We start from the raw sequence: 72,089 nt of genomic DNA, 5'->3' as shown, positions 1-72,089 counted from the left end.
TCTAAGAAAACAAAGACAAAACGAATTTCTTTTGTTAGGTAGTGTAGTAATTCCCCCTTGGTTTTTTTCTATGTGCTGCGTTTCTTTTCCAAGGGTTTTGTTTGAACCGGGTGTAGTTAGTTTAATGTTTTTTAGGAGTAGGAGCCACTGTGAGATGAATTGAATTGAAGCAATGTCTCTTGACTTTGTTATGCCTTGAGAATAGTGAGTACTTTGGTTGTGACGCTTAGGCTCAGTTTTTGACTCTTGTATAAGTACCTTAAATTGTATAATCTTCACTTTGCTTAACTGCTTTGACTTGAGTGTCTTGATGATTCCAATCCTGAGTGAGTTATGTGCCATGTGTGTGTGAGGTTTGTGTGTTATTTTGTGCATTACATTTGATGTCTAGAACTTGTCCCGTGTGTTTGCAAAGTGAAATAGTAGCGTTGTTTAGTCTGGGAAGTGATATAGGCATTTCTTTGTTGATCCAGATATATATAGTTTACCCGCCTAATTGTTATGTATTGTAGTTAACCCTTTGAGCCTGTAATCCTGCTTCTTTGGCAACCACATTACAAGCCTTACCCATTTGTTTGAATTAACCATCTATTTGAACCTTTTCACCTCTCATGAGCACTTGAATTGTTATGAAATTTGTAAAAGTTAAAGTGTGGGGTGGCTGGTTTGGCTTTTGAGTGGAACTAATGAAATAAGGAGAAATATGCACTGTTTTGAAAAAAATAAAATCCACTTGAATTGAAAAAGAAAGAAAGAAAAAAAATAGTTGAACTGCTGTGAAAAAATATTCTTTGCTAGTGGTGGCTGTTGATATAATTGTGATTAAAGAAGTATGGAGTTAATATACATTGATGTGAAGGTGGAGTTATGGTTTGACATAAGTGTGGGATTTAAATGTTAAAGTGTATGTATTAAAGTGCTTAGGGAGGTGTAGTCACTCTTATATCCAAATATATCCTACCCGGCCCGCAGCCTACATTACAACCAATTAAAGTCCTACTTGATCCTAGACTGAATGAGCTCGATTGAGTAGAGTAATACATTACGGGCAAGCCTATGGTGCATCTTCTGTGGCATATGAATGTTATTTCTGATAGTGAGTGATTTTTTTCTATCTTGAGTTCCTAATTGCTCTTAAATTTTTGTTGTGTGTGGAACTACTCTCTTTTGTTGTGTGAGGTCACTTGATTCATGAAGGAAAGGTAATGTCATTGACCTCTATGTTAGAGTAAGTGAGTGAGTTGTAAATAATGCGTGGTACTTGTGAGTCAAATTTTGAGGTGAAGATGTTACACCCTTGTGCTTAGTCTATTTTAAAGATTCTCGGAGTGATGAGTTAGGAGAGTTGTTTAAAAAGTTATGTCTATATAAAGTGTAGTTTAGTTGCTCGAGGACGAGCAAGATTTTAAGTGTGGGGTAGTGATGTTTGGCTATAATTACATATTTTTAGTGCATTACTTACATTACATTTTGGGGCTTTAATGCTAAAGTATACTATATTCGTACTTAATTGAGTCTATTTTAGGTGTAGGTACGTTGAAGACACAATTGGGAGCAAAGTAGAGATTGTATGTGTACTTTATATACTACAAGAATGGTTAATAATTATTTAAGTATTGGACAATGATTGAAGCTTAGTATTATAAAATAAGCACAAGAAAGACAAAGGGAAATTGAAAAAGAAAGGAAAAGAACGAGAAAGTAATGAATGCAAAGTTCAGTAGCTAAGCACAAAGTGAATCAAGCTTGGGCAGCAGTTGGGCTACGCTAGCCTTCTTGCTCGCTTTAGAGCATGCGACGTGAGAGATTTAGATCGCGATTGAGCTTGCGCCGTGAGGCTTGAATCGAGAAGAGGCGTGCGTTTTCCCTCGCGAGGCGAGGCCCGAGGCGTTCCGGATTTTTAAAGCCTATTTTGTCTCCTATTTGGTTTTGAACTTGGTTATTTCATTTAGGTCTTTTCCATATAAATATAAATAGTGATTAAACATCATTTTTAGGGAAATTTTGCGACCGGATGCAAGAACATCACGCTCGGAGGAGGCTTCTAACTACTTTTTCTTCTCTTCTTTTTCTTTAATCTCATTGTTTATTAGTTCTAGAGTTTTGGGTGCTACATGAATGTTGTAGTTCGAAGCTTGAATTGTTCTTATTATTTTATCATATTGGTTTATTTATTCAATCTTGCGTGCAATTATTTGATTGATTGATCACCAATTGAATACTATCTATGAATCTAGGATTGAACTCGGGAGACGGAATTCTAGATTGCATATAAGATTGAGTAGAGCAAGATCTTAACTCTAGGGGAGGGGGGAGGGGTTATGCGATTAGGATAGGAATATACCTAATCGCCTTGCTTGGTTAGTATACAGGAATTATTAATGTGTTCTTGTTAATTCTAATTCAATAGAAATATAGGCGTTAGATTAGCTTGAATAGGGGAGTAGTACTTCGAGAGAAGGCTACAAGCAATATTAACCCTGTCAACCAATAAACCAGATAAATTAATTAGACGATTTAAGTGAAAAACTCAACATGATTGTTAGCTAACCCATAACTCTAGAATATTCACTCGCGTTGAATTCGTCTTTTAGCTTGTTGTTGTTTTCTTTAATATCTTATTTGTTACTCTAGATTAAATTTAGTTAAATATTCATACGTTAGAATTTGCTTGAATAGATTAATTGTTTGGTTTAATTTAGTTGATAGTAAATCACAAGTCCCTGTGGGTACGATATCTGGACTTACAATCCTATATTACTTGTACAACCACGTATACTTGCGTGTGCATTTGGGAGAAACAATAGCTCAACAAAGAAAAGGCACACAACAATAAGAGAGATAAAAACATCAATTAAGGCATATAAGAACAGTTACAACAATAAAAGGTAATCATAAATGCTAACAACTTAAACTTGAGCATGTGAGAGTAAGTTTAACAATGGAGGATGTAACATGTTATAACAAATTCAATTAAAAGCATAGAAGACGTCTATGTTACACCCCATATTTTTTTGTACGTGAAATTACGCCATAAATAAATTTATGAAAGCTCTAAAACGAGATGTTACATCCCGTATTTTTATACGTTAAAGTTTCGTCGTAAGTTAATCGACGTAAGCTCGGGAATGAGATTATTTTGGGATTATAAGTATTATGCTATTTCAAATAAGGGATAAATAAATTCGTGAAGGTGAGAAGGTAAGCAAATCGAAGAAAATAAGTTTTGTCGAAGTTTTACAATTTAGGATAAAATACAGTTCGAGCTATAATACCTGGTATTTATGGACTAGTGCCATACATGGTACTACATGACCATGATAATAAGGTGTATAAGGTATGTTAAAAGTGAGTAGTATTTTAAGTAATTTGAGATAATTTTTAATTATGTGGGTAATTAGTTAAATATTGAATTAGTGAAGAATTACCAAGTTAATTAAGGGATTGGTAATTAATTAAAATATTTTGGATAAACTTAATGGAGATTAACGTGGCAGCCAAATACCTTACATAAACATGACTCTTGAATTCAAGAAAAAGGTGGCAAATCTTGGAGGTGTCTTTGGCCAATTAAGCCACAAGTGGGCCCCACACCCACTAATACAAAATCTTCTCTGAAATCACCAAATAAAGAAGAGTCACACTTTCAATGATCAGATTTTTCAATAGTAATGTGAATTACTTTATCAAGTTCATACTTCACTACAAAAAGTAACGGATGAATGCTCAACAAATTCGTATGAAAATGTAGCAATGAGATTTTGCAATTCTAAGGGAGTACGGTGCAATCCTTCTCAAGAATATTGTACGGATTTTCCCCTACTTCGATCCGCCGTTACGTGTTGTCGCAATTGACGTGTGTTAGAGGGATTGTCAAGAGAGTCGGCTCAGGTATGTTAAGGCTAAACCTATCATTCATTTTGGCATGATCTCATAATTACACGTGTTTGATAACGAGGCATAAAGAGAAGTTCATACTCTCAAATTTATATACATTATCCTAGTTACATAAATTACAGTATTCTACTTATCGGGACTTCATATTTAATTGAGTATTGTCTTCTTCCAGTCAAGAGAGCAGAGAGCCTATATATTCAGTATTATAGTATTTCCATTACCATCGAGCTATAATCTATTGGCAGGCCCCTATTAGGCACCTTATGATCAGACGGTAAGTTATATACCGAGCATACTGTGTCCAAGAACTTATGACCGAGCCTAGTTGGCCGAGATACAGAGCCTAGCATGGCCGAGAGCCTATGAGCGAGACTACTGCGGCAAAGCAATTGTATATATACCGAGCCTTATAGGGCCGGACAGCTATGTTCCTTACTATATTGAGAGAGTTAAGTCAGTATCAACAGGTAAGCATATCTTCAGATTATCTTTGACTCCCAGTTACTTTTAGTTATTATATTATCAGTTCAGTTCTAGCTTTCAGTATATTGCCACACATATTCGGTACATTATTTCGTATTGACGACCCTTTTCTAGGGGCGTTGCATTTCATGCGTCCAGGTTCATATAGACAGACGGGTAGACCTCCTCATTAGGTATTGCTCGAGTTCATCTTGATCGGTAAGATCCATGCCCTTCAGAGTTGTCGGGTCTAGAGATTTATGTACATCTTATGTATATATGTATATATGTTATGAGTAGGTCGGGGCCCTGTTTCGATCATAGTATATTCATCAGTAGAGGCTTATAGACATATCCTGTCAGTTAGTGTAGTATGTTGGGCTTGTAGGCCTTTTATATATATTTTGTTGGTTTGCCAACCATAGTAGTTATGACGGCCTTGTCGGCCCAGCTTTATATTGATTTTTAGTCAGCATTCACAATTCTCTTGCAATGTGGTCCATGGCCAAAATATGACATTATATGTTCAGAGTCCCTTAGTCGCAAGTTGGTACGCAAGGATAGGTGAGGCACCGGGTGCCGGACTCACCCCCCAGGTTCGGGTCATGACAAAAGTGGTATCAGAGCAGTTCTGTCCTAGGGAGTCTACAAGTCATGGCTAGTAAAGTCTTGTTTATGGGTGTTTCATGCACCACACTTATAAGCAGGAGGCTATAGGGCATTTAGGACTGTCACTCTTTCTTCTTACTCTAGATCGTGTGGTAGAGCTCAGTTATAAGAACTCAATTTTCTAAACTCTATCTTATTCATAATACGACGATGCCTACATCCAGAAGGGCGGTTGGTAAGAGATATAGCTGTGGAAGAGTTAAGTCAGAGGAATTCAATTTTTGCATCATGCTTATGATGGATAAATATGAGGTATTCAGCAGATCATGTGTGTATTAAGACGTGTAGGCTTCTTGATAAGGATCCCTAAGGCTAGAATATTTATCCACTCTTACAGTAAAAAGGAATAAGAGAAACAGAAGGTTGACACAAGTTTCAGAAAGTAAAAGAAGCAAGGTGAAGAAGGGTACGAGGTACCAAGTTAATGAAGATTAATAGTATCTACAATTCAAGCAGAGAAATATAAGCCTTTTTGAGTTACCTTCAATTGTAACAGAGGTATGTACAATTAGTCACACTCATATCAGTTATACTCCATGGGAGCCAACAAATATAATTTAAGAGAAGGATGGGATATCAGGATCCAGCTGGGGTTAAAGTAACCAAAAATATTGGATGGATTGTTAGCGTTAGCTGAGATTCCAAAGGATATTGCGAATGTGCTAATAGATCTCCTTGTAAGACACCCAGATGGTACACTCTAAAATAGTACAACCAGATATGAGTACTGCAAAGATAGGCATTGGAAGCCTTAAAGGGATAAATATTACCTTAGTATGGCTCCCGTCCCTATTAGAGAAAGAATGTTAGGCAACCCGAAGAGCCAGGGGATGGAGCAAGGGAAGCCAAAAGCAAAAGAATGTCTTGTTGGAATTTTTGATAAAGCCAATTAGAAAAGTACCAGCCTCATAAGAAGTCAGTATGAAGCTCCCACCAAATTGCGTATGCGCCAGAGGTGCAAGTATTATAATAGAGTTTCAAGTTGTGGATGTAAATAATACCTATGTTGAAGTGGGGTTATGAAAGAGATAGAAGATACGATGCTAGATTTTAAGGTAAGTAAGGTAAAGATGAACAACGTACGAGATACTCAGGTGCAGAAGGTTGTGAATAATCCATACTTCAGACAGAGTGCTAGAAGCATTGGTATTCAGTATCCAGGAATGATAGCGGTGTCATTAGTGGCATGTTTTCAAGCTTATGGTTTCTAGGCACCGAGATATCTATTCAAGAGAGTAAAGATGAGTTGGAGACGATACGATGTCTCGCTTGATGTTCCAGAATAACATAAGGAAGTCTATGGTGAAAGCAAGTTGAAGGAAGTTACAAGTAATATAGATAGATATATGTAGGTTGCAAGCTAAAGTATGGTAGAGCGACAAGGTTTTAGAAAGACATGAGTAAGGATAAGAAAAGGCAAGTAAGAAGGTGACGAAAATAGATAAGTCCTCCGGATTAAGCCCATGAAAACAAGAGAGCTGATGGTTTGTCTAAGTCATAGAATGTTCCGTATAGCCTGAATGAACTCAAAGGAGTCTAAGACTAATAGTATTTAGAAGAGATGGAATGCTTCCCTGGTAGTAGAATGAGGGTGTAATTGTGAAAGATAAAGGATGACATTTGGGCCTTCGATTAAGTAATAATTTGAAGAAAAAAAAAGGGATTTCATGAACTATACGGGAGGAAAATACCCACGTAAGTTGAATCATATTGGGATGCTATGAAATACGGTTATGGAAGTATAGTATCGCCCCCAGGTGGATAAGTCTAATCACTTCCGATGGGACGTAAGCCCTAGAGACAATGTATTACGTAAGAGGTTTCAAGTTATCAGTAGTAGATTGCAGATCAATATTAAGGTGCATCAACAACGGATGGATAAGAGTTATAAAGTATGAGATGAGATTAGGCAATCATTCTTAAGATGAACGGTAAGGAAAAAGCATTAAAGGACTTAGATTTATACATATAGGATAAGTAACGAGAGAACCTGGAGTTGGTAGCAGATCTCAGTAACGATAAATCGAAGTAAGAGTTATGGTATAGTATGGCCTACTTAGATGTAGTAAAGCTAATGATGCCCAGAGGGACAACTTGACATAATTTAGTATATGTTCAAAAAGTGAGGCCTAGAGATTGGCTAAAAGCTGGAGGAAAAAGGAGAGAAGAGTCACATAGGTGCACATACAAAGTTAGAGTCGTACATGCTGCATGATAGAAGGTAGCAACAGTTACGAGATTAGAAGGATTCCCACTACAAGTCGTGGTGTGAGAAAGAGGCTTAAAAGGGGGAATGCCCTAGCCTTTAGATTTATTCAAAGAACAATTGTCTAAATGGCAATGAGAATATTAAAGTATTCGCAAGAGCTATGGGTTATGAGAATGATAAGTGCATCAGTCAACATTCGAGGACGAATGTTCCAAAGGGAATAATAATGTTACACCCCATATTTTTTTGTACGTGAAATTACGCCATAAATAAATTGATGAAAGCTCGAAAATGAGATGTTACATCCCGCATTTTTATACGTTAATGTTTCGCCGTAAGTTAATCGACGTAAGCTCGGGAATGAGATTATTTTGGGATTATAAGTATTATGCTATTTCAAACAAAGGATAAGTAAATTCGTGAAGGTGAGAGGGTAAGTAAATCTAAGAAAATGAGTTTCGTCGAAGTTTGACAATTTGAGATAAAATACGGTACGAGCTATAATACTCGGTATTTAATGACTAGTGCCATACAAGGTCCTACATGTCCATGATAGTAAGGTGTATAAGGTATGTTAAAAGTGAGGAATTACCAAGTTAATTAAGGGATTGGTAATTAAGTAAAATGTTTTGGATAAGCCTAATGGAGATTAACGTGGCAGCCAAATACCTTACATAAACATGACTCTTGAATTCAAGAAAAAGGTGGCAAAACTTGGAGGTGTCTTTGGCAAACTAAGCCACATGTGGGGCCCACACCCACTAATACAAAATCTTCTCTAAAATCACCAAATAAAGAAGGGTCACACTTTCAATGATTATATATTTCAATAGTAATGTGAATTACTTCATCAAGTTCATATCACACTACAAAACGGAACTGATGAATGCTCAACAAATTCGTATGAAAATGTAGCAACGGGATTTTTCAATTCTAAGGGAGCACGGTGCAATCCTTCTCAAGAATATCGTACGGATGTTTTCCTACTTTGATCTGCCGTTACGTGTAGTCGCAATTGACGTGTGTTAGAGGGATTGTCAAGAGAGTTGGCTCAGGTATGTTAAGGCTAAACCTTTCCTTCATTTTGGCATGATCTCATAATTATATATGTTTGATAACGAGGCATAAAGAGAAGTTCATACTCCCGAATTTATATACATTATCTTAGTCTCATAAATTACAGTATTCTCCTTATCGGGACTTCATATTTAATTGAGTATTGTCTTCTTTCAGTCAAGAGAGTAGAGAGCCTATATATACCGTATTACTGTATTTTCAATAACATCGAGTTATAATCGATTGGTAGGCCCCTATTAGGCAACCTCCGATCAGATGGTAAGTTATATACTGAGCCTACTGTGGCCGAGTGCCTATAAGCGAGCCCAGTTGGCCGAGATACAGAGCCTAGTATGGACGAGCGCCTATGAGCGAGCCGACTACAGCAGAGCAGTTGTATATATACCGAGCCTTATAGGGCCGGGCAACTATTTTACTTACTATATTGAGAGAGTTGAGTCAGTATCAGCAAGTAAACATATCTTCAGATTATCTTTGACTCCCAGTTACTTTCAATTATTATATTATCAGTTCAGTTCCAGCTTTCAGTATATTACCTTATATACTCGGTACATTATTTCGTACTGACGTCCCTTTTCTGGGGGCGCTACATTTCATGCATGTAGGTTCAGATAGACAGGCGGGTAGACCACCTAATTAGTTGTTGCCCGAGTTCAGCTTGATCGGTAAGCTCCATGCCCTTCAGAGTTGCCGGGTTTAGAGCTTTATGTACATCTTGTGTATATATGTTATGAGTAGGTCGGGGTCCCGTTCCGATCACAGTATATTCATCAGTAGAGGCTTGTAGACATATCTTGTTAGTTACTACAGTATGTTGGGCTTGTAGGCCTTTTATGTATATTTTGTTGGTTTGCCAGCCGTAGTAGTTATTATGGCCTTGTCGGCCCAGCTTATATTGATGTTTAGTCAGCATTCGCAATTGTCTTGCAATGTGGCCCATGGACAACGTATGACATTATATGTTCAGAGTCCCTTAGTTGCAAGTTGGTATGCAAGGATAGGTGAGGCACCGGGTGCTGGTCTCGCCCCCCAGGTTTGGGTCGTGACAGTCTACAAGAATAAACCGGTCAAAATACCACATATAAGCCCATGTACAAACTCGTCACCTCATGTACACGCCTTTCACATAATCAAATAGTACAATCAAACCCGATCCTAAGGGGTAGTTTTCCTGACTCAAAGTTAGGAAAGATACTTACCTCAACTAGGCTAAATTACTCCTCGAAAATAGCTTTTCCCCTAAAATTCGCCTCCACACTGCTCAAATCTAATAAAAAATGACTTAATAACATCAAATAATGCAAGAGAAACCAATAACAATAAATAAAGCTACGATCATTACACAATACCCCAAAAGTCAACTAAAGTCAAACACGGGCCCGCCTGGTCAAACCCCGAGTCCAAGGGTAGATTCCGAGTACCCCAAACCCTACGAGTCCATATATGTATTTTTTTAAAATCCGAGTCCAAATCGACTCTCAAAACCCAAATTTTCAATTTTCAAAGCATTGACAAATATCCCCTAATTTCCTCTTTGATTCTCAAATATTTGTTGTTAATTCTAGTATATAATCATGAAATATAGTTGTAAAATAACTAAAACCACTTACCCAATGATTGTAGGTGAAAATTCCCTCTTCAAGTCGCCTCCTACCGAGTCTAGGGTTCTAAGATATGAAAAATGAGACTTAAATCCCGACGCCCAACCCTTTTGATCAGTTGCAAATATCGCTAATGCGACCCTGAGTTCGCATTTGCAAAGCCCCGCAATTGCGGAACAAGGATCGCAATTGCAAACCCTGACAACCTCTTCAGTTGTCGCAATTACGACAAAGGCTTCGAGATTGTGAAGCTGCCATATTCGCAAAAGCAACCAAATAGCTGCAAATACGATCCAACACAGGCCTACACTGACTTCGCAAATGCAAAGAGGAATTCGCATTTGCGACATTTGACCTCCCCTGCCCACTTCGCAATTGCGATGGTGGTGTTTGAAATTGCGACACCAGAGGCATCATCACACCAGCAGCCCTGTTTAAGTCCAAAATCATTCCAAAGCACGTATGTAACTCAACAGAGCCCTCTAGACTCCAAATCAAACATCCACACAAGTCTAAAAATATCATACCAACTCAGTCGTGCCATAAAAATAGAAAAATACCATCTAGAACTATGAATCGGACATCAAAACGCATGAATTTCAAAGAAAAGTTCAAGAACCTCTAGAATTGCAAAATAACGTCAGAATCCTATCAAATCAACTCCGATTGACACCAAATTTTGCAAACAAGTTTCAAATAGCGAAACAGACGTATTCCAAGTCCCAAAACCAAGTTCCAAACCATATACCCAAAAGTAAATATACAGTCAAACTTGGGAAATCTTCTAAACCTCAAATTGCCAACTTTCGGCCAAACAAGTCAAATCAACCTAGGGACCTACGAATTCGATTCTGGGAATACGCCCAAGTCCAAAATCATGATATGAACCTATCGGAGCCATCAAAACAACATTCCAGGGTCGTTTTCATAAGCTTTCATTTAGGCCTTGAATCCAAGGTCCAAATCAATCCAAAAACTTCCTAGAACGAAACTAACCTACCCTCCAAGATATAAATCCACAAATACATGCGTGTGAAGTATCAAACGTGTAAACGGGGCGCAAATACACAAAATGGCCAGACGGGTCGTTACATTCTCCCCCTCTCAAAATAAACTTTCATCCTCGAACGCGCCTAGAGACATACCTGAAGTGGAAAATAGGTGTGGATAATGACGTTGCATGTTGTTCTTGATCTCCCAGATTACCTCCTCAACTAGATGACCCGTCCATTGAACCTTCACTGAAGCAACGTTCTTTGACCTCAACTTTTGGACCTTCTTGTCCAGGATGGCCACCGGCTCCTCAACATAAGTCAAATCCTTATCCAATTGGACTGAGCTAAAATCTAATACATGAGACGGATCACCATAATACTTCTGGAGCATGGACACATGGAACACCGGGTGAACTACCGATAAGTTGGGTGGTAATGCAAGCTTGTAGGCCACCTCACCAACTCTCTTGAGGATATCAAAAGGACCAATATACCTAGGGCTCAACTTTTCCTTCTTTTCGAACCTCATAACGCCCTTCGTAGGTGAAACCCGAAGCATGACCCTCTCTCCCGCCATAAACGCTACATCACGAGTCCTCCGATCGGCATAACTCTTATTCCTAGACTATGCTGTACAAAGTTGATCCTGAATCAACTTGACTTTCTCCAAGGCGTCCCAAACTAAATTAGTACCTAACAACCTAGCCTCACCCGGCTCAAACCAACCAACTGGAGAATGGCACCGCCTCCCGTATAAGGCCTCAAAGGAGCCATTTGAATACTCGATTGGTAGCTGTTGTTATAGGAGAACTCCGCAAGCAATAGAAACTGATCCCAAGATCGCCCAAAATCCATAATGCAGGCACGTAGCATATCCTCTAATATCTGAATGGTGCACTAGGACTGCCGGTGCGTCTGAGGGCTAAATGAGGTACTCAACTCAACTCGTATGCCTAACTCACGCTGCACCGCTCTCTAGAAATGTGATGTGAATTATGTGCCTCGATGGGATATAATGGACACCGGCACGCCATAAAGACGGACAATCTCCCGAGTATAGATCTGATCCAGCTTCTCTGAAGAATAGTTAGTCACCACCAGAATGAAATGTTCCGACTTAGTCAGCCTATCCACAATGACCCATACTGCGTCAAATTTCTTCAAAGTTCGTGGGAGCCCACTAATGAAATCCATGGTAATAGGTGATGTTCCATAGAAATACGGCACTTTCGATACCAATTGCATAGACTTTAGCTCATCCTTTAAAGCATTGTGAGTCATTTCTTATGTAGTTTTGGTGTTTTGCAGGAAACTGGACTTGAAGACCCATGAACATGAAAAGGATGACAAAAACACTAAAAAGGAATAAATACGACAGATATACGGCCACAAAAGTGATGTGCGGACCACAAATGCAATCAACTATGTGGCCACATAACTCATGTGCGGACCGCATAATTGTCGCAAAATGCAAGCCGAGTTCCAGAGGATATTGAATCTACGATCAACTATGCGAACCGCATACCTGTTATGCGATGTGAACCTGGAGATCTTGGAAGTTAGATGTGCGATAGTGTTACGGATGTGTGGATCGCGGATCAATTCCGCGGTCTAGTCTGCGGTCGTGAAGCTAATCTTAAGGTGTATTTTTGTCAAATTTTGTCCACCAAGTTTTGACCATTATAAATACAATGACTAGGGTTTTTGTGGGTCATCTTGTCTGAAAAAGATGCTACACTTAGAGCATTGAATACACCATTATTTTGGAGCTTTTGAGAGAGATTCCAAGACTGTTCTCTTTGTAAGATTTTATGACTTTATTTATTGCTTTGTTCTTGTATTCTAGTATGAGTAGCTAACTTTAAATACTAAGGTTGTGGACCCTAAATGGGACCCTAAGTGTTTAGCATTGAATATATATAATGGTTGGTTGATTTCTATTCATTTTTCATGCTTCATTTATGGTTGATGGTTGCAAACATTGACTAGTGCCATTTTACTCTATCTTTACTTGGAAAAGTGGGTTAGGGTTTGGTAGAAATGAATAGGAAGAATAAAATGCTTTAACCCTTGTTTAATAGAATCGCTTAGGAATAAGTGGGTTCTACTTGACATAAATTGGTTGTTCTTAATTGTAACTCTTTTATATTTGAAAAAATCATAAAGAGGAAATACTACCTAATTATTGGAAAATATTAGGTAGTCATTTAGGAATCATTTGCATATCAAAGTACCTTTCATTAAAAATATATCATATTAACACCAATAGCATTGTATTCCATTGACTGGGACACAACCTTAGTTTCTTAATCAAATAAATCAATTCTTTTATCAAAATAGCTTTTCTTAACAAATCACAATTATAAAACCCTTTTCAAACTAACGGAGTAGAGTTACGGCTTAAGTCAAGTTACACGCTACTTAAGTAATCTGTTCACACCTATTCCCTGTGAGATTAGATCCCAATCTAGTTGGGTTATTATATTTCACATCGACCGCCTTACACCATTTATATAGGTGTAATTTGAGCCCATAAAAATTGGCACCATTGCCGGGGAACAATTTCGCTTATTTAGGTTATTTGAGAAATAAGCGTACGTGCTTTGGTCCAAACTTATAAATATTTGTGTAATTATTTTCTTATCTTTATTTATTTTCTTGTTTGTTAACTTGTATATTTTTCTCATGTATTTTCGTAGTTTTGAAAACTGGCATCATATAATGAAAATTGGTCGGATGGTAGTTGTTCATACTTTGATGACCCTTGTTCTTATTGTGGATGACCACACTAATGGAAAAATTGTTTAAACCCATGAGTGGAGTATATGTGATAAGTGTGGTGGTCAAAATGGCTAGTGGGATAATTGTGCTTATTTGTCCGTCTCTTCCCCAAACCCCCACTATGATGATTCTACTTTTTATGATGACAAGTATAGGGATATGGAAGTGGAAGAAATTGAACATGGTCAAAATGAAGAGTTCAAGATCATGATGGAATGCCTACTTGAAGGAGGAAACAAAGAGCAAAATGCCTTGGAGGAGCTTTTGAAAACTAGTCTCTAAAATAATTTGGCACTTGAAAGGTTGAATTCATAAATGGGAGAAATGCTTGAAGCTTTAGAGGTCCAAAAAGTCTCGAAAGTGAATGATAGCCAAGAAACTTCCTTAGAGGTTGAAGCCGAAAATTATTCTTTGGCACTTGATCAAAACTAAGAAGAACTCTCAAATGCTCAAAATGAGAGGATGATGCTCATGTTGAAGGCCATTCTTGAATATGAGGAGAAGCACTACTTGGCACTCGAGGAATTGAAACAAGTACTAACTCAAAATGATGAGAATATCCGAAGCTTGGAAGATTAAATGAAAATATTGGTTGAGGCTCACTATGCCCACCAACTTGAGAGTGTGGAAAGAGTCCAAGAAAAGTCCAACTTCGAGGAAGAAAGTGAGCTTTATTTCGAGGAATCTAGAATTGAACATCCGCCCACCAATTCCATGCTTGTTGGTGATACCAAGAAAAATATTGAATTTGAGTCAACCGTTGTAGTTGAAAAGATGGTTGAAATTGACTCTAGTTCGGGGGATAAAAAAGATGTCAAAATCCAGAAATAATTGCAATTTGAAGGCTTGATGTCATATTCTAAGCATTTTTCAACATTGGAATTTCATGGTGATGTGGGAATTGAGCCGTGTGAGTCCATATGGGAGTGCAAAGAGGAAAGACAAGAGCCATACATCTTACAATTTTCTTATTCAAGAACGCAAAACGACATACCTCAAAAGAAAGCCATGAAATGCAAAACAAAGAAATTAAAGTTTGGCTTGATCATCTACTTAGCACCCCCCATTGCTCGTGGTCACAAGCTTGATTTCAAATCAGGTGCCCAGTTCATAACCTTCAAGCGGAGAGAAAAGTGGTAAAGTTGACTCATTTTGTGCCACGACGTTAAATGTGGCGTTTGCTGGGAGGCAACTCATCATTTTCAAATATTGTTGTTAGATTTTTATTTTTGTAAATTATTTTTTTGTTGTTGAACATTTTGATGTGTGTGTGTCTTAGAGTGCAGGGAAAGTGAAGAAAAAGTTGCTAATCTTATTTTTTGCAGCAAAAAAATGTGACCGCATAGTGGTTATGTGGACCGCATACTGATCGTGGAATGAGTCAGGTGTTCGTAAGCTATGGTCTCTCAACAATGCGGTGGAATGCAAATTTTGCGGACCACGTAACAGTTATGCGACCGAGTATGACGTCACACATTGGCCAAGCACACACCCATCATTTTTGCAAATTTTGACATCGTTTTTGAAATTTCTTTTTTGAAATAGTTTATTATATTGTTTATGACTAATCTGCAAAGTTTCAGATTTTTAAAGTTAAATTGAGGAGTTTGAGGTGTTGGAGTGAACAAAAATAGTGGCTGCCTAGTCTGTGCATCATTCATTTAGTGCAACCGCATCTGCAGAATATAACTTGCAGATGCGGTCACGTAAAGGCATCAAATAGATCGCAGATGCGAAAACTTCACAGAAGCAGTTCACCAGTTGCAAAAGCGTAAGCGCAGAAGCGATCAAAAACTCGCAGATGTTAGTTTTTGGGGTGAAAAAATTGGTTGAGAATTTTCTTATGTGTGTTGTTGTTGTTGAAAAATATTTGGGGAAATATGAGTAACTAATTTGTTCAAAAAGGCATAACATTCTCTGTGCTTGCTAGATGTTCGACAAATTGTCCTAAAGAATTATGGTTTCTATGTAGCCTAAACTCGAGTATAATCAAGTCCCCTAAACATGTAGTGCACAAATTTAGAAGTTTTGAGTATAAATTGTGTGCCAAAATCATGTTTGGAATTGAAAAGAAATCTCCAGTTGCTGGGCTTTTGAAACCCCTGATGAACGCTCGCAGAAGAGGAAAAAGGGCCGCAGATGCGGCCACGCACCTGCGATGCCCCTTCCGCAAGTACAATTTTTGGTCAGCAGTGGCAGTTCGCTGAAGCCAAAGAAATTCCGCACAACCGGAACCGCACCTGCGATGCTTTTCCGCAGGTGCGTGACTGGGCAGCTTTTGCAAAAATAGTAGCTCTGCAACTTTGGCTTTCTAGGCCTGTTTGGCTTGATTCTTTGGCCTAAATGCATTCTTTTGAATTTCTTAACATCATTCTAAAGCCCGACTAAATTTGCTTTGACCTTTTAGGTACTTTAAGCTTCAAATATGGACCCAAACACAAATGAAAATGCAACACATAATCATGAAATTGAGGAAGAGGTTGTGGAGGAACTATTTGACACTGATCGCTTCATGTATGCTGATTGTCATCGCCGATATTATGAAAACCTTCTTACAAAGAAGGTCGTACTTTAAAAGGGAATCTCCCAGGAAAAATTGGCCTAGCTACTTCTAGATTTTCTTGGACGTGTGCAGACCACTGGCTGGTCTTGTTCTATAACTACTCTGTGTGAGGCCAATGAGGAGTGGGTTCATGAATTTTACGCAAACCTTAAGCATACAAACTTCAACGACCCACAACTCACCATAAGAGGAAAAACAATAAGGTTTGGAACTGAGCATATCAATGATGTTTTAGGGCTTCCGGACCATCCACTTGAGCCGGTATGAGAAAACGATCATTGCTCAAATGTAGATTGGCTAGCTTCTAAACCTTATCCCACAGACAAGAGAGCAAAGAGGTCCAACAAGAGAAATGGTTTAAAATTGACGAGCGCAAATCACACATATAAATATGCTCGCTAGTCGAATATAGTATAATATAATATCGTATCCACAGGGATTGGAGTTAAACAGCATTATCGTAGTTTGTAGCTAGATTTCTATCCCAGATAATCAACAATTGAGAATTATGTGATTAAAAACTAAAATTACTTAAGAATCTAAAACTAATTGACCAATGACAATCGAAACAAAAGTAAGCAAGGAAGATATCAATGGGAGAAAATAAGGATTGAGTTGATAGGTGCAAGATAAATGTCTGGGATTTAACTCTAGTAATTCGCTTCTAATGTTCAAGTGAGTCTCTCGAATTTAGTCAATTATTAGTTCAAACATATAGTAGAAACCCCTCTTTCGTTACGTCTCAACCTCACAATATGAACCAATTTATGCTCGGTGAAGATATGCACGACATCATAGTGGATTTGTTATTAGGAGAACCTCTTTTGATTATCCTCCTAACTAGGTTTAATCAACAATTCAACTAGCCTCTTTCGATTACTAATAGGAATTAATGAATTCAACCAACAAGATAATGCAAAGATATCACAAGTTATGCCTCTCTAGATTACATGTACATGTGAATATAGATGCAACTATTAAAACATCCAAAACGATTCAATACATAAAAACTAGAGTTATAATCCGCAAAAAAATATCAATACACCAAATCCATCAAATCCTAAATAGTACTACTCCATAGATATGGAGTAATTTATCACAAATATGTTTAAAGTAAAGGAAAACATAAAACGATCCAAACTCGTATCTTGAGTGAGGATTGAATGATGAACTCTTTGTGCTTTTGCTTCTCCCCTTCTCCTTAGTCTCCTTAGGTCATAGATGTGTCAAAAGTACCCAAAAAAATATTTTTCCATGTATATATACCAAATAGGGTCAGGGCTAAACGAAAATACCTTTTCTTAGCGAAATAGGACAATTGCTCTGTAAAATTTGTACAGGCATGCCGCATGGGTCGACGCGCCATGCGGGGCATTAGTGGGGAAATCTAGAGAGCTAGTTCTGACATGTATCAGGTATTTTGTACAGACGCGGCACGGCGCGCCACGCGCCGCGGTTGTGTTGTTTTCTCAGAGTACGGATTTTTCTTCACTTTTTGATATCCAGACGTGGTTCTCGACCCCCGAATGCAATCCCGGCTTAATCCCTTGGGATTTTACTCAGATTTCAAAGCTCTGAATCGCTCAAATTCAATCCGTAACATCTACATAGCTCAGAATCCTCCTAAAATGCATAAAACACACAATTAGTACAAAACACTAGCGATTAAAGATCAACTCAATTAAAGTGAAGTAAATTTCAGTGCAATAAGCGACTAAAACACGATATTATAGCCTACCATCAACACCCATACTTAAACCATTGCTCATCCTCGAGCAATCAAACTACACTTTATAAAGATACAACCTTTTTAAATAACTCTCCTAACTCATCATACCAAGAATAATTAACATAGATTTAGCATAATAGTGTAACATCCTAGCCTCAAGATTTGACTCACTAGTACCATGAATTATTTATAACCCACTCACTTACTCTAACACAGAGGTCAACGACATTACCGTTCCTTCATTAATCCAGTGCCCTCATACAACAATGGAGAGTAGTTCTATACACAATAAAATTTAAGAACAATGAGGAACTCAAGATAAAAAGAATTCACTCACTCTCAGAAACAACATTCATATGCCACAAAAGATGCACCATAGGCTTGCCCGTAGTGTACTACTCTACTAATTGAGCTCATTCAGTCAAGGATCAAGTAGGACTTTCACTGGTTGTAATGTAGGATGCGGGATGGGTAGGATACATTTGGATATAGTGGCTACACCTCCCTAAGCACTTTAATACATATATAATTAACCGTTTAAAACCCCACACTTATGTCAAACCAAAACTCCACCTTCACATCAATATACATTAACTCCCTACTTCTTTAAGCATAATTATATCAAAAGTCAGCTATTAAGGAATATTTTTCACAATTATACACTTTTTTTCTTTCTTTTTCAATTCAAGTGGCTCTTACTTTTCCTCAAAACGATGCACCTCCTATCTTGTTTCAATAGTTCCACTCAAAAGTCACACCAACCACCCCACACTTCAACTTTTACAAAGTTTAATCGAAGTGCTCACGAGAGGTAAATGGTTCAAATAGAATGTCAATTCAAACAAAAGGGTGAGGCTTGTAATGTGGTTGTCAAAGAAACAAGATTACAGGCTCGACGAGGTTAACTAAGACATATAACAATTAGGTGGGTAAAATATATAACTTTATATTACTTCCAAGACTGAATAAAATTACTATTTCCCTTTGCAAACACACGGGGCAAGTTCTAGATATCAAATGCAATACACAGAATAACAAAAAACTTCACACATACATGGCACCTAACTTACTCATGATCGTACTATCAAGACTGAGCCTAAGCGTCACAACTAAAGCACTCACTATTCTCAAGGTATAATAAAGTTAAGAGATATTGCTTTCCATTCAAAACACAGCACAACATTTCCTACTACTAACAAAATTTAAAAACTAACTACACCCGGTTCAAACAAAACCCTTGGAAAAGAACCGTGACACAAATAAAAACAACAACAACAGCAACAACCCAGTATAATTCCACTAGTGGGTTTTGGGGAGGGTAGTGTGTACGCAGACCTTACCTCTACCATGAGGTAGAGAGGTTGTTTCCAATAGACCCTCGGCATCCTTCCCTCCAAGAACTCCCCACCTTACTCTTGGGGTGACTCGAACTCACAACCTCTTGGTTGGAAATGACGGTTGCTTACCATCAGAGCAACCTCTCTTGTCGACACAAATAAAAACCAAGGGGAATTATTACACAACCTAACAAAAGAAAATCTTTTTGGTCTTTTTGTTTCGACTTTAATCCCTCAAGAAACATGTCTATTGATATCCATCGTCGGGAAAAATTGAAAATTGAAAATTTTTCAATTTTTATGTTATGTTATGTTATTTATTTATTTTATTCTTTTTTCTAACTACTACAACTAGCAAAACTAACACATATACATACAACATACAATTATCCCCCACCCCACACTTGGCATGTCCCCATGACACACTATTAAAATGTAAGGTAAAGGAAAATTCCCTGAATATCTAGTCGGGGTCTGAATCAAAGTTGGGCTCCATTCCCCTCGCCTGATCTAGCATACACATCCACACATATAGCTTCTTCTCAGCCTTCTAGGTGTACACCCCACACTAATCTTTTTCGATCACTGGATTCTTCTCTTTCGAACTCTTCACTTTCCACCCAACACTTGTAGCTGGCTTCTCTTTTTTAACCCCCGTTTCTACATTCATCTTAAAAGTTACAGTCTCCACACCTACTCTAAGCATGAGTCTTCTCACGTGCATATCTAAGATTGCTCTACCCATTGCTAAGAATGTTATTCCTAAGATGAGAGGGACCTCCTTGTTCTCATCTATATTCACCAATATAAAGTCTACATGAGATACAAACTTATCTACCCGAACTAAAACATCTTCCACTATCCCTTAGGGTATCAGAGTCGTTCGGTCTACCAGCTGCAAAGATATTGGCACCGACCTTATCTCTCCAATCTCCTGCTCCAATTTCCTGTAAATAGACAAATGCGCCGGAATCACATAAAGACTTGTCAAAATTAATAGTGCCTAAAGATCAAGGTATAGTAAAACTCTTTGGATCTCCACACTTTTGTGGGATTTTGTTTTGCAAGATTGCACTGCAATGCTCTGTGAGCTTGACTACTGAGGTCTCTTGTATCTTCCTCTTCTTTGTCACTATCTCCTTCAAGAATTTGGCATAAGCTCACATTTGGGAGAGCACTTTTGTGAATGGCAAATTTACATTAACTTGTTTAAGCATATCCAGAAATATCTGAAATTGTTTGTCCAGCTTTTCTCTATATAGCTTTTGGGGAAAAGGTAAAGCAGGCATGTTCTTGATCTCTTCGTTAGATTCCTCCCTTCTTGAAGTTTCCTTCTTCTACTTTTTCTCAGCTTCCTTTTTTCCTTTCTTCTTCTTATCAACTTTAATTTTCAGTTGCTCCCCACTTTCTTTTTCAGGTATCACATCTTTTTGGAACGGAGTGGGATATTTCAACAGTTGCCCGCTTCTCAAGGTCACAACATTCACTATTTCTTTGGGGTTTCTTTCAGTATCAGCAGGGAGAGTTCCTGGAATTCTCTTAGACAATATAGTTGCAATTTGTCTCACTTGCTTCTCTAGATTTCGAATTGATACCCCATGAGCATCTAACCTCTCATATGTCTTGACAATGAAGGCTTTCATAGTTTCTTCTACACCAGGCTGATTAAATTGTTGAGGCTGAAACTGCTGTCTTTTCTGATTTTGGAAGCCTAGAGCTTCTTGTCCCTGTAATCTGGTGTTATTTTGTTGTCATGCATTTGCGGTACCCCCCAGATGAACTCCATGAAAAGCTAGGGTGCTTCTGGCCCATTGCATTGAAGTTATTATTTCCCACAACATTCACCTCCTCGATTGAGGTTTGACACTCATGAGCAGGGTGTCCTCTTCCACATATATCACATGCTGCGTGTGTCTCACTTTGTATCGAGGCTAAGGTTAGCCTCCGTATTTCTTTGGCCATAGCATCAAGTTGTACCTGCACAAATGTGTTTGCATCAACATGGTGAACACCAGTTGATCTTCTTCTTTAAGCAATCTCAGAGGGCCACTGATTTGCATCTTCAGATAACTCATCTAGAATTGTGACTATCTCCTCTGGAGTCAACTTCATCAACAGGCCTCTAGTTGCATTACTCAATGTTCTACATGAGGCCGGTGTCAAACAATCCCAAAAATCCTGGAGTTGCATCCAGAGTTCAATTCCACTATGTTGACACTTTCGAACTAATTCCTTAAACCTCTCCCAAGCTTCAAACATAGTTTTCGTATCTTTCTGGTAGAAATGTAACACCCCGCAAAATTTTAAAGTATTTCAGAGTAAAGCCCCATAATTTTCGCAAGTGAATTCAAGGTTTCGTGGTGCCGTAATTTTGACCCTCGCAAGCTCGCCGCGGTTCGGACTTTTTGGGTTGAACAATGCACCGGAGAGTAAATTAAACTTTTTGGAGGAAAAGCGCATTTATGCGGCCCATTATGCGGCCACATAATCACTCTGCGGATCGCATAATGGCCGCAGAGTGAAGCAGTATGTTTGGCCAACTTGAGGTCCATTTTGCGGTCGATTATGCGACCGCATAATCGATATGCGGACCGCATATCGATTGCATAATCCCTCTTGGGTTTTTGTGGAGGGAGTTCTGCGGTGCATTATGTGACCGCGGAATGAGTATGCGGACCGCCTACTGGTTGCATACCTGGGCCGAAAGTTAAGGCCCCTAAGAGCCATTTGTGCGGTCACTTTGCGGACCGCATAACCATTATGTGGTCGCATATGCGACCGCAGACCTGTGTCGGGGCAACCATTTTTTTAATATAAAACCCGACCCCCATTCCGTTAAAACACCCCTTTAGTCTATTTTGAAGCTCATTTCTGATATTTCTAGTATGAGAGAGAGAGAATGTTCTAGAAGGAGGGCGTAATTTTCATCAATTGATCTTCAACCATCACTCAAATCCTGGGAAATATTCAAGTAGAGCACCAAAATTCTTCACCCTAAAAGGTAAGGCTTCATCACCCCAACTCTTAATTTCAAGCATAGCTATAATGCGGGATTAGTGTGATACTTCCTGGGTATAAGGGTGGTTCATCTTGCATGCATGCAATAAAGAGTGTGGGAAAAATAAAAAGTGAACTAGAACCATAAACATCTTCCTAATTTTGGGTTCAATTTGTATATTGCTAAAATAGATTGAGGTTGTTAAGGGTTTCGGATAATTGTAGAGTCTAAAGAAGTGCGATTGAGGTATGTTGGCTAAAGTTTCTCTCTTAGAATTGAATTCCATAATGTTTCTTTAAGTTTCAAAGTGTGGGTTACGTATTAAAAAGTTATGGCTTTGAGTCGTGTTTTAATGAAAGATAGAATTGTCTAAAAGCTTTTGTACTAAATTCATGCCTATTAGTGGCTGCTTTAACTAATGCTTTGATTTATAAATATATCCAGTGTAATTCGAGTTCTATATACTCATGTGTTGAAATTATACATTGTCATTTCTGGGGGAGAGTATTGCAAGAGTAAATGGTGTATTGACTGTTTATAATTTTTCATGTGTGTTTCTATTGTTGGTTGGTATGCTTCATTCTTTGGGAAGAAATCATTTGTGTTTGAAGTTTCCATTTCAAATGGATTTGAAGTATATGATTTCTAAAATATCCTATATGTTGATACTTGATGGTGATCTTTGAAATTGAAAGAGGTGAAAGTGTGGAATATGAAATACGGCCATCGTGCTAGGAATAAAGAATCTTGTGAATGGCCTAATGAGCCAAGGAAATATTGTCATTGTGAATGAGTGGAAATACTAATGAGAATTCATACAATGTGAAAGATATTGAGGTGAGTACAATTGTAGTTATGATATTTCTGTTTGCAAATCAAATCAAAACTATTTTTGGGAGCATCATTAGCAATACCGAGGAAGGGTGGGTCATAAGGCCTACACCTGAAACTACACGTGCCGGTGTAGGGGTGAATTGTTATATTATTCCCCTTAATTGGGATGAAACTAGAACCTTTATGGATTGGAAAAGTCAACCTGCATGGCATATGTGGGAAGACGGCCTAGCTGATTTGGTGGAGATGAGACGCTATATTGCGCAATGGTGGTACTACTCTTGGTAATAACTTTCTTTCGCATTACATGTCAAACCACATTGTTCGTGGGGAGATGGCCTAGCCGATCGGGCGTGATCGGACTCCGTGCTAACAAAGACGGCGGTATATAGATGTTAATGATCTCCCAACCAAAATTTTATATGAAGTTCGTATTTTGAAAATTATTATGTTTTAACTAGACGTTTGGATATTATTGATTGTGACCTGTTGTTTCTATGTGTTGCAATTTCTTATATGGACATTCTATTTTGAAAGAGGATTTTTAGCTATACATACTAGTACTATTCTACAGTACTAACGTCTTTTTTGACGGGGGCGCTGCATCTTTAATGGATGCAAGTGGTTCTTCAGCAGGCGGCATTGATCAGTGATAGCAGTACACTCTTTTCAGATGATTTGGTGAGCCCCACTTCATTTCGGGGTCATGTATCTTTTGTTTCTCATGTACAGTATTTTGAGGTATAGCCGAGGCCTTGTTGTCGGCATTTCCATATTACTCCTCTATTGTACTTAGAGGCTCCGTAGACAGGTTATGGGTTATGGTTGATGTCTGGAATTGAATTAGAAATGTTAGTACTTGGAAATTATGTTTTTCATTAATTCTATAAACTCGTAATGTTTTGGAAATTATGAATGAAGCTACTAATGGGAATGAAAAGGAAGTTGTTAAAAAAATATTTTCAGTGATTGATTAATGGGTTCTCTCGGTTGAGCGCCGGTCGCGCTCCCTGAGTTTGGGGCGTGACAAACTTGGTATCAGAACCTAAGGTTTTAAAGTGTCCTAGGATGTCTCGGAGCCGTGTCTAGTAGAGTCCTTCTTATCGATGTGTTGTCGACCACATCTATAATGAGGAGGCTACTTGGACATTTAGGAATTTCACACTTCTTTGATACTATAGAATCGTGCGATAGAGCTCAAGATAGGAAGCTAATTTCCTCATTATGTCTCATGATATTTTTCAGATGAGTAATCCACGGGTTCAAAACAACGAGGAAGGAATGATCGCTCCATTGAATCTGGGGGAGATTACACAAGAGTTCATTGGGAGAATGCATCGAGCCGTGGAGGGGTTGGAAGAACTTGTTTCTAAGGGAAGTGTCCTTATTCCTACCACTGTCACCGCACCATCGGATCGAGTGGTGAGAGAATCTAAGAAACGAAAGAGGGTTGTTGGTGCTAATGAAGCAGATTGCGTGATTTGCAAGAAGCGACACTTGGGAACATGTTGGATGACCCTTGAAATATGTTATGGCTGTGGAAAGATGGGGCACAAGAAGAACAAATGCCCTAGGTTGGGTACACCCATCCAGTTATGTCCGTCATGCGGAGAGGAACATTTGGCGTCGTGTTGTTAGTATGCTCAGCAGTGCGTTAGAGGTGGTATCTTTGTGCAATTCTAAAGGCCCACACAGCAATCCGGTGCTGGAATTGTTAATCCTGCATTGGAAGCTTGGTGGAAGGATAAGGGGTATGCTTATGATGTATGCAAAAAGGGTAAATATCAGGTCAGTGAGACGAGTCAGTTCAGTGGACCTCATCCCTGTTGTGTAAAGTGTGGGAGATGCCATCCAGGAATGTGTCACTATAGTACAAAGGTATGCTACAAGTGTGGAATGACGGGCCACTTTCAAAGAGATTGTTATTTGTCTCACCAGAGCATGGGCAAGGGTATGGCACAGCCAACCAGTTCTGTAGCTACTACATCCACAATGCCTCCCCCAGCTAGAGACACTATAATGCCTGTAGGGCGTGGAACAGCTAGGGGTGGTATTCAGAGCTCAGGATGGCCCAACAGGTTTTATGCTTTGAGGAGATGTCAAAAGTTTGAGGCTTCTCCAGATGCAGTTACAAGTATACTGACTATTCGATCTCATGATGTGTATGTTCTTATTGATCCCGATTCCACTTTGTCATATGTTACCTCTTATGTTACTATGGAAGTTGGGATAGAAACAAAACAACTTTATGAATCGTTCTCTGTATCTACTCTTAGAACGAGGCACAATATTCGTGAAGCCTCTTTATCACAATTCCTTATATTTATAACCTCTTGAGAAATTGAGTTCTATAATGGGTTCCTTGAATTGTGTTATAACCCTAGGTTAATACTTCCCACTGCTTCCCTAAATTCTCAACAAGGGACAATACCTGCTGAATTTCGTACAGAACCTTTTGATTCAAATGGATAACATCTACTCATTTGTGCCGATACATGCATCACCATAATATTTACCTATGCGGTATCATATCCAAAGGAAAGCAGCCTAGTATTGAGATCCTTCTTGAGTCACTGTTTTCCTCTCCGGTATATATGACTTCTATGGTTGGAACAATTATTCTACTCCTTTATGAATAGTATCATGAATCCTTTTCATTGTCTAGTAATGTGAGAGTATATCTTAGCACCTATCATGTGCGTACATGCCAATTGAAAGGGGCCACTTATCCGCATAAAGTTTCTGAGCAACTTGAGATTTATCACAAATTCTTCACAGGGAGGTCTTATTGTTTACCCTATCTCAGTATGACTTTCATGTCCACCTAGATCATGCCTCAATGAGTAACTCACCTTGTTCCCAGTATTGTGGTTGCCCGTGAATTGGCATGATATGGCAACTTGAGAGTTGTTATGGAAAAAACATGTCTAGCTCACGGTAAAATGTTTATTCTCTCTAACTAATACATGATTTCATCCAACATTAAGATGCCCTAGTTATATGATTCCACTTGTGTGAGATTGAAAGTTGAGCAGCCTTATGATGAGCATATTGAATTGAAAGACAAACTTGTCTTATCTCTAGTCCTCTCACATAGGATCAAATATTGGAAAAGGTTAAGCTGTGGGAATGATAATAATCTCACAAGTGTTCAACTTCTTTTCATCCTCGAAAGCTTGTGGCATAGATTCCTTGTGCTAGTTACTGTTAAGAGTGTAATGCAACTTTGTGTATCTTGAAACCATATAATATTCAGGGTGCTAGAATATTCTCATTTTGAGTTAAACTGATTTTCCCTACATTTCAAGAGCCGACTGGTGTCACACAAGTGCTATCTCTCTTTGAGGCCTACTATTGCAAAACAAGGCACGTATGGAATGAAACAATTGTTGTTGTCCTTTTCCTGGCTCATAGTATTCCAAGAATAACTGACGCTAATGTCTTTATCCTCCAGACCATGCCTCCCATATGTCACATGTCTAAAATCAATCATTTATTTAAATCTCCTCATCATGAACTTGATCCCTACATTATCTATGCCTACTAGGCAATTCTATGACTTATTTGTTGAACCGATGGTGTTGCCACAACGAATCACCATGTCAGCGCTATTGGTAGTGACCTTCATGTCTCTTAGGATATAACCTCCTGAAATGTCGTGCTCAGCACGTTGATGGATTCTTGAATATTTCAAGCGAAATCTCGAACCTCGTTGTTCCTGTTTGTAGCAAATCTATCGAGTATTGTAGGTTCAGGCATGTCAAACAAGAAGCATCATCCCGTGATCAAATATATGGGATAGGAAATTTTATGGTCATAGTAAAGCTAGCACATCTTAGAGAAATTGTTGGAGGTTGCCAAAGGTTTAGTTTGGGTGTTCGGCGTGGAGATTTAGAGTTGAAGAAAGTGAATGGGTTATTCTAAATATTTTCTGCATGAGGATGCTATGTGAATTGTCAATAAAGGTAAAGTATGTGAAGTCACATTAGGCCTTATGAAATTTTGAAAGGAAATAGGCTTAACTATGAGTATGATGTTTCCCTATTATTGTTCTTCATGTACCCGGTGTTTCATGTGTCTATGTCTTATAAGGTAAAGATAAGGGATAATGGGATTGTGAGGAACAACTATTTGCTATCCTTGTTAGAAAAGTCCGGGAGTTGAGATTGTCTCTGTTAATGTGTTATGGAGAAGTCTGTAAGTTGAGAAGACCACATGAAGGGAAAAAAAAACTGTTAAGGAAATAAAATGTTCCCACTTGAGTGTATAGTTAAATGATTGTGATTTGAAAGGTACTTTTGTGTGTTATGATTTCAATATGTGCAACTCATGTCCAGATACCACTCTTGATAGTATAATGCATGTAATGATGAGATTAGTGACGTTGTTATACATGGTGATGTTTTGTCAAGTTGCGAATGTGTTGTTAGGAATTGTTTTGGTGTTACTCTAGCAGGTGGATAGGCCCAGTTACAGGAGAGACTCTGGCGAATTATTTTTTGGAAATTTAGGGAGTTAGCCAAATTTTGAAACTACTGGTGTGTGTGAACCAACAGTTGAACCACATTGAATGCTAATGACGGATTTTGACCCTCATTCGAGGACGAATGATCCTAAGCGGGGGAGAATGTAACACCCCGGAAAATATTGAAGTATTTCAGTGTAAAGCCCCGTAATTTTCGCAAGTGAATTCAAGGTTTTGTGGTGCCGTAATTTTGACCCTCGCAAGCTCGCTGCGGTTTGGACTTTTTGGGTTGAACAATGCACCGGAAAGTAAGGGAAAATTTTTGGAGGAAAAGCGTGTTTATGCGGCCGCATAATCACTCTACAGACCGCATAATGGCCGCAGAGTGAAGCATTAAGTTTGGACAACTTGAGGTCCGTTTTGCGGTCGATTATGCGGACCGCATATCGGTCGCATAATCCCTCTTGGGTTTTTGCGGAGGGAGTTCTGCGGTGCATTATGCAACCGCAGAACGAGTATGCGGAACGCATACTGGTCGCATACCTGGGCCGAAAGTTCAGGCCCTTGAGGTCCATTTCTACGGTCACTTTGCAGACCGCATAACCATTATGCGGTCGCATATGCGACCGTAGACCTGTGTCGGGGCACCCATTTTCTTAATTTAAAACCCGACCCCCATTCAGTTAAAACACCCCTTTATTCTATTTTGAAGCTCATTTCTGATATTTCTAGTGTGAGAGAGAGAGGGTTCTAGAGGGAGGGCCTTATTTTCATCAATTGATCTTCAACCATCACTCAAAGCGTTGGAAATATTCAAGTAGAGCACCAAAATTCTTCACCCTAAAAGGTACTGCTTCATCACCCCGGCTCTTAATTTCAAACATAGCTATAATGGGGTATTAGTGTGATACTTCCTGGGTATGAGGGTGGTTCATCTTGCATACATGTGATAAAGAGTGTGGGAAAAATAAAAAGTGAACTAGAACCATGTACATCTTCCTAATTTTGGGTTCAATTTGTATATTGCTAAAATAGATTGAGGTTGCTAAGGGTTTCGGATAATTGTAGAGTCTAAAGAAGCACGATTGAGGTATGTTCGCTAAACTTTCTCTCTTGGAATTGAATTCCATAATGTTTCTGTAATTTTCAAAGTGTGGGTTACGTATTAAAAGGTTATGGCTTTGAGTCGTGTTTCAATAAAAGATAGAATTGCCTAAAAGCTTTTGTATTAAATTCATGCCCATTAGTGGCTGCTTTAACTAATTCTTTGATTTATAAATATATCCAGTGTGATTCGAATTCTATATACTCATGTGTTGAAATTGTACATTGTCATTTCTGGGGGAGAGTATTGCAAGAGTAAATGATGTATTGATTGTTTATGATTTTTCATGTGTGTTTCTATTGTTGGTTGGTATGCTTCATTCTTTGGGAAGAAACTATTTGTGTTTGAAGTTTCCATTTAAAATGGATTTGAAGTATATGATTTCTAAAATATCCTATACGTTGATACTTGATGGTGATCTTTGAAATTGAAAGAGGTGAAATTGTGGAATATGAAATACGGCCATCGTGCCAGGAATAAAGAATATTGTGAATGGCCTAATGAGCCAAGGAAATATTGTCGTTGTGAATGACTGGAAATACTAATGAGAATTCATACAATGTGAAAGATGTTGAGGTGAGTACAATTGTATTTATGATATTTCCGTTTGCAAATCAAATCAAAACTATTTTTGGGAGCACCATTAGCAATACCGAGGAAGGGTGGGTCATAAGGCCCACACCTGAAACTACACGTGCCAGTGTAGGGGTGGATTATGATATTATTCGCCTTAATTGGGATGAAACTGGAACCTTTGTGGATTGAAAAAGTCAACCCGCACGGCATATGTGGGAAGGCGGCCTAGCTGATCGGGTGGATATCAGACGCCATATTGCACATATGGTGGTGCTACTGTTGGTAATAACTTTTCTTCGCATCACATGTCAAACCACATTGTTCGTGGGGAGATGGCCTAGCCGATCGGGCGTGATCGGACTCTGTGCTAACAAAGACAGTGGTATATCGGTGCTAATGATCTCCCAACCAAAATTATATATGAAGTTCGTATTTTGAAAATTATTATGTTTTAACTGGACGTTTGGATATTGTTAATTGCGACTTGCTGTTTCTATGTGTTGCCTTTTCTTATATGGGCATTTTATTTTGAAAGAGGATTTTTAGCTATATATAATAGTGCTATTCGACAGTACTAATGTCCCTTTTACCGGGGGCGCTGCATCTTTAATGGATGCAGGTAGTACTTCAGCAGGCGGCATTGATCAGTGATAGCAGTACACTCTTTTCAGCTGATTTGGTGAGCCCCACTTCATTTCAGGATCATGAATCTTTTGTTTCTTATGTACAGTGTTTTGAGGTATAGCCGGAGCCTTGTTGCCGGCATTTTCATATTACTCTTATATTGTACTTAGAGGCTCTGTAGTCAGGCTGTGGGTTATGGTTGATGTTGGGAATTGAATTAGAATTGTTAGTAAATGGAAATTATGTTTTTCATTAATTCTAATGTTTTGGAAATTATGAATGAAGCTACTAATGGGAATGAAAAGGAAGTTGCTAAAAAAATCTTTTCAGTGATTGATTAATGGAGTACATCTCCTCTTTATTCATGGATGAGTTTGGGTAAAAGAAAATCTAATAGGCTTGCTCGGTCGGGTTCTCTCGGTTGAGCGCCAGTCGCGCTCCCTGAGTTTGGGGCATGACAAGAAGTTATGGATTTCTCTTCTAAACTTGCCCTTCTTAGCTGAGGAGAAATATTTATCAAGAAGTTTTCTGGTCATCTCCTCCCATGTTCTAATTGATCCCGTCGGCAAGCTCTGAAGCTAGTGCTTTGCATCATCTTTCAGTGTGAAGGGGAATGCCCTTAAGTACACTACATCTTGTGACACACCATTATATTTAAAGCTGTTCATAATCTACTCAAAGTCCATCAGATGTGTTTTGTATCTTCGTTTATCTTCCCTCTGAAGACACAACAATTTTGAAGGGTTTGGAGTAACCCTTGATTTAACTCGAAATTGTTAGCTGTAACCGGAGTTGATCTAATACTTGATAACCCTTGGTTGTAGATCGGTCTATCATAATCGCCAAGTGGTCTCCCAGCATCGGGAGGTATATTTCTGAATTGGTCTACACCCAAAGGTTGATTATGAGCAATTCTCCGCGCCCTCTCCTCTTCATAGACAAGTTGTGCATTTTTAAGAGCTGCTTCCTCAGCATCTCGTGCAGCATTTTCTCATTGTTGGGTTGCCTCTCTTGTAGCCAAATCCACATTATCATCATCTCCAGCCATAATTTCTTTGGTTGAGGATTGCCCAAATATGCTCGCTAGCCAAATCCACTTAAATATGCTCGCTAGTCGAATATAGTATAATTTAATATCGTATCCACAGGGATTGGAGTTAAATAATATTATCGTAGTTTGTAGCTAGATTTCTATACAAGATAATCAACAGTTATGAATTATGTGATTAAAAACTACAATTACATAAGAATCTAAAGTTAATTGACGAATGACAATCGAAACAAAAGTATGCAAGGAAGATATCAATGGGAGAAAATAGGGATTGAGTGGATAGGTGCCATATAAATATCTCGGATTTAACTCTAGTAATTCACTTTTAATATTCAAGTGAGTCTCTTGAATTCACTCAATTATTATTTCAAACATTAAGTAGAAACCTTTCTCTCGATTACGTCTCAACCTCACAATATGAACCAATTTAATCTCGGTGAAGATATGCACGACTTCGTAGTGGATTGGTCTTTACGAGAACCTCTTTCGATTATCCTCCTAACTAGGTTTAATCAACAATTCAACTAGCCTCTTTCGATTACTAAGAGGAATTAATGAATTAAACCAACAAGATAATGCAAAGATATCACAAGTTATGTCTCTCTCGATTACATGAACATGTGAATATAGATGCAACTATTAAAACATCCAAAATGATTCAATACATAAAAACTATAGTTATAATCCGCAAACAAATATCAATACACCAAATCTATCAAACCCTAAATAGAACTACTCCATAGATATGGAGTTATTCATCACAAATATGTTTACAGTAAAGAAAAACATAAAACGATCCAAACTCGTGTCTTGAGTGAGGATTAAATGATGAAATCCTTATGCTTTTGCTTCTCCCCTTCTCCTTCGCCTCCTTAGGTCTTAGATGTGTCAAAAGTCCCCAAAATAACGTTTTTCCATGTATATATAAAAAATAGGGTCGGGCCCAAATGAAAACACATTTTCGTACGCGAAATAGGAGAATTGCTGGGGTGACGCACCATGCAGGGCATTGGTGGGGAAATCCATAGAGCTAGTTCTGACAGGTAGCAAGGATTTTGTACAGGCACGGCATGCCACGCGCCGCCCCATGCTCTGTGGTTGTGTCTTTTTCTTAGAGTACGGATTTTTCTTGACTTTTCGATATCCAGACGTGGTTCTCGACCCCCGAACGTGATCCCGACTTTACCACCTAGGCTTTTACTCAGACTTCAAAGCTCTGAATCGCTTAAATTCATTCTGTAACCTCTACATAGCTCGAAATCCTCCTACAAGGTATAAAACACATAATTAGTTCAAAACACTAGCGACTAAAACTCAACTCAATTAAAGTGCAGTAAATTTGTGTGCAATAAGCGACTAAAAAACAAGATTATAGCCTACCATCAAAAATCTATCGACGATACAATCGAGGCCAAGATGTGGCTTTACATCATCTACAACAGAGTCTAACCTTATGGCAATGTTTCTGATGTTTCATATGGCAGGGTCCTTGATGGCATTCATGTGAATGTCGGATATTATATCATTCAAGAGCTAAAAGAGTACTTGCTAGACGACAGTCCAGGCTTGATGTTCCCTTCATTGTTTACAGAGTTGTGCTGATGGGTAAATGTTGATGTGCGTAGCACCGATCGTTGGTTACCGGCCAAAAAACCCTTTCATTCGTTGAGAGTAATGAGCGAGGGTAGTGCAGTAAAGAGTAAGAAGAGGAAAATCACCACATTTGCCGGACCAGAGTCCTCCTCACAGGAAGCACTGCCTAAGGGACCATATGGGATGCTGAACTCGCAGCTTGTCTCCATTCTTGACTTAGTGTCACAACTCCCTAGTAGACCATCACACTCCCAACCTAGGCCTAATTCTTGTACTAAAGAAGAAATGAAGACATACCTGGAGGCCCAGGAAAGCATGCAGAGTCTCATTAGAAGTTAGCAGCTTCTATTAGCAGGCTCGAGGCAACCCATGGCAATATGGCCAAGGCACATGTAGTTCTTCAGGCAGACTTCCAGAAGGATAAAGAGAGAAATAAGAAGAAGGGCAAGTTCATGGTAAATATATGGAGAGGCATCAAGGCCATCCTCAAATAGGGGCACACGAACAAGAAGATACCAGTCGAGGACAAAGATGATACTGAAGAGTATTCCTTCTTGTTGAATATTGCTGATGTTGATAATGATGATACCAATGATGATGAGGCCGAGAGCTCTACACGGCAGTGATGAGCCTTTTCCCGCAGTCTGCTAGTCTAATGCAGACCTCACGGAGACCCTCAAACTACTCTTATTTTATCTTGATATTGTGCAGTGAGGACACTGCAGTGTTTTTAGTTAGGGGTGGCTTTAGGGAGTATACGTTACTTGTACATTGACGCTTAACTTGTACCCTTGCCGGGCTTATGCTTTTGTATGGATATTGTGTGCCCTTGTCAGGTTTTTTTACTATTATTTATCATGTGCCTTAGCCGGGCGTATTTTATAATTGGCGATATATTTGCGGATTAGTCGCTTTTGTTATTCTATTTTATTTTTATTTAATTATTTATGTTCTTTAGTAGTTTTTAGTTTATGTTATTTTTATTACTTTAGTATTAGTTGATTTTGTTATTTTATTTTCCTTAGTAGTTTTTAGTTATTTTATTTTTATTCTTTAGTGTTTATATTATTTTTATTTCTTTAGTAGTAATGTACTTTACAATGAATCTCCTTGGGTTTTCTTTATGCTACGGTTCTTTTTTGAGGAATATTTTTGTGTTAAACCGGGTGACTTTTCCCTATGATGGATGGTGTGAAAACGTTCTTAAGGATGTTTTGTTATGTGAAAACTTTTGGATTGCTTGGTTCTAATAAAATTAGTCTCTTATATGTGAACTGTGAATTAAGAAGACCCCTCCGAAATTTGGTTGTAAATTGAAAACCTAAGTTTCATGGTGAAAAATAATGTTTTGGCTCATTTTTTGACTCTTTGCCCACTAGTTGGCATGATATTGCTCTTATTTTTCTTAATAAGAAGTGAAATTGATCTGTCTTAATTAGTTCATGTGCCATGTGTGTTAGTTTTTATTAAAAATAATTATTGTGTTTACTTTTATCATCTAGAACCTACCCGGTTAGTCTTTTAATGCTAATGTTAATTATGTTTGATTGTAGGGATGACCTTAGGCATTCTTTGTGATCTTTAAAAAAACTTCTTTAGCCTTTCGAGCCTACCATTGCATAAATATTATCATTAGTTAACCCCATTCGAGCCTTTAAGCTTTTATTTGTCTACTACATTATAAACCTTTACCCTCTTTTGAACCCGTCCCTCCTTGAATGTTGAGAATGAGGCTAAAAGCCCAAGTTGGGGGTATTGGTATAGATTGAAAAATGGTGAAGATGTACATTGTGTGTAGAAGCATATACCTCAGAGTTGTTTATATGAAAATACTCAAACTCTTGTCTAAAAAAAAAGAATATATATATATATATATATATATATATATATATATATATATATATATATAAAATGGAGTCTTGAGAAAATTAGAGAGGTACTTTAAGGTAGTTCTATGTTGGTAATTAGATATCAATAAGGGTTGTGGTTTAAAAAGAAGCAAAGTGCAAAAAGAAAGACAAATGTGAGTAGTGTTGAAGCAGGGTGTAGTCACTTGTATCCCAAATTCTTATCCTACCCTTCCCTAAGCATACTTTACAAGCTTAAAAGTCCTTATGGGATCTCCAACTGAATGTTCTTAAATTGGCGGCAAATTAAAATAAGGGCAAGCTTATGTCATGATATTTGTAACACTTGAAACTCTTTGTTGAGAGTGAGTGTCTTTGTGCATTTTTCCTTTGTGTTGTTATTGTAAATATGGTAATTTTGGGACTTTATTTCTTGTGAGGGCACATGGATTGTGATGGATTGATGACATTGATAGATTCTGAATTGAGTAAATTGAGAATATGTAGTAGACTAGTGCTTTTGAGTCACTTCTTGAGGCTTGGTTGTTGTCACTTGATTATTTCGAAACTCCATTGCATTCTTGAGATTGTTTTTAAATGAGGGAGTTATTTGGTTGAAGTTCGCATGCTTGGGCCTAATTATTAGTACCAACCAAAGACATAAGTGTTATGCTTAATTGGAAAATGTTATTTGGAAATGATAGCGATGCCAATTGTGCTTTAAATGATAAAGCCTCATTGAATTTTTTGTTTTAATTTGCTTGAAGACAAGAAAAAGCTTTATTTTTGGGGTGTTGATGAGTGGTGATGTTACCATTCATTTTAGTCTCTTTTATTTAGTTTTTGTACCTGTCAATTATAATATGAGGTTGTTTAAGGTGTGTATTGCTAGATTTTCAGGTAAATGATGTCATGAAGAGAGTTGAAGCTAATTGAAGTGGAATTGAGCAAACAAAGAGTTAAAGAAGTCAAAATTCCTTCAGTGATTTCGCATCTGTGAAACACTGTACCCTTATGCGAGGTCGCATTGCAGGTAGGAGGCCGCATCTACAAAAATGCCAATCTTCTGATGTGATCGCTTCTGCGCAAAGGGTTCGCACCTGCGTATGCGCCTCTAAACCTCATGGTCCGCTTCTGCGAAACATTTATTTTCCACTAATTCTTGCTTCTACGAGAAGATATCTGCATCTGTGTAACCACACCTGCGAGGATTCTTCCGCAGGTGTGGTCAACGGGCTTCAGACCTTGACAACTTAGGAATTTCACATTTTCTCCATTCTAAACCCACAAATACACGACTTAGCTTATTGAAAACACATGTTCGGCTTATTTTTCAGTCTCTTGACTAGAGAACACTAGTTTAGAGAGCTAGGGTTCTTGCACACACACTTGGGTCTTGAAGATTTGAAGCTTTTGGTTAAGAATTTCTTACCCATTTATGTTCATTTCTTCATTTCCTTGCTTTGTATTGAATATCTAAGTGTGTAGTATTTTCTCCAACACATGAATCTTGTTTGTGGGAATATTCATATTTAAAGTGTGGATTAACTATCTTGTTGTGCTTATGTATTGAACGATTTTTATTTATTATTAAGTGAGTTATTGCTTCTTTAATTATTCTTGTTCTTTATCAGGTGCACTTAATCTCATAATTGTCTTAGGGATAATTCAATTAGGAAGCCTTGTTAGTCTTCAGAAGAAGCTAATAAAGAATTAATATCCCATGCTAAATAACATAAACTCGATCATATTTTTAAAATCGTGAAATACATTGAATCATTACTTGAGTGTAATTCCCGTGTATCCATGCTTGTAGCCATTGATCATTTTACTTGCTTTCTAGGTTAGTTTATTGTGAGGCCCTGGAAAAATTCGCTAAGGAATTTAAGGTTCCGTGGTGCCAAGGTAGGCTAATTTATTGTATTTTCGGACTTTTTGGGTTGAACAGGGTGTTGGGAAGTTGAATTGTTTCCACCTCACGAAGCCATGTCTGTAGCACGCTAGACCGTGCTATAGAGCTCGTGAGGCCAGGTCTGTAGCGTGCTAGAATATGCTATAGAGCTCGCGACGCAAGGTCTGTAGTGCACTAGACCGTGCTATAGAGATCGCGGTGCAAGGTCTGTAGCACGCTAGACCTTGCTACAGAGCTCGCAAAGCCTGGTCTGTAGTGTGCTAGACCGTGCTACAGAGCTTGCGAAGCCTGGTCTGTAGCCCGGTCTAGATTTCAAAGGGTCCATTTTTCTATCCTTATAACCCGACCCTATCTCGATAAATAGACGTAAGGGACCATTTTTGAAGGGAATATCTGATATATTTAGAGAGAAGAAGTGCCCTAGAGTGAGAGGAGAAATACCTAACCTAATTGTTCATCAAAATCTTGCTCAAGACTTGAAATGCAATAAAAAAACCTCACAAGTTCTTCATCTAAGAGGTAAGGTTCCATACCCTAGTTTTCAATTTCGAATTTGGGTAGAAGATGGTTGATTGGGAGTATGATTCTTGGGTGTAAGAGTATTATTTATACATGCATGTACCAATAAGGTTTGTGGGAAGATGATTGAGCTCAAATAAGTAAAGATTGGGTTGTGCAATGAAGGAAATCTTGTAGAAGAACATTGTAGTCAAATTTGCACACCTATTGTTTGATGAAATGCTCGAATGAGCTGAAACCATCAATATCTTCCTAAATTGTGTTCAATTTTGTTATGTCTCAAAATAGATTGGGATAGCTAGGATTTTCGGAATGTTGTAGTAATTTAAGGAAAGCTCAGAGCGAGGTATGTTGGCTAAACTACTCTCTTAGGATCGAATTCCATAATGTTCCCGTAAGTTTCAAGTATTGTTGGCTCAAATTCCTAATTCCTATGTTCCGGGTTATCCCTTATAAACTTGACTATTCCGAATGAGCCTTATGTCGAAATATATATGTTCAAAGTGTTGATTGCATATTAAAACATTATGGCTTTGAGTTGTGTTTCAAATGAAAGATAGTATGCCAAATTGTGTGAGAAAAGCTCGATATGCCTAAGACTCTTAATTGCTCATATGGGTACCTAAAGTCTTGATTGAAAATGTCTTGTTGTTGATAATCTATAAAGATTCTTGAAAATGAAATAAGTGAATTGGGGATATAGAGTGTGGCCAACGTGCCAAGAATGAAAGTTATACTTGTGGCTAGTGGTGCCAATGAAATAAGATGATGTGACAAAGATTATGAAATGAGCTTTGATTCAACTGTTCCAAAATTATTTCAAAAATAGAATTGACTAAAAGCTTATGCACTCAAGTCATGCCCATATGTGGTTGTTTTAACTAATGCTATGCTTGGTGAGTATTTCAATGTGTTTTGCGTTCTTACATATTCGTGAGTGGAAATTTTAAGAATGTATTGCCCTTTTTGAGAAAAAGTATTTTAAGAATAAATGGTGTGTTACTTGTTTATGAGTTTAACTTGCGCATCGATTGCCAATCATTTTACTCCATTCTTGGAAAGACATCTAATGAACTTAAAGTTGTGATTTTCGGAATGTTATATATGTTGATATTTATGATGATCATACATGAGAGGGATGAAATGGATGTGTGGAATATCAAATAAGGCCATCGTGCCTTGAATAAAGAATCTTGTGAATGGCCAAAAGAGCCAAGGGAATATTGTTGTTATATTTGGTTGAAAATAATAGTAGAGATCCATACAATGTGAAAGATGATGAGGTAAATACATTTGTACCTATGTTACCTTTGTGTGCAAAAATAAAAATAATATTTTTGGGAAGTATCATTAGCAAACCGAAGAAGGGTGGGTTGTAACAACCCACACCTAAAACTACACGTGCCGGCGTAGGAGTGGATTGTGATTATTCCCCTTATTTGGGAAGAGATTGATGGATTGATATTATTCCCCTTAATTGGGATGAAACTAGTAATAATTGTGGATTGGAAAAGTTAACCCACACAGCATATGTGGGAAGGCGCCCTATCTGATCGAGTGGAGATCGGATGCCAAGTTGCGCACATAGTGGTACTACTCTTGGTAACACTTTTCTTTCGCATCACATGTCGAACCACTTTGTTCATGGGGAGATGTCCTAGCCGATTGGGCATGATCTAACTCCGTGCTACAAATCGGTGCTAATGATCTCCCAACCAATAATATATATTAATTTCGTATTTTGACAATTGTTATGTTTTAACTAGACATTTGGATATTGTTGATTGTGACTTATTATTTCTATGATTTTTCCTTTCTTATCTGGGCATTCTATTTTGAAAGAGGACAGTTGGCTTTACATAGTAGTACTATTCCATATGTACTAACGTCCCTTTTACCGGAGGCGCTGCATCTTCAATGGATGCAGGTGGTTTATCAGCGGGGAACTTTGGTCCTCGTTAGCAGTTACTCCCTATTCAGCAGGTTTTGGTGAGCCCTACTCTATTCTGGGCCTGATATCATTTGATGTTGTACTTTGTGTTTTGAGGTATAGACGGGGCCTTGTTGCCGGCATTTCCATATTACTCTTCTATTGTACTTAGAGGCTCCGTAGACAGGCTGTGAGTGGTGTTTGATGTGGGAAATTAAACTAGAAATGTTGGTGTTTGGCAAACATGTTTTTCATTATATCTATAAACTTGTAATATTTTGGAAATTATGAACGAAGCTACTAATGGAATGAAATGGGAGTTGTTAATGAAATATTTTTCAGTGTTTGATTAATGGAGTGCATCTCCTATTTATTCATGAATGAGTTTGGTAGAAGGAAATCTAATAGGCTTGCTCGGCCGGATTCACTCAGTTGAGCGCCGGTCGCACTCCCTGTGTTCGGAGCGTGACATTTATACTTTTGCATTTAAATATTAAAATTTCTCAAAAACCCTTTCTAAGTGTTTGTCTTAACATAATAAGTGATAATTCTCTTACAGACCTAAATGCCTACATATTGTTCTCTGTGAGATTCGACCCCAACTCATAGTTGGGTATATTATATTGCATGCGACCATGTCAATTTACATTTTCGTAGTGAATTTGGACGCCATCACACCCTCATATACGGTCGTCACCTCACATATACGTTTCTTTTCACACATTCCAATTAGATAAATAAGGCCATATCCTAATCATAACAAATCCAAATCAACCATCAAAAATCACATTTCTCTTAGAAATCACCTCCAACAGGCTCGAATCGAACCAAACCGTACGACACAAAAACCCAACCAGTATTGATGGCACCTAACGCACATGCTACTGGTTGGGTCTTTGGGTCGTGACACGTTACTATCAGAGCCCTAGGTTCATAGGTATTACAGGTTATGAGCAAGTTTAGTATAGTCTTGCAAATCGGTACAGAGACGTCTGTACTTATCTTTGAGAGGCTACCGAACTGTTAGAAAAAACATCACTTTCTTGCATTTTTGTCATGCTGATTTGTTATTTCTGATGTTTGAACCTTGATTCTTCTATTCTCTCACATATGGTGAGGACACGTGTAGCCGCATTAGGTGGACATACACCAGTTCCACCAGTTAGGGCCGCGAGAGGCCGGGGCCACGGTAGAGGCCGAGGTAGATCTCGCACTACAGCTAGGGCAGCACCTGTGGAGCCACCGGTTGCTCCAGCTGAGGATCGGGTTCTAGATATTGTTGAGCCGGTGGGACCATCTCAGACTCACGTGGTACCTATTGTTATTCTTGGCCTTCAAGATGCTTTGGCTCAAATTTTGACTGTGTGCACGAGCCTGGCTCAAGCGGTTTTGATTCCAGTTACACCAGCTACCTCACTAGCTGGGGGAGGTGCCAAGATTCCTGCCTCTCATACTCTAGAGCAGCTAGCTCAGGGTCATCAAACCCTCGGGGTGTTACCTGTTGCTGCTCGTGCCGCGGTTTGTCCACCTATGAGTGATGCAGAGTAAAGGAGGTTGGAGCAGTTTAGGAGACTTGAACTGCCCGAGTTTGGTAGAGGAGAGTCAGAGGATGCTCAGGATTTTCTACACCGGTGTCATCGGATTCTTCACATAGCAGGTATTTTTGACACTAGTGGTGTTGCATTTATTACTTTTTAGCTGACAAGGGCAGCCTACAAAAAGTGATAGACTTATGAGTTAGGCAGACCAAGTGGCGCAGTGCCACTTACATGGCATGAGTTCTCCGTTCTCTTCTTAGAGAAGTTTTTCCCACAGAGTCGTAGAGAGGATTTGCGTAGGGAGTTTGAGCAGCTACGCTAGGACGGTATGACTGCGACTCAATACAATATGAGATTTGCAAATTTGGAATGTCATGCTATATGGTTGGTTCCCATAAAGAGGGATAGGATCATGAGGTTCATTGATGGCCACAACTATTGTTTACGTTATAGTATGGCTCAAGAGGTTGCGACGTATACTAGGTTTTACCAGGTGGTCGAGATTGCTAGATGTTTGGAGCGAGTTAATACGATGGGGCGTGAGCATCAGGAGTCCAAGAGGCCTCGTGGTTTAGGAGGTTTCAGCAGTGCCTCATCTGGAGGCCAGTCACATTACAACATAGGTCGTCCTTCTAGACCCGCTCAGGCGTATCGTCATGTTCCTAATGGTTCTTTAGTTAGCCACGGTTCCTACAGTGCACGCCCAACTAAGTCATCATTCATTGCACTGCTGGCACAGAGTTCTTACCATGCTCCATCTGTTCAGTTGTTCACGGGCAGATCTTCAGGTTATCAGGGTCAGCAGCCTTACAGGAAGGGTTGTTATGAGTGTGGAGACTTAAGTCAACTAAAGAGAGATTGCCCCGGGTTGTTGAGTAGGGTTCCAGAGCAGATCTATCAGCCTATGATTTCATCACCAGCAGCTACACCACCCATACAACCATCTAGGGGTGGGGCTCAGTAAGCACGAGGTCACCCTAGAGGGGGAGGTCGTTCAGACTGGGGTCTGGTCCATTTCTATGCATTTCCCACTAGGATAGAGGCAGTTGCTTCCGACGCCGTGATTACAGGTATTGTTTCCGTGTGCCACACTGATGCTTCAGTGTTATTTTACCATGGTTTCACTTATTCATATGTGTCATCCTATTTTGCTCATTATTTGGATATGCCTCATGATTCATTAGTTATGCATGTTAATGTATCTATGCCAGTGGGGGATTCTATTTTGGTGGATCAGGTATATTGGTCGTGTGTGGTTACCATTGAAGGTTGTGAGACTAGGGTTGATCTATGTTACTTAGTATTGTTTATTTTGATGTGATTTGGGGCATGGGTTGGTTATCACCATGTCCCGTAATTCTTGATTGCCATGCAAAGACCGTGACTTTGGCGATGCCGGTTTCCTAGGGTTGAGTGGAGTGGTTCCCCGGATCATGTTTGTTGCAGGGTTGTTTCATATTTGAAGGCTCAACAGATGGTTGAGAAGGGATGCTTAACTTACAATAACTTGTACAGTTCATAAATTCAACAAGCGCAAAACAGTAATACGATCAAATCATAGAACAACAGATATAACTACCTTGGTGCACACAATTACTCAAGTACTTTGCTCGGTGAATAATTCAATATATAAAGATGATATGCAAGTAAATCAGAAAAATAATCATGAAAATTGCAAGTAAAGATGAAATGCAATAACCAAACAACACTGGCAAGATGTTTCTCAGAATTTCCAATACAGTACCAAACCACTGATCAGTTTTTCTCAATTTGTGTGTACACCATCAAGATAGAAACATGAGAGAGTGACCCTAGGGGGATGGATCCATATTCACGCGTTGCACGGCATTGTCACGTTAAATAATGACACTCCGCCTATCGTGGTCACATGTTATATATCATAATCCACCCGGCATAGTCATAGGCTTAATATCATGGATCTGCCCGGCGTGGTCACATGCATAACAACACAATCCTCCCGACATGATCACAGGCATTATAACACAATCCGCCTGGCATGGTCACATGCATCCAGTCCAAATCATATCACACAGAAGCAAATATATAAGAATACGTGTATATGATTAATGAATAGTAGATTTCATTCTTCTGGACTGGTTAAATGACATGTTAAGGTGTATGCATGTGCAAAGTGTGCTATCATAGCTCAAATTGACAATTTCATCACGAAAATAGCAATCATCAAGTTCATTCAGGGGATTAGCCTCTGCGTAACCTCAAACATGGATCAAGAAGTTCATAACAGGGTTACAAATATGAGAAACATCGTAGCATAAAGCTTAACAATAAATTCAAGGCATGTCATAGCCTAAGCACTACCCCATGCATGGATAAATAGCCCAATGCTCGCACATGGGCTCAAACCCTACACACGTGCGCACCCATAGCACGTAACTATCACAAATAACTCAGGCAAATAGTGCCTCAACCAAGTCGAGGTAATATACTTACCTCAAGAAAATCAAATCAATCCTCTAACAAGCCCTTCCCGCATGTATCAATCTCTGGACGGCTCGAATCTTGCCAAATTAACATATATAATCAATAAAATCCATAGGAAGATTCCTATTGATAAAGCTAAGATCTTTAATCAAAAATACAAAGTCAAGCCAAAAAGTAAACCCTGAGCTTGCACCCTGAAACCCGACCAAACTCATAAATTCTGAATACCCATCCCGATACGAGTCCAATCATATAAAAATCATCCAATTCCAATCACAACTCGACCCTCAAATCATTAAATCTCACTCTCGAATAACAAAGTCAAAATCCCTAAATCGCACCTTGAATTCTCCTAAATTAGGTGTAATAATTAATAAAAAATCAATATCTAACACCAAAAGTTATTAAGGATCACTTACCTCTTCAATTGTGATATAAAGCACTCCAAATATAGCCCTAGGCCGAGCTCCACAATTCCAAAAATGAGGGTTTAGTGGTTCCCACTCTGCAGTTTCAACTTGTCATGTTAGAGGTTATATCAGTCGACCAGTTCAATCTGCACTTCAGGTTACACGTAGTGCTCCATCTATTTTGGGACCTCAGAGTACTCATATCGGACAGCCATCTTCCAGTGCACCTCCTGCACGAGGTGCCTACAACAGTTGTTCTAGCCATCCGGGTCAGACTCAGTACGAGCAACCACGCTCGCAGGGGGTTGTTTCGAGTTTGGTGATACTAGCCACATGGTGAGAGGTTGTCCTAGGCTTCATAAGGGTGGACCTCCGCTGGGTATTCATGCTATAGTTTCTGCTCCAGTTGCTACTCCACCTACACAACCAGCTAGGGGTGGAGGACAGGCGAGCAGAGGACGTCCCAGAGGGGGAGGTCAAGCCCGTTGTTATGATAACCCCGGTAGGACTGAGGATGTTGCATCAGATGCTATCATCATAGGTATTGTTCTAGTTTTTAATCAAGATGCATCAATTTTAATCGATCCGGGTTCCACTTATTCATATGTGTCATCCTATTTTGCTTCATATTTTGATATGTTTCGTGATTCTTTGAATGCTCTTATTTATGTGTCCATACCTGTTGGGGATTCTATTGTTCTATACAGTTGTCTATCGTTTATGTTTGGTCTCTATCGGGGGTTATGAGACCAGTGTTGACCTTCTGTTACTCAATATGGTGGACTTTGATGTGATTTTGGGCATAGATTGATTGTCACCATATCATGCTATTCTTGATTATCACGCTAAGACCGTGACATTCGCTATGTCAGGATTGCCAATATTGGAGTAGAGTGGTTTGTTGGGTCATGTTCCTAGCAGGGTGGTGTTTTTTCTGAAGGCACAATGGATGGTTGAGAAAGGGGTGCTTGGCATGATTAGCCTTTGTAAGGGATGTGCTGATACTTCTACCGTTAAGTCAGTTCTGGTAGTGAGAGAGTTTCCATATGTGTTTCCAGCAAACTTACCGGGCATGCCATCCTATAGGGATATTGATTTTGGTATTGACTTGGTGCTGGGCACTCAACCCATCTCTATTCCACCATATTGCATGGCACCAGTAGAGTTGAAGGAATTAAAGGAACAACATCAGGAGGTGCTTGATAAAGGTTTTATCAGACCGAGTGTCTCACCTTGGGGGGTGCTCCAGTTCAATTTGTGAAGAAGAAATACGGCTCTATGAGTATGTGTATTGACTACAAGCATCTGAACAAGGTTACAGTCAAGAACAAGTATCCACTACCACGTATTGATGACTATTTTCACCAGCTTCAGGCTGCTTGGGTATTCTCGAAGATTGATGTGATATCAAGGTACCATTAGTTGAAGATTCAGGCTTCAGATATTCCGACGGCATCTTTCATTACCCGCTATAACCACTATGAGTTCTTGGTGATGTCTTTTGGGATGACTAATACTCCAGCAACCTTTATGCATTTGATGAACAACATGTTCCATCCATATATTGATTCTTTCGTCATCGTGTTCGTTGGTGACATTTTGGTGTATTCTCGCAGCCGGGAGGATCTTAAGCAAAACATGGGGTTCATGCTCCAGACTTTAAGGGAGAATAAGCTATATGTTAAATTCTCCAAGTGCGAGATCTGGATCGACTCAGTGGCATTCTTGGGCCACTTCGTGTCCAGTAAGGGGATTAAGTGTATTCGGAGAAGACTAAGGCAGTTCAGGGTTGTCCCAGGCCTTAAGGTTGGCTGGGTATTATCACTGCTTTGTGGAGGGTTTTTATCCATCACAGCTCCTTTGACTAGATTGACTCAGAAGGGTTCTCCATTCAGGGGATTTGACGAGTGGGAGGAGAGCTTTCAGAAGCTCAAGACTACCTTGACCACAACTCCAGTTGAGCTTTTGCCTTTAGCATTGGGTTCTTATATAGTTTATTGGGATGCTTCACGGATTAACATTGGGTGTGTGTTGATGCAGGAGGGTGGAGTGATTGCTTATGCTTCGCGTCAGTCAAAGCCTTATGATAAGAACTACCGAGTGCTCGATTTAGAGTTGGCATCCATTGTTCATGCACTTAAGATTTTGAGGCACTATATCTATTGCATGTCATGTGAGGTGTTCACGAATCACAGGAGTCTACAACACTTATTCAAGCAAAATGATCTGTACTTGAGGCAACATAGGCAGTTATAGCTACCAAAGGACTATGATATCACCATTCTTTAGCATCCCGGGAAGGCCAATGTGGCTGCTGATGCTTTGAGTAGGAAGGCTGAGAGCATGGGGAGTCTTGCTTTAATTCCAGTTGGGGAGAGACCGTTAGCTTTGGATGTTCAGGCTTTGGCCAACATGTTCGTGAGTTTGGATGTTTTGGAGCCTAGCTGGGTTCTTGCTTGAGTGGTTTCACATTCTTCTTTATTTGAGTGCATCAAGGATCGTCGGTATGATGATCCCCACTTGATTTTACTTAAGGGCACGATGCAGCACGGTGATGCCAAAGAAGTGACTGTTGGTCTACAAAGTGAGGTTAACGCCTTAAGTTCTTGTTAATTAATATTTTCCAACCCCAAATCATCTTTTCCAAAATCAATTCGAAGTAAATGGGCGAGTCCTAGGGCTAGCTAATCCCTTTGGAAACATTAAAGAACAAGAATAATTAAAGAAATAATAAATCACTTCGTAATAAATAAAAATTATTCAATACATAAGCACAACAAGATATTTAATCCACGCTTTAAATATGAATATTCCCATAAACAAGATTCAAGTGTTGGAAAAAATACCACACACTTAGATATTCCATACAAAGCATGGAAATGAAGAAATGAACATAAATGGGTAAGAAATTCTCAACCAAAAGCTTCAAATCTTCAAGACCCAAGTGTGTGTGCAAGAACCCTAACTCCAAAACTTGTCTTCTTAGTCAAGAGATGTTAAAGATGTGCAGAGACTGGCCAAAGATATGCCAAAGATACGTTTCCAATATGCTAGGTCATGTATTTGTGGGTTTGGAATGAAGCAATGTGAATTGCCAAGTCTGTCCAGAGCTGGAGCCTATTGACTGCACCTGCAAAATAAATCATAGTAGGTGCAACTCCGCAAATGAGGACTTTCATTCGCAGATGCGAAACCTGTGGGGAATTGCCTTCTCCGCATTTGCAGAACATGTCTCCGTAGAAGCGACTATGCAGATGCGTATTATCGACCGCATATGCGATCCCAGTGGAAGGTGGCTATTTTCCGCAGATGCGGCCCTCTACTCGTAGAGGCGAGCTCGCAAAAGCGAACAATGTTTTGCATATGTGAAATCACTAAAGGATTTTGTATTTCTTTAACTCTTCTTTGCTCAACTGCACTTCAATTGACTTCAACTCTCTTCATGACATCATTTACCTAAAAATATAGCAATACACACCATAAAAAACCTCATATTATAATTAATGGATAAAAAATTAAAGAAAAGAGACTAAAATAAATGGTAAAATCACCACTCATCAGCTGGCGTAACTGCTGAGTATGAGGAGATCCCTGATAATCCTGATGACCACCATAGTAACTCTATAGAAGTGGTGTACTAATAGGAGCTGAAGGTGTACTGAATACTGGCTGCTCAAGATGAGACCCATAAGAAACACGGTTGTCCAAAGCACTGTGTGCTACCTGCAGCTCTGACTGAATAGGCCTGTGAGGATGGCCTCTACCAAATGAACCCCTGCCTCCAGATGAGGCACCACTAAAAGAACTGGAATGATGAGGCCTCTTCTCAGATGCCGCCTCTCTGCTCTGACTATGAATCCTCTCGATTAATATAGAAATCTCTATAACCTGGTTGAAAGATATATCATCCTTAGTCTCTTTGGCCATCTACAATCTGATACCATAAGTAAGTCCATCTATAAATCTCCTCACCCTATCCCTCTCAGTAGGAATCAAGATAGCTCTCATGGCATGATAGATCCAAAAATCTAGTCTTGTACTGGGTAATTGTCATGCTACCCTGCTGGAGGCGCTCAAACTAGTCGTGCAGATTCTTTCTCTGGGTAAAAGGGATGAATTTCTCCGAAAATAGTTGTGAAAACTGATCCCAAGTGAGTGGAGGTGATCCTGCTGGTCTAACCAAACTACACTCCTTCCACAATCTCTTGGCAGAACCAGTCATCTGAAACACTGCGAAGTCAACTCCATTGGACTCCATTATGCCCATGTAAACAACACCTCATGGCAACAGTCCAAGAATTCTTGTGGGTCATCAGAAGGTGTACCACCAAAATAAATAGGAAATAGCTTGGTGAACATGTCCAACCTCTTTGTCGAAGAAGCGGGTATCTCCCCTGGCTCTGTAGCAATAACGGGCTGAGCTACTCCAACTGCTGGAACCATCGAAGTTTGATATATGGGAGCCACCCGATTTGGAGTGTGAGTAGTGGGAGTCTAGGCTCCTCCCCCATTTTGAGAGACGACTGGTGCTACAGGAAATGCACCGGCCTGGGCCACACTCTCCATAAGGCCTACTAAATGGACTAGGGCGTCCTGAAGTACGGGGGTGGCAATGAATCCCTCTAGGACCTGAGTTGGTTCAACTGGCATGCTGGAGCAGGGATCTCCTCCTCTTGTACGATCTGGGGCTCTACAATAGGTGTTGTTGCATGGGCTCTAGGCTGAGCTCTGCCTCTTGCTCTACCCCGTCCTCGGCATTTTTTCATGCCCTGACCTCGAGGAGGGTGACCGGCGCTCAACCGAGATACCCCGGTCAAGCAAGCCTGTACAATGCCTCCTACCCAAACTCACCCATGAATAAAGAGAAGATATATTTCATTAATTAACCATTGAAAGGATTTCATGGACAACACCAATTCCATTACCATTAGTAGATACATTCATAATTCCCAAAATATATTACACATTCATAATTTGAAGTGGATCATGTGATACAATTACAACATATCTAGTTTCAATCTCCCAACACCATTATACCACCCACACTATGTCTACGGAGTTTCTAAGTGCAACAAAAGAGTAATATTGAAGTGCCGGCGACAAGGCCCCGGCTATACCTCAAAACACCAAGTACAATGCCAAGTGACATAAGGCCCAGAACAGAGTAGGGCTCACCAAAATATGCTGAATAGAGAGTAACTACTAATGAGGGTCAAAGCTGCCCGCTGACGAACCACCTGCATCCATTGAAGATGCAGCTCCCCCGGTAAAAGGGACGTTAGTACATATAGAATAGTACTAGTATGTGAAGCTAAATGTCCTTTTTAGAAATAGAATGCCAATATAAGAAGGGAAAAATCATGGAAGCAACAACTAACAATCAATGATATCCAAAGGTCAAGTTATAACAGAAAAATTTTCAAACTATGAAAATAATATTATTTTTGGTTGGGAGATCATTAGTACCGATATACCACAATGATTTTAGCACAGAGTCCGATCACGGACCGATTGGCTAGGCCGTCTCACCCAAAGACATCCAATCATAGTCACAATCACAATCACAATCTCTACACAAAGCGGCCCTACCACCTCACCCCAATGTATACGGGTGGAGGTGTAATCACAATCACAATCTCTACACAAAGCGGCTCTGCCCCTGACTGCAATGTGTGCGGGTTGAGGTGTAATCACAATCATAATCTCTACAAAAAGCGGCCCTGCTGCCTCACCCCAATGTATGCGGGTGGAGGTGTAATCACAATCACAATCGCCACCATGTGTGCGGCATGGCGTCTGATCTCGACCCGATCGGCTAGGTCGTCTCAACACAATGTCATATGGAATGACATCACCCTTTTCTAGCAATCATCTCATCCTAATTAAGGGGAATATCCTAATAACATCAATCACATCCCAAAATATGGAAAATAATCACAACGCACTCCTACACCGGCACGTGTAGTTTCGGGGTTAGGTTATTTCAACCTACCCTTCCTCGGTGACTAGCGATACTCCCAAAAACATTTTTGCTTTGCACACAAAGGAAACATAAATACAAAGACAATCACCTCGTAACCTTCCACACCATAGATAGCCTCATTAGTACTTTTAGCAACTCACAACATCATTATTTTATTGGCTCTCTTGGCCATACATATGATTCTTCATTCATGGCACGTTGGTCTATTTCATATTCCACACTTTTCATTTCTTGACTTTCCATGATCATCATCACAAACATCAACACATAGTGAAATCATAACTTTAATTTCATCAGTAGTGAAGGCTTTAAACACAATAGATCCATTTGCAAAGTATGGAGCATAATGACTTGTAATCACAACACGAGTTAAAAATCATAAACGAGTAATGCACCGTATCTTTTTGAAATACTTCTTCCCAAAAGGCAATACACATGAGTATGTAAGAACTCAAATCACATTGGGAATATTTATAAAGGAGAGCAGGGTGATTTACGATTTAAACAAGACTTCATATCAAATGCATTAGTTACAACAACCATGGTCACGTTTTATATCTCACTCACATTTCTTTCACTTTCAAGCATATTTCTAGATCATCATCAATAAGAGCATTTGGAATCAAGGCCTTAAACATACATATGAACAATATGGGTCTTAGGCTCATTGAGTTTTCTTTCACAATTGGGCATAAAAACTCGCAATTCAAACATGATTTGAAATCATACTATCTTGACATATTGGTCACACTAGGATACATTCCCGACGGAGAAAACAAGATGATAGGAGAATTTGGTTCACATTTTTAGTATATATCATTCAACACAAGCTTATTCGGAATAGTCAAATATATAAGGAATAACTCAAAAAATGGGAATTAGGAACTTGGGCCAACCATACTTGAAACTTACGGGAACATCATGGAATTCGATTCCAAGAGAGAAATTTAGCCAACATACCTTGTTTGAGCTTTCCTTAAATTATTATAACTATAAGGCCCCGTGAAAATGTTTCCTAAAACCCGGGGTTCTGTGATGCTGGGGCAGGCGTAGAGGTTAATAATAGTAGAAATTCTTCACGGCGAGCTTGCGTGCCGTGGTTCGGACTTTTTTGATTGAACAGTGCACTGGGGAGTTGAAGAAAATGTTGGGTAGAAGTGGGCATTTCTGTGACCTATTCTGCGACAGGAGAACCTCTCTGCGGACCACAAAATAGTCGCAGAGTGAGTTAGTTTTTTGGGTCATTTTGATGTCAATTTCGCGGCCATTATGCGACCGCATAACCACTTTGCGGGCCGCACTCTTGTCGCATACCCAGCTTTGGGATTTCTTGGAGGGAGGTTCTGTGGTGCACTATGCGACCACAGAACAATTCTGTGGTGCATTATGTGACCATAGAACAGGTCTGCGAGCCGCATAGTGACCGGAGACCCGGTCAGATCCCTTCTAATTTTTGGCACACAAATTATGCGGCCGATATACGGACCGCATTACCATTTTGTGGTCGCATATACGACCGCATATCCTGTTCCGGGACTTCATTTTTGGGGTTTTTAAACCTGACCCTTCTTCGTTAAAACATGTACCATAACTCATTTTGAGCACATTTCTGATATTCTAGAGTGAGTGAGAGAGAGTTCCTAGAGAGAGGGAGCAACCTTCAACCTATTATCCATCAATTCTTGCTCAACCATTGAGGATTAACAAAGGAAGTCTTCACCCTAAAGGTAAGAATCTATGTCCTAGCTCTTAATTTCAAAATTTTATAAAAATGGGTTAAATAGAGAGACAAATATTGGGTGTGGGGGTTGTTGTCTTGCATGCATGTATCCTTGAAGTATGTGGGAAGGTTGTGAGCTAAAAATGGTAGAGAATGGGTTGGGTAATGGTGGAATCTTCCACAAAAAGGGCCTTAAAACATTGATGCACACCTAGTGTTTGATAATATGCTCAAATGAGCTAAAACCATGATCGTCTTCCTAATTTTGGTTCAACTTGTTATATTTCTAAAATAGATTGAAGTTGCAAAGAATTCTGAATCATTTTAGAGTGTGAGAATCTCAATTGAGGTATGTTGTCTAAACCCCCTTCTTCTTTGAATCGAATCTTACGGTGTTCATGTAATTGGAGTAAGTCCTTGATCATTATTGAATTGGCTATTCCTAATGTGGTTGTGTTGAAGGATGTATGTTCAAATACTTATTCTAAATGCTTCATCATGTCATCTTGTCATTTGAGGATGTATTCAAAATATGGAATATGTGTTAGAAATGTTAAGACTTCATGTCAAGATCGAAATGAAGATTGTTATGCCAAATTGTATGAAAAGCCTCTATGTGCCTAAGATTTTCCCAAATTGCTCATTTAATATCTTGAATGGGAAGCCCTATTGTTGTTGATAATGATAATGATATTTGAATGTGGAAAAGGAAACTGGACCTATGAAATACGACCATGTGCCAAGAATGACTTTGTAATCGTAATCACTAGTGTCAATGAATTGAAAAAATATGAAAGAAGTATGATGTGAATTGATTGACTGAAAAAAGTAACGTCTTGGGTGAGACAGCCTAGCCGATCGGGCCGTGATCGGATGCCATGTCGCACACATGGTGGTGACTTTGCTGAGAAATGATAATTGAAATTGTGGTTGTGGTTGATGTCTCAAATGGGACGACCTAGCCGATCGGGTCGAGATCAGACTCCGTGTAAGGATACGGAGGTATTGCGAATTGTGGTATATCGGCACTAATGATCACCTACCCTAATAACATGGAGATTGACTTGAGAACTTATGTGATCCTTATTTGATGTTTTAGTATTGTTTGAAGCCCTTATTGAACTCATGACTGTTTTCCCCTTGTATTATTATTCATTCTATTGAGATGGTGTTTAGCTTTACATACTAGTACTATTCGACAGTACTAACGTCTCTTTTGTTGGGGGCGCTGCATCTTTAAATAGATGCAGGTGGTTCCATAGCAGGCAGTGTTGATCAGCGATAGCAGTACACTTTCCTCCTAGCAGACTTGGTGAGCCCTACCTCATTCCGGGGTCATGTATCTTTTGTACATTTTGTTATCACATTTTGAGGTATAGCCGGGGCCTTATTGCTAGCACTATCATAACTCTCTTTTGTATCTCTTAGAGCCTCCGTAGACACTACGTGGGTTGTACATGGGTGCTAGAAAAGTCAAACAGATTATGTTGTGTTTTGATCTTTTGTTCCACTTTAGACTATAAAAAGGTGTGTGTTTTGAGACTTAAAAGTGAAGTAATCAATAGAAAGGTTTTTGTATTGTATTCATGATCTCCCTATTGTCTAATTAATGAATATATGTCACCTCTTTTCCATGAGTGAGTTTGGGGTAGAAAGTATCTCGCAGGCTTGCTCGGCCGGGTTCACTCGGTTGAGCACCGGTCGCGCTCCCCGAGTTTGGGGCGTGACAATAACGTCCCAACACTTCTAGAAATAACAATCTATAGGAAGATAAGAAAACCAGATAATAATTAGAAGGATTCTCATGGTGTAACTCTCTTAGGAATTTTGTCAAACACCTATAATGCAAAATTGACTACAAAACTCTACAATGGTAATCCCTTCCTACCTCAACCAATTTCAACAAGAAACTACCCGATATAGTTTAACAACCCCACATACTATCTCCTATTGGCACATGCATGGCATATCTCCAACCCCACAAAATACTTAGACCCTAAATAAACTTGCATGAATGATGTGGGACAAGAACTTACCCGGATAGATGATGGAATAGTGAGTGGCTTCCATGATTCTTGAAGATTGGGTCAAGAATGGATGATTAGAATGCTAGGCCTTCACCTTCTCTCTCTAAGATACTTCACTTCTCTCTAAAACATCAGATATATGCTCCAAAATGAGCCCCAAAGGCTATTAATCAAAACAGGGTCGGGTTATAAAAATAGAAAAATGGACCCTCTGAACTCAAGTCTGCGGTCGAAGAATGGACCGCAGAACAGATATGCGGCCAGCCAAATGGACCGCGAAAGTGATTCCAAAAACTATGATGGCCTCGACCGGTGTGAGGTCTACAGACCACTTATGCAGCCACAGAATGGATCGCGGAATCACCTAAATATGCGATGAAAGTGCGGACAATGAAATTGATATGCGATCACATAATGGGCCGCAAAACGACCTTTCAAATTCAACAAATTTTCTGCTCAACTCTGCGATGATTATGTGGCCCGCAGAGTGGTTCTGCGGTCGCGAAGTTGACCGCAGAGCTGCCTTCTTCTGCCAAACATTTCCACCAACTCGCCCATGCATTTTCAGCCCAAAAAGTCCGTACCGTGACGAGCTTGCTAGCCGCGAAAATTAATTACTACCTTCGAACACATCAACCCACCTCGGCACCACAAAACTCGAATTCCTTGGCGAAATTTTACAGGGCCTTATATCCTACCCCACTTAGGATCATTCGTCCTCGAATGAGGAGTAGAGTCCGCCCAAAACATCTAACATAACTCATCCCTTCTTTCACACATCTCCAGCCTCCAAATCTTTACCAACTCCCAAAATTTTCAGAAATTTTGATAGAGTGTCCCTTGTAATTGGGCTTATCCACCTGCCAGAGTAACACCAAAACCACCCTAAGAACACCTCCATAACTCAATAAAGCATTAAAAGATATATACCAATAATACCAACCTCGACATTACATGCACTACATTAACAAAAGTGGTACCTTGACATGACTTGTACATAGTTAAGTCATAATACATAGAAAGTACCTTTCAAATCACAGCCATTTGGCTATACAAACAATTGAGAATATTTTCATTACTTTGACGGAGGCAATCTCAACTTCCGGACTTATCTAACAACGATGACAATTAGGTGCCTCACATAATCCAATTATTCATTAACTTTACCGTTATTAACCATTCACATAATACCTTAATGGAGAAAATCTGGAGAATAATCCGTTCACATTCTTCAACTCTAAATCTCTACGTCAAACACCCAAATTAATCTTTTGCCAACTTTTAACAATTATTCTACGATGTGCTATAATGAATATGAGTAGAGAGTTTCCTACCCACCATGTTTGATCATGGAGTGATGCTTCTTCTTTTTTTGACATTTTTGAACCTACAACTCTCGATAGATTTACTACAAATGGGAACAACGTGTTCGAGATTGGGCTGAAATTATTCAAGAATCCATCAGTGTGCTGAGAACGGCATTTCAGGAGGTTATATACTAAGAGGCATGAAGGTTACTACCCATAGCGCTGACATGGTTAATCATTGTGATGACATCCTTGATTCGACAAATGAGGCATAGAGTTAACTAGTACACATGGATAATGTGGGAACCATTCACATGATCCTAAGATGTAAAAGAAGTGAGTCGTTTTAGACATGTGTTATATGGGAGGCATGATCAGGAGGACAAAGACGTTAGCATCAGTTATCCTTGGAGGACGATGAGTTATGAAAGGGACAGTAGTAATTGTTTCATTCCATAAGTGCCTCGTCCAGTGATAATACGCCTTAAGGAGAAATAGCCAAGTATGCTTCTTGTGCCATGAATGTGATAGAAGTTTTAAAAATACATGAAGTTGCATTACACTCTTAATAATATTTGACACAAGGAACCTAGGCCACTAGCCCATAAGGCTGAACACTTGGGAGGGTATTATTCAGACAGCTTACCCCTTCCCGATAGTTGATCCTATATGAGAGAGGACTAGAGATACAATAGACTTATCTTTCAAATCAATATGCTCATAATACGTGCGAAAATCTAAAACATCCACCTTAAGTGGGGAGGGAAAGGTCGCGGTAAGGCTACTTAACTTCAACCATACACGAGTGAAACCATGTAGCTAGGACTTCTTATTATTGGGTGGAATCATGCATTGGTTAGAGAGGTTCTAATGGTTAATATGATGCTCCGGGAGAAAAACAAATAAAACTCCTATCCACCCAGGGATGTGGGATCTTAAGGATAGTAAGCTCTCCGCACATGACAATGGCTTAGTAAATGATTGTAGAATACGAGTGTTAAAGACAGCGAACCCTAGGGAGACACTATAAAATTTATCACGGAAGGTTTACGGATGTTCATAATGAGTTCGCCACGGGTCTTGTGACTTGAAAAGTACCCAAATGCTAATGAAGGATGGGAAATGCACTTGAATCGCAAGCTCAGACTGGTATCGCAAACTCGCAAGCTCACCGCGGCTCGGACTTTTTAGGTTGAACAATGCACTGGAAAGTAAAGGAAAAATTTTGGTAGCGAAATGCATAGTGGCCGCAGAAGTGAGGCGGGAGAGGGTCAGTTTGGATGCAATTCTGCGGTCGACTATATGACCGCATAACTGTTCTGCGGTTCATTATGCGATCGCAGAATAGGTCTGCGGGCTGCATAGTGACCGCAAACACAGACAGATTTTTGGCCGATTTTGGTCAGTAATTATGCAACCGATATGCGGTCCACCTATCGATTATGCGATCGCAGACCTTGTTCCGGAGCTCCATTTTTGAATTTTTAAAACCCAGCCCTACTTCGTTAAATACACGCTTTGGGCCATTTTGAGCAAAAATCTGACAGTTTAGAGTGAGGGAGAGTGCCCTAGAGTGTGAAAGTGTTCTTCAATAATTGTTATTCAATTCTTGCTCAAATTTTGAAATATTAAGAAGGGAAACTCACTAGTTCTTCATCCTAGAGGTAATATTCTACACCCTAACCCCTAATTTCGAAATTATCTGAAAATGGGTAATTAGCAAGATAATTTTTGGGCATGAGAGTTGTTTATTTTACATGCATGTGATATCAAGGGGTGTAGGAAGATTGTTGAACTAAGCATGGTAAAGATTGGGTTGTGGGATGATGGAATCCTCCATAAAAGGACCTTGAAACCTTATGCACACCTAGTGTTTGATAAAATGCTCAAATGAGCTAGAACCACGATCATCTTCCTAATTTTTGTTCAATTTATTATATTTCTAAAATAGATTGAAGTTGTTAAGAATTCCGGAATATTTAGAGTGTAAGGAAGCTCAAGTGAGGTATGCTGGCTAAACTCTTCTTTAAGAATTGGAATCCCCATTATCCTTGTAAGTTCCAAGATGTTGATTACAAATCGAGTATTCCGATAAGTTTTGTGATAAAGATATATGTTCAATTCGTGTTTCAAATGCTCTTATCATATTTCAATATAAATTGAGGAGGTGTTCCAAACTATGGATTGTGTGTCTACATATTATAATTTCAAGTCGTGATTTATGTAGAAATTATTATGCAAAGTTGTGGAGAGATTGTGATTATGATACACCTCCACCCGCATATTTTAGGGTGAGGCGGCATGACCGCTTTGTGTAGGGATTATGGTATTGTAGGATTACACCTCCACCCGCATACATTGGGGTGAGGCGGTATGACTGCTTTGTGTATAGTTTTGGTATTGTTGTTACACCACCGTCCACATATATATATTGGGGTGAGGTGGCATAGCTGCTTTGTGTAGGTATTGGTATCGTTGATGCATTTCCACCCGCATATATTGGGGTGAGGCGGCATAACCGCTTTGTGTAGGTTCTTGGTATTGTGGTTATACCTCCACCCGCATACATTGGGGTGAGGCGGCAGGGCTGCTTGAGTAGTGTTGTGGTATTGTTCTTACACCTCCACCTGCATACATTGGGTGAGGCGGCGGGGCCGCTTTGTGTAAAGATAGTTACAGGGGATCTCATCTTAAACCTTTAAATGTTATTGATAGCTCTTAATAAGCTTGCTCTAGTTTAAACGGTTATCTATATTATTTATTGCTGTCCTGATTCATCATATTCATATTGTATTTCTAATTTCTTAAATTGGTGTTTGGTTTTCAAACTAGTACTATTTGACGGTACTAACATCCCTTTTGCCGGGGGTGCTGCATCTTTAAATAGATGCAGGTGGTTCCATAGCAGGAGATATTGATCAGTGATAGCAGTACGCCTTCTTTCCAGTTGACTTGGTGAGCCCCACTTCATCCCGGGGTCATGTATCTTTTGTTCTTTGTGTATTCTATTTGAGGTATAGCTTGGGCCTTGTTGCCGGCATTATCATTGTACTCTTCATTATCTATAGAGGCTCCATAGACATAATGTGGGTTGTGTGTTGGTGCTGGTAAAGACAAACTATGTTATATTGTGGTTGTATTACTTGTCCCATTTGAGACTTTAAAAATGATGAAAACTTTTGGTAATGAATTGGTATTGTAGACATGATCACGTTTTTTTTTCTAATTAATGAAAATATGTATTATCTTCATTCGTGGATGAGTTTGGGTAGAAGAAAATCTAACAGGCTTGCTCGGTCAGGTTCACTCGGTTGAGCGCCGGTCGCGCTCCTCGATTTTGGGGCGTGACAGGAAAAACATGAGAAGTAGTCATTATGCTATGATAACCCCAAAAGTGCATTCGGTCCTGACGGAGAGCCTATTAAGGGTGCTTTTGAGAAAGGGAGTGTTACAGCGACATATAGAAGGACGTGATCTCTCATGGTTATCTAACAAGCGTCAGGAAACTAGCACAATGAATTTACTAATCAAGGAACACAATCAGAACACATTGCAGAGGTGTAGAGAGAAAACAAACACTTGTTATAAACTAGACACGTTTGTGCTATAACAACTCTCAAGCTGTAGTACCCGGCCACATCATAAGCCGCTGCAATACTACGAACAAGGTGAGTTACTCACTGAGGTATGATCTAGGCGGACATGAAAGTTATACTGAGATGAGAAAACAAAATATTTTCCTATGACGAATTCATGAAAATCTCAAATTTTCATAGAATGTTTATGCGGACAAGTGACCCTTTCAATTGACATGAACACGTATGATAGGTGCTAAGACATGCTCTTATATTTCTAGACCATGGGAAGGGTTCATGATGATGTTCACAAGGGAGTAAAGTGATTCCTTAAATCCTATGAGCCACATACACAAGAGAGGGAGAGAGAGGCTCAAGAAAGATCTCAACACTAGGGTGTCTTACATTAGATTCGATACCATGTAGGGAAACCTTATGACAGTGCATGCATAAGCACAAGTGAGCAGACGTTATCCATGTAGGGTATTTGTCTTTCTGTGCCCTCTCTTTCCACAACCATAACATATTTCAAGAGTCATCCAACATAAACCCAAGTGGCGCTTCTTACAAATCAAATATTCTGGCTTATTGGTACAAACAATCCTCTTTCGCTTCTAGGTGCCTGCACCACATGGTCCGGTGGCGTGGTGACATTGATAGGAACAACTACACTTCCCCTAGAAACTGGTTCTTTCAATCCCTCATCGCTTCCTCGAACTCGTGGGTTACTCATAACATCAATCTCAACCCAAATAAGGAGAATAATCACAACACACTCCTACACCTGTACGTGTAGTTTGGGGGTTAGGTTATTTCAACCTACCCTTCCTCGGTGACTAACGATACTCCCAAAATCATTTTTGCTTTGCACACAAAGGAAACAGAAATACAAATACATTCACCCCATAACCTTCAACACCATACATAGCCTCATTAGTACTTTTAGTCACTCACCACATCATTATTTCATTGGCTCTCTTGGCCATACATATGATTTTTCATTCATGGCACGTTGGCCATATTTCACATTCTACACTTTTTATTTCTTGACTTTCCTTGATCATCATCACAAACATCAACACATAGAATATTTCAGAAATCATAAGTTTAAGTTCATCAATAGTGAATGCTTTAAACACAATAGATCACTTTCTAAAGTATGGAGCACAATGACTTGTAATCGTAACGCAAGTTAAAAATCATAAACGAGTAATGCACCGTATATTTTTGAAATACTTCTTCCCAAAAAGCAATACACAAATTCAACTCATGAGTATGTAAGAACTCAAATCACATTGGAAATATTTATAAAGGAGAGCAGGGTGATTTACCATTTAAACACGACTTCAAATGAAATGCACTAGTTTCAACAACCATGGTCACGTTTTATATCTCACTCTAATTTCTTTAACTTTCAAGCATATTTATAGATCATCATCAATAAGAGCATTTGGAATCAAGGCCTTAAGCATACATATGAACAATATGGGTCTTAGGAGCATTGAGTTTTCTTTCACAATTGGGCATAACAACTTGAAATTTAAACATGATTTGAAATCATACTATCTCGACATATTCGTCACACTAGGATACATTCCCGGCGGGGAACACAAGATGATAGGAGAATTTGGTGCATGTTTTTAGTATATATCTTTCAACACAAGCTTATTCGGAATAGTCAAATATATAAGGAATAACTCGGAACATGGGAATTAGGAACTTGGACCAGCCATACTTGAGACGTACGAGAACATCATGAAATTCGATTTCAAGAGAGAAGTTTAGCCAACATACCTTGTTTTAGCTTTCCTTAAGTTACTACAATGTCCCAATACTTCTAGCAATAACAATATATAGGAAGATAGAGAAAATCAGATAATAATTAAAAGGATTCTCATGGTGTAACTCTCTTAGGAATTTTGTCAAACACCTATAATGCAAAATTGACTACAGAGCTCTACAGTGATTTACTTAGTTGATTAAACTCTTTAGTTTCCTCTTTCTTCTGATCAGCCTTCATGTAGGCTTAAGCTATCTTCCGATTTGCGGATCCTGGTATTAGTTATTACTTTAGCTTTTCATGGGCGCTATGGAATATCCATGATACAATCTTCTGACAATTCAATCCTTTATTTATGCCCTGGGCTCAATTCTTTCTTTTAACTTATATCGGAGTCTTCTATGGCTGTATGAATGTCAATATATATGCTGCATGGATAATACTCTGAAATCTTAAGTGCATACATAAAGTAACTATCTCTGGATCATTGATCGAATATATCCTTTCGTTCCATCTCAGCTTTCTTTAAACGCAAGCAATTAGTTTTCCTGGTCTTTCTGCCCCCTTGTTGCGTGCATACTTAGCTTATCTTAGTTCCCATGCATGTCAGAATTTTGTGCAACTCATATGGTCTCGAATATTACTTTTGGTTTCATTTCCCGCTCATTAGCCACGCTAGGTGCCACTTCCTTATGGAGTGCATACAATGTTGTTGTGAGACTGTTGTTACAAGACCATTTCCTCTTTAGGTCACTCTTCTTAGGTTGAAGCCTTCTTCTTTATTTCCTCAACTAGTCTTTCGTTGTAGTACTTAGGGAGACAAACTGGCTCTTGTAAAGTTACAAGCTTATCACATCGTATATTTGACAGAATTTTTGATGTTCTTCCCTGCCTATAATTATCCGTAGTTACTTATTTCCACGCCCTTGTGCTTGTAGGGTTGCTTCTAAACTAATATTTTGACTGTCTTCCTAGTGGCATTCTCTTTTATTTACCTTTAACAACACAACTCCTATCTGAATATATCTCAAGGATCACGATGTCATATCTGCGAGACTGAATTCCCCATGTTGGGGTTCACTATGTTCATCTTGCACAATCTGTTGATTTGTCTGTGTCCTCTTGTTTAGCTATAACTAGGCTCTTCCTGGATCAACTACTAACTACTCATTGGTCCATTCTCATATCAATATTCCGTGTAATCTTCTTTGGTTATTTCTTTTGTCTTAACTTACCTCTCACACTGGCTCCTTATTTATCAAAAACATCCCGGGCTGGAACCCTTACTTCCTCTCCTTAACGTCGTGCTTGCGTAATTTTCTGGAATTGTAGCATATCTGTAGGATTTGAATAAGTGCAATCTCATCCCTTTCTCATTTTTATCTCATTCTTTCTTTACCATTCCATAGTTACTAGAACCACTTAATTCTGACCTAATGCCACATTATTCCATATTCCCCCCTTTAGGGGAGTACTAAGAGTTAGAGCTATGGCGATCTACCTATAGATGTTTTGACTCTTCATCTTTGGCGTCTTTCCATATCATTGATGACCCTTACTCGCCTCGCGATAACCCTTATGCACCCAAGATAACAAATTTCCTTACTTGCGAGGGTGACACTTAGTATAACTGGCACACATAGTCCCTTAAACTTAACTTTGCTCCCATTGCTTGCTCTAGGGAAGCTTCTTCCTGAATGACCTTTAAGGGTTATTATCTGTCGTCCATTCTCTTATCGTCGGAACGCAATCTGAAATTCTCATGATGCCGACTATTATCAAATCACTCAGTCCCCAATTCATGTTTAGTTTATCTTGTCCACCAGCCCATATTGATTTCTATTACTCTGGGGTCTAACTTTTCCTTTTGGTAGTCGCGTTGGAGTCACGAACTTATTTCTCAAAATGAGGATATGACTTTATGGCCTATACTCTTTTGTTGTCTCAAGGCCTGTCACCTCTCGTCTTTTCCTTCACTTGACTATAGACTCTGTAATACTGTCATCTTTTTGATCTACCGTTGTCATTCATGTATCACACCTTACTCATAATGCTTTATTAACTCTCTTCTTATTTCCCACTAACATTTATGTTTATCACTTTGTTATGAAAACTCGAACAAGACATTCTTTTTCTTTTAGCTCCCCTTGCTGCTCCATCTACTGGCTCTTCGGGTTGCCTAACATTCTCTCTCTACTAGGGACGGGAGCCACACTAAGATAATATTTATTCCTTCAAGGCTTCTAGTGCATATCTTTGTAGTACTCATATCCAGCTGTACTATTTTAGAGTGCACCATCTGGGTGTCTCCCAAGGAGATCTATTAGCACATTTGCAATATCCTTCGGGAAAGTCAACTAACGCAAATAATCCATCCACCATTTTGGGTTACCCTAACCCCAGCTAGATCCTGATATCCTACCTTCTCTTATACTACTCAAAAGTCTTATATTCCTCTACGATAAAATGAGATGGGTGTGGCCGATTGTACATACCTCTACAACTGTTGAAGGTAACTCAAAATGCTTATATCTCCCTTCCTGAATGGTAAATAATGATAATCTTCACTAGCTGGGTACCTCGTACCCTTTTTCATCTTGCTTCTTTTACTTGTTGAAGCTTGCATCTACCTTCTGAATCTCTCGTTGCTTTTTACCATATGGGTGGATAGATATTCATGCCTTAGGGATCCTTTTCTAGAAGCTCACACGTCTTAGTACACACATGATCTGCTGGAGACCTTACATTTACTCATCATAAACATGATGCAAAATTGAGTTCCTCTGACTCAACTCTTCCACAGCCGTATTCAATCCCTTACCTGTCTTTCTGGATATAGGCATCGTCGTATTACGAATAAGATAGAGTTTAGGAAATTGAGTTCTTATAACTGAGCTCTACCACACGATCTAGAGTAGGAAGAAAGAGTGACAGTCCTAAATGCCCTGTAGCCTCCTGCTTATAAGTGTGGTGTACAACACACCCATAAACAAGACTCTACTAGACACGGCTTGTAGACTCCCTAGGACAGAACTGCTCTGATGCCACTTTTGTCACGACCCAAACCGATGGGCCTCGACGGGTCCCCCGATACCTTACTCAATCGAGTACCAACATAACATATTTTTTCTTATCATACTATCATAGATAACTGAGCCGGAGAGGCTGCCGTGAGATAAGTAGAATACAACATGAAATACCAACTTATACATAGGATATACGGGGCTATAAGACCAAAATAACCATTCGTACACTAAACATAGGCCGACAAGGCCATACAATCGTTTACGTACATGACATCTGTCTGCAAGCCTCTAAGAATATATAATTGTCTTAAAGGTTGGGATAGAGCTCCGCCATACTAAACAATACACGTCTAAATCATACTGACCAAACAAGCAACTTCAGAGCAAATGGAGCGCACCAACACCTTCTGCTGCGCTGATAGCCTACTTGGAGTGACTCTCGACCTGTCTATCGGGACCTGCGGGCATGAAACGCAACATCCCTAGGAAAAAGGGACATTAGTACAAATAATGTACCGAGTATGTAAGGAATGAAAATCAGTAAACAATAGACATGAGAGAAACATGGAGTAAAAGACTCAAAATGTAAGTCTGAATAACTCTGTGAATCATTAATATTTATAATGTCATGCATATGCGTATAAATGTCATACCATGCATAGGTATATGTGTTCATAACATCATCAAGCCTCTTAGGGCATCCCATCATATCATCTCGGCCACTATGGGCAAATCATCAACGTATACCAGCTGATCAGGTGGTGTTGCGTATATAACGCCATAAACTTTTCCCATATCCCATATACATATAATATACGCGTATATAACGCCATCTGATCATGGGTCAATGTACATGTATAAATGCATGAAATGCATAAGAAATACGTTAATAAGATTTCTCGGAGTATCATAAAATCAATATGCCTTTTCGGATAAACTTTATCAAATACGTATTTTTTTGAGACCCATGAACAGAAGATATAATAATAATTAACATGGAAAATCAAGAATATAGACACCCCTAGTACTTCTATAAATAGAGTCATTTATGAAAATTGTGCATTTACTCATTTTATTTGTATCGTATGGATCATGCCAAAAAGAAAGAAGGGATAACCTTAACATACCTGAATCGATTCTCTTGATAATCCCTTTAACACCCGTTGATTGTGACAACACGTAACGGTGGATCGAAGTAGGGAAAAATCCGTATGATATTCTTGAGAAAGATTGCACCGTACTCCCTTAGAATTGTAAAATCCTGTTGCTATAACATTTCGTAGTCTCGTATGATTTTTGTAGCACAATCACGTTGCTTAACATCTAATCTTTCATGAATGAGTTACTGAAGCATTCTTTGAACTTTTGTAGAGATTCCATAATGAATTAAAGAGGTCCTTTTTAATATTTGGGCGTGGCCCCACTTGAATAATAACTAAGCCATGGAATCATGTAATTGTGACACAAAGTTATATGACTTAAGAGTCATATTTAACTAAGGCTTCTTGGCTGCCACGTGGGGGAATTTGTCCCCACCTATTATTTATCCACAAATCCTTAATTACATGATTAATCTCCCATTAAACTAATAATTAATCAATTACCTACGTAATTAAGAATTATCTCAAATTACTTAAAATACTACTCACTTTTAACACACTTTATATATCTTATTATCCTGGTCATATGGTACCTTGTATGATACTAGTCCATAAATATCGGGTATTATAGCTCGGATCGTATTTTATCCCAAAATGTCAAACTTCGACGAAATTCATTTTCTTCGATTTGCTTACCATCTCACCTTCACGAATTTACTCATCGCTTGTTGAAATAGCATAATACTTATAACTTCAAAATAATCTCATTCCCGAGCTTACGTCGATTAACTTACGACAAAACTGTAACGTACGAAAATGCGGGATGTAACATCTCATTTTCGAGCTTTCATCAATTTATTTATGGCGTATTTTCATGTACGAAAACATGGGGTGTAACAGTTTGGATCCGCTCCAGTGAATACCGGAGAGTCCAAATTAATGAAATCACGAACCCTCACACTGACGGACCTATCTGCATGACCAATACCTACTTCCTGATGCCGAGCCTGTTTGGCTACTAATTGAGTCAATAGCTAAATAGCATCTCTCTTCTCCTAACCCGGTGCATCTGGCTGAGGAGCTGGATGTATAGGGGCAGGCACTGGAACTGGTGCCCCTCGGAGCTCCTCAGGAGAGGGCGGGGTATGTGAAGTTTGAGATGGAATCTCACTATGAGACTCTCCCCGAGCCCTGGTAACTCGTGGCGCTCGACTAGTAGTCTTATCAGCCACATACATGCCCTTCTGGGCAGCAGTAGCCTTCTTAGGTATCGCTGAAACATAACCCATTATTAGGAAAATGAATTCTTATATCATACGATCTGAGATAAGAAAGAAGGATAACATCCTATTTGTCCTCATAAACAAGACTCTACTAGACACGGTCTGTAGACAACCCTAGGACAGAACTGCTCTAATACCACTTTTGTCACGACCCAAACCGCTGGGCCATGACGAGTGCCCGAGTCCTACATGTCGAACACCCCTAAGCATACGTCTAAGATATAAATATGAATTAAGGGTAGGTTATGAATAACATCTGCCATTAAACTGCTGAAGCATGTGAATAACATACGTGAGGAAAATATGTCCAAAAGACATATATACATATACATGCGGATTACGGTAGGGCGAGCCGACAAGGCTGCTACAGACAACTATATATCCCAAAACTGGAAGCCGACAAGGCCACATACTATCCCACTATACATGACTATCTATGGACCTCTAATAGAGTGTACAACTATATGAAGGACGGGACTGGGCCCCGCCGTACCCATATTTACATACAAAAATAGCATACCAAAATTAATAACAGCTCCGGATCAAGTGCAGCACACCAACTCTCGCTGATTAAGGATCCTAAAAAGGGGGACTGTCAGCCTGTCTACCTACACCTATGGGAATGAAACGCAACATCCCCAGGCAAAAAAGGATGTCAGTACGAATAATGTACCGAGTATGTAAGGCATGAAAATTAGTACATAAAGACATAGATAAAACATGGAGTAAAGAATTCCACCTGTGAGTCTAAATAACTTTGTGAATCCTGAAACATTTATAATGTCATGCACGTGTGTATAAATATTGTATCATGCATAGTTATAGGTGTACATAACATCATCAAGTCTCAGAGGGCATCCCATCATGTTATCTCAGCCACTGAGGTAAAAATTATCAACATATACCAGCTGATCAGGTGGTGGTGCATATATAATACTGTAACCTTTTCCTATATCCCATATACGTATAATATATGTGTATATAACTCTATATGGTCATGGGTCAATTTATATGTATAAATGAATGAAATGCATAAGAAATACGTTAATAAGATTTCTCGGAATGTCATAAGATCAATATGGCTTTCGGATAAACTTTATCAACTACGAATTTTTCTGAGACCCATGAATAGAAGATATAATAATAATTCACACGGAGAATCAAGAACATAGGCACCCCTAGTACTTCTATGAATAGAGTCATTTATGAAAGCTGTGCATTTGCTCGTATTATTTATATCGTATGAATCATGCCAAAAATAAAGAAGGGATAGCCTTAACATACTGAGCCGATTCTCTTGACAATCCCTCTAACACACGTTAATTGCGACAAAATACGTAACGACGGATAGAAGTAGGGGAAAATCCGAATGATATTCTTGATATCATAGCACGTTATTTCTTATCCGACTAATATTCACTCCATTGAAGGATATCGCTTTCAATGATGAATAACAACTAAACCTGTTAATCAGCACCAACGTTGCTGGTCTAACTCTAAAGTGGCAAGCATGCCATAACTTATTTCCAATTCTCCAAGTTACATTACCAATGAAGAAACCAAACAAAGGTAATTATCCAAAGAACTTTTACGTGTAAACAAGGCACCTCTTGTGTTATGACTCATCATGCACATTGGTGCCACCTTGGCCTAGCTTAATGCCATGTAGCAGCACCAAATTGTTTTTTTATCCACTTAATCCTATTTAATACCATAGTTATCCCCACAATTAATCAATTACCCACATAATTAAGAATTATGTCAAATTACTTAAAATACTACTCACTTTTAACACACTTTATGTACCCTACTATCATAGTCATGTGGTACCTTGTATGGCACTAGTACATAAATACCGGGTATTATAGCTCGGATCATATTTTATGCCAAATTGACAACCTTCAACAAATCTCATTTTCTTTGATTCGTTTACCCCTTAACCTTCACAGCACTTACTTATCAAGAAACTCATTAACCACAGGGATAGATTGAATGGTTGGTGACTCTACTTTCACATCCTGAACCCGAAGTAAGTGATAAATATATCCCTTTATAATCATCTTCCCTGCCTTGATATAGGAAATAAACCTACCTCTCGGCGATGCCGTATTACCTTTCCACTCCAAAATAGGCTCCCCTAGAAACTGGGATCGAAACATCTTTGATCTACAATCAACGTTGGCATAACAAGAAGCCAACCAATCCATACCCAGTATAACATCAAATTCTACCATATCTAACTCAATTAGGTCTGCTACTGTAGATCGACTATGAACTACTACTGTACAATCTCTATATACTCGCCTAGCTATTACTGGATCCCCAACAGGTGGGGACACCTCAAAAGGTTTAACCAACTCAGGTTTTATTCCAAACTTACTAGCAACCAACGGAGTAACATATGATAAGGTGGAACCTGGGTCAATCAATGCATATACATCATATGAGGAGACTAATAATATACCTGTAACAACATCAGGTGACGACTCCTGATCTAGTCATCCTGCTAATGCATATATGCAATTCTGAGGATCGCTCGAGCCAGATGCTCCACCTATGCCTCTAATACGACCGATTGGTGCTTTTAAACCTTGCCCAGAGAGGCGTGCTGATGATGACGAACCATTTACAGATCTCGCTGGCTGAACTATGCTTGCATCACCTCTCGTCGGACAATCCCTCATAACGTGGCCTGGATAACCACAAGTATAACAAACACCCAACCCCAGACGATACTGCCCGGTATGCTGCTTACCACACTGAGCACATCGTGGCAAGGGCGGCCTCATCTGACTTGACTCGCCCCTATACTGAGAACTTGAGGCCCTGGAATTCTGACCAGGCCCTGAATATGTGGAACGATCAAATCTCCTACCGTCAAACTGAGGGGGTGCACAAGCTGATGGCTGGGCTAGATACCTTGGGTATTGTTATCTCTGACCACCTCGAAACTCACCAGAAAGACCCGAAGATCTTGGTCTCTTACTCTGGCCCCTATCATGCTCACAATCAACCCTCTTCTTCTACTTACACTCCTCTACACCCTGAGCGTATGCATGAATATGAGAAATATCCATGCTTGGCTGAAGTGAGACCGACATACAATCATTAAGCAGGTGCGGCTCCAACCCCATCACGAACCAGTGAACCTGATCCTCCATATTAGCTACAATAGCGGGAGCATACTGTTACAACCCATGTTTTCGTACGTACGAGTACGTCGTAAGTCAATTGATGTAAGCTCAGAAATGAAATCATATTTGAAAAGTTTACAAAGTAAGTTAATCATGTTACCTCAGAGGTTACAAATATTGAAGATCATGAACAATAAGTACAAAGAGGGTTGGAAAGATCAGAAGCTAAAGGAATTGAAGAAAATAATGTTTCGTCGAAAGTCAACAAGTTGGGAATATTATAGCATGTACTTTTGGAGTGAGACCAGGATATTTAACATGATAAGGAGGTTATGTTATGAGTTATATTAGTCTTATGATAGTCTTGTGTTATGTTTTGAAGTCAAGCGAGTGGTGGAACAAAAGTCGATGAAAGTCATCACAAGTTACGTTCATAAGTTTTACTGAAACTTTGGGTCAAATGTAACAGCCATTTTCTCCCAATATACTTAGAGTTATGGGGTGTTCCACCCATAAAATTAAATATCTATGAGTCTAACGCATTAAACCGTTTGTCAATACGATATTGGATTAGAGAGATATGGGTGTTTTTGCGAGACTGCACAGACTATCACCTACTTGCTTAAACGAGAATCCAAAGATGGGCCAGTTCTGGTCGTTCAAAGAGGAATTTTTAAAGGCCTATCCCCTTCATATATTAGACTGATAATAGGGCAAAATAACCATACATAATCTTTGCAAATATCCTCCCAAAAATTGCCCACAAACCCCAATTGATTTTCTCTCCCTTTCAAGTTCTAATTGGAGGTAAAGCCTAGAGTTTGAAGAACCAAGATAGGAGATGAGTTATCCAAAAAATAAGGTAAGTTTATTGCTCTCTTTCATCAATTTTTTTCTGCTGTAGATTCATAATAAGTCATTCTATATTTGTAAGAACTCACGGGATGGTGATCGAAAGCCGTGAGTTCGAGTTATTCACTTGTAGCGGACTATTTTGTGGACTATTTTGTGGTGCTGTTGGGCTGTGTGTTTTACTACTATTTTGTTGAGTTTTGTAGGAGGAAGTGTGTGGAAAAACACCACATATGGTGGGCTGGTCGTTCGTCGTAATATTTTCGGGTTGTTTGACACTACTACGATGGCCGTTTTGTGTATGAAGAGATTGGGGTGTGTTGGGGTGTTTTGTAGTATTTTGTGGTGTATATAAGGTTGGAAAATAATTTATACATGTTGATATTGTTGTATTCTTGTGTTGTTGGTGTTATCTTGAATTAGGAGGAAGTAAAGATTATAGGGGAGATGCTGCCCGTTTTAATACAAAATAAGCTTGTCGTTCATTGTACGATAGTTGTACCTTTCGTAACTTAATGATAGTATTATTATCGCTGTCATAGATTAAGGTACAAAGAGGCGAGTTCAACTTGGTGATTGCAAAGATTGTGATAAGGTATGTTAAGGCTAAACCTTTCTTCATTTTGGCATGATCCCGTAACTACATGAGTTTGATAACGAGGCATAAAGAGAAGTTCGTATTCCTGAAATTATGTACATTATCCTAGTCTCATAAGTTATAGTATACTCCCTTATCGGGACTTCATATTCAGTTTAGTATTGTCTTCTTTCAGCCAAGAGAGCAGAAAGTGTGTGTATATATATATATATATATATATATATATATATATATATATATATACACACATACAATATTACAGTATTTTTACCACCATCGAGCTATAATCAGTGGGCAGACCCCTATTGGGCAACCTCTGATCAGATGGTAAGTTATATACCGAGCCTACTGTGGCCGAGCGCTTATGAGCGAGCCCAAAATGGCCGAGATACAGAGCCTAGTATGGCCGAGCGCCTATGAGCGAGCCTACTACGGTAGGGCAGTTACACATACCTAGCCTTATAGGGCAGACAACTATTTTACATACTATATGGAGAGAGTTGAGTCAGTATCAACAGGTAAGCATATCTTCAGATTATTTTTGACTCCCAGTTATATTTAGTTATTATATCATCAGTTCAGTTTCAGCTTTCAGTTATTCTGTTGCCTTACATACTCAGTACATTATTTTGTACTGACGTCCCTTTGCTGGGGACGCTGCATTTCATGCCTGCAGGTCATGATAGACAGCTGGATAGACCTTCCCAGTAGACAGAGCCAAATATCAGCTTGGTTGGTAAGTTTCACTTCCCGGGAGTTACCAGGTCTAGACCTTGGAGTCCGTTTTATATATACAAGTTTGATGGGTAGGTCGAGGCCCTGTCCCAACCATGATATAGTTCAACTATCTCTGGCGGCTTGTAGACAAGTCTTGTATAGTTTGTATATCAGTAGATGTTCATGGTGGCCTCGTCAGCCTGTACATTTATATATATATATATATATATATATATATATATATATATATATATATATATATGAGTTTTTGGGTATGTTTACCCCTCATATGAGAGAGACGATATTTTCAGATGATTCAGAATATGGCCTCATCGGCCTAGGTTGAGGGTTACCCCTATAGAGTTTACAGTTACAGAGTGGTACGCTTGGGCCGAGTATGGTACCGGGTGCCGGCCATGCCTCTTCAAGTTTGGGGCGTGACACATACCTAGCCAATGAATCAATCTGAAGGTTGTACTCCCGAACACTCATATTACCCTGCCGAAGGGTCAAGAACATATCAACTCTGGCCCGTCTAAGCTCTGGTGGCAGATAATGACAAAGAAAAGCCTTGGTAAACTCTTGCCATGCCGCTGGAGGAGCATCCTAACCTCTGGACAACTCCCAAGACTCGTACCAATTAACTACAATATCTTGAAGTCTATAGGAAGCTAGCTAAACTAACTCAGTTGCAGTGGCCTTCATTACCCTCAAAGTCCTCTGCATCCTATCGATAAATACCTGAGGATCCTCGTTTGTGTCACGACCCAAACCGATGGGTCGCGACGGGCACCAGGTACCTTACTCAACCGAGTACCAACATAACGTATTTTTCCGTATCATACTATCATAGATAACTGAGCCAGAGAGGTTGCCGTGAGATAAGTAGAATACAACATGAAATACCAACTTATACATAAGATATACGGGCCTATAAGGCCAAAATAACCATTCGTACATTGAAGATAGGCCGACAAGGCCATACAATCTTTTACGTACATGACATCTGTCTACAAGCCTCTAAGAATAAATAATTGTCATAAAGTCGGGACAGAGCCCCGCCATACCAAACAATACACGTCTAAATCATACTGACCAAACAAGTAACTCCGGAGCAAATGGAGCGCACCAACACCTTCCGCTGCGCTGATAGCCTACTTGGAGGACTCTCGACCTATCTATCGGGACTTGTGGGCATGAAACACAGCGTCCCAAGGCAAAAGGGATGTCAGTACAAAGAATGTACCGAGTATGTAAGGAATGAAAATCAGTAAATAATAGACATGAGAGAAACATGGAGTAAAAGACTCAACATGTAAGTCTGAATAACTCTGTGAATCATTAATATTTATAATGTCATGCATATGCGTATAAATGTCATACCATGCATAGGTATATGCGTTCATAACATCATCAAGCCTCTGAGGGCATCCCATCATATCATATCGGCCATTGTGGGCAAATAATCAACGTATACTAGCTGATCAGGTGGTGGTGCGTACATAACGCCATAACCTTTCCCATATCCCATATACATATAATATACACATATATAACGCCATCTGTTCATTGGTCAATGTACATGTATAAATACATGAAATACATAAGAAATACGTTAATAAGATTTCTCAGAGTATCATAAAATCAATATGCCTTTCGGATAAACTTTATCAAATACGTATTTTTCTGAGACCCATGAACAGAAGATATAATAATAATTAACATGGGAAATCAAGAATATAGACACCCATAATACTTCTATGAATAGAGTCATTTATGAAAATTGTGCGTTTACTCATTTC

The sequence above is a fragment of the Nicotiana tabacum genome, chromosome 21, assembly GCF_000715075.1.
Source record: "Nicotiana tabacum cultivar K326 chromosome 21, ASM71507v2, whole genome shotgun sequence".
NCBI lineage: Eukaryota > Viridiplantae > Streptophyta > Magnoliopsida > Solanales > Solanaceae > Nicotiana > Nicotiana tabacum.
Note: the sequence above shows the minus strand (reverse complement) of the source record.